Raw genomic sequence first — 72,089 nt, 5'->3', positions numbered from 1 at the left:
CTAGGACCTAGAATCCAATCGTTGAGATACTCTGACCACCATCGGAGTAGATGAGCAGACCAGAGCTGATCTGACGGTGGTTCGATCTTGAATCTCTATCGTCGAAGGCAGTAAGACTATTCTCGTTAAAGAGCTTCCCAGAGTGGTTCCACCTCCTAAGAATAATATTAATTTAAATAATATTATTAATTTAAATAATATTATTAATAATATTATTTAAATTAATAATATTATTGATTTAAATATTATTACTATTTAAATTAATAGTATTTAAATTCAAATATTATTAAATTAAATAAATCAAATAAACCTAATTTTAAATATTTAAAATTTAAAAGGAGGGAACAAGGTGTAGAGATGGCTCTATCGCCGTCCCCAATACTCATCAGGTACAGTGCGTGGTCTGACTGGGCGTGGGTCTGATGTTGCGGTGCTCTGGCAGCACGGTTGGGAAAGAAGGGGGGAGGTTGGGGTGCAGGTTCGATGGTACGGTTGGGGAAGAAGGGGGAGGTGGGGCACGATCCATCCAGTGGGGCACAATGGCCAGGAAAGAAGAGGGGAGGTCAAGAAGAAGGAGAGGCCGAGGCGGCAGGACGTCAGCTCCGGAAGGTTGTCGACAGTATTAGGGAAGAAGGGGACTCGAGAACCATCGATCTGGCGTAGGGATGCCAAATCTGAGGTAGGGACGATGATGCGGGGGCTGGGGGAAGGAGGTGGGGGGCTCCGACGACGTGATGGGGGGAAGGGGGACTAGAGAAAGGGAAGAAAAGGGAGGCAGCGAGGGAGAAAGGGGAGATGGCGGCTAGTAAAATCAAGCTCATCGAGATCTGAGGAAGTTTTTAGAGCATATTATTAGCGGCGGCTAAATTACATCGCTAAAGTTGTTGCTAATAATAATTTAACTTATTAGCAACAGATAGGCATCGCTAATAACATAAATGACCATTGCTAATAAATCTTTACACTTATTACGATGGGTTCGATTTTCGTCGTAATAAGTTATCGATAAATAGAATTATTAGCGACGGCTTATTTGTCGTCACTAATAGTTGTTGCTAATAACTTAATTTCTTATAGTGAAGAATAGGATGGAAGACCGGATAAAAGGCCTATGGATGAAGAAGGATATGACATAATCAGTTCTGACAATGATCATAGTCAACCCTTGAGTGACTTCTTAGTTTCTAATGAAGAGGATAATGAGTTATTTAAGGAGTATGTTGATAATTCAGTTGCTGATATAAATATTGAAAGGTAGGAGGAAGGACTTGTAGAAGAGGAGGAGATAGTTGGAAAAGAGCCTGAGATTGCTGATAGTGATGAGCTCATAACTATTGGTAGCTCATCTAGAGGTGTAAATGGGTCAGATCGGATTGGATCATGAGTGACCCCGATCCGATCCGGTTTCTTGATTAGGTCTTAATATTAGACTCAGATCCAGCCCATAAAAAGATCTGATCAGATCGGATCAAATGCACAATCAAACTTCTTGACCCAATGGATCATTCGGATCGGATCAGGTCCATGTATAATCCGATCCTAGTCCATGAAATGCAGGTCCGATTTGAGTCTGGATCAAGTCCAGTTCAACATATTTGGTTGTTGACAAGAAGCATTCGTTTCATAAATAAGTCAAAAATATCCCTAATCCATGTCCAGGATGTAACAAGAGCTTTAATTAATGATTGAAGTGTACACAGGCCTTGATGTCTATGGTCGAAGTGGTAACTTTAGGCCACTTCCCACTTTCAAAAAAAAAAAAAGCTTTAGGCCACTTCCAAGAAACAAAAAATAGTAAGGAGTACATCTAAATCCGATCGTTTTGTTCTTAAAAGGCTAAAGCAATGACTCCAATATTTGTTTCAACAAGCATAAGCCAGAAGGCTGGCCACCTCACATGAAGAACGTCTTGGCATCAACTTTATGGGTGAGTTGTCACTTTAATTGGCACTCATAATGTGGAGACTAAAACAAGCCATGCAAATCATGTGACCCGATATCACAATGTAAGAATCTTATATGATGTCTCATTTACATAGCCCTAGCATGAAAACAAACTAAGTTGCATCAATATAATGACTTAGTTGAGAAGAAATGGAGATGCTTGGCTCAACTGCAAATTGATGATGTTGGCTAATAAACTAATGTTAGCTTATAGGGAAGATCTTATTTGTCATAAACAAACTCAAGAGTTGATGATTAAAGAATATTGTTGAGTATCATATCATTAGTGATAGCAAAACAAAGAAAGTGCTTTAAATTTTAATTTTTATTTTTTATTATATAAATAACAAAAATAATAATGCTAATAAAAATAATTACTATCAATATGGTGCAGTGATAAAAATAAAAGATATAAAAAATAATAACAATAATAATAAGGATATTGATGACAGAAAGGGGGAGAGGATTGGATTATATGTTCCAAAACTAAGTAAAAAAAGGTAGCCACCCATGAGCTTACCAAATATATTCGGATCCTATACAATATACTCAGATCCTATATTGGGTTCAAACCAGCTCATGTCAGGTTATTTATCTTAAGATCTAAATCAATCCAAAAAATCTTGTAGGTCAGGTCAGATCAGATCGGATCCGAATTCAGTAAATCCAAACTCGATCTGAAAAATAGAACAGATCTAATTTTAGAATCTGATCTGATTCCACAGGTTCTTTAAAATGGTTTGGGTTGGATCTAAATGGGTTGGATCAGGTTGGGTCATGGGTCAACCCGTCCCATTTACAGTCTTAAGCTTATTAGATGATGAAAAGGATAGGTCTAGCTTCCCATAATTTAATAAGGTCATAGATTTTTCAAAGCCTATAGATCTGAAGTTGGGAATACTTTTTATTTTAGTCAAAGTGTTTAGAAAAGGCTTTGAGATAATATGCTATAGACCAAGGGTTTGATTAGGAGTACAAGCATAATGAAAAAGCTAGAGTAAATACAATGTATAAAAAAAATTATGGTTGGAGGATACATGCCTCTCCCCTATAGAGGGTATCTACTTATCATATTAGAAAGTTTCAATCCACACATAAATATGAGAGACATTTTGATAATCACCTTATGAACTCCAGATGGTTGTTTGAAGCCTACATGGAAGATATTAGGGATGATACCAAATGAAGTATTAAAAGATTTGTTTCAAGAGTAAAGAAGAATGTCAAGGTAGAGATCTCCAGGGCTCAAGTCTATAAGGCAATGAATGCTGCCCAGGTATGGCTACTCAAGAAAGGGGGTGAATTGGATATTTTTAAAAATTTTAATCAAATTAAAGCTTAAGCAAATATATGCTTCTAACTTGAATGATTGTGTGGTGATTATAATATGTAGCAGTAGAAATAAAAACTAAGCTAAGTTGCTATGCAAAAAATGACAAGTAAAGTAAAAAATTAAGTCAAGAAAACAAGCACAATACAAACACATAAGATTTATAGTGGTTTAGAGTAATCCGCTCCTACGTCTACTCTCCAAGCTCTCCTTGAGAATTTCACTATAATCTTTTCTTGATTACAGTGTGTTTGTTTTTTTGGGCTCATAAATATATCCAGTTGATTTTTTTAGGATCACCAACCACAGCCCTACACCGATAGTTTTTCGAGCTCACTATTAATCCAGTTGGTTTTAATTTTGGCTCACCAACCACAATCATACACTCATCTAATTATGGTCTTGGACTAGCCAAAACCCCAAGTTTCTTTTTTTCAAAGAAAATTGTAAAGAAACAAAAATATAATGAATAAAATTTAACATAAAATAAATAGAGAAACAAAAACTCTTTTGAAGCATGATGAAGAGGCCAAAAGATTGCTCTTTGATGCTTGGCTTTCTCTTCTTTGAATACTGAGAGGATGCTCGAAATGTTGTGAATGATCACTCTTGAATGTCCTCTGAATTTGGTGCTTGATTTCTTTCTTTTCACTCTTTTTTTTGAATATACAATGGAGCTCTTAATTTTGAATGATTTCTTCTTTCAATCCATTTTATTTCTTTTTCTTTTGATTCTCCACCTTTAAATAGACTTGAGAATAGCTGAAGAAGAGGTTCTAGCTGTTGGAGATGACAAACTAGCTATTGGAGGGTGCTTGGGACAAAAAACTGAAGTTTTCAAAAACTAGCCGTTACAGTGTCTTAGTCAACTAACTTATCTCTAAGTCGACTAAGTCTCTCATTGGGTCGACTCAAAATTCTCTTAATCGACTAAGTATCAGACAAATAAAATTAACTTTCTATCTTCTGAGACTGGATCAACTAACTTTCTGACTGAGTCGATAAGATCCGATCTTGATCAACTCACTTGAATTCTGGATCGATTAAGTCTTCCAACTTTCAAATTCAGTCTTTCTATCTTTTTCTTTCACTATGACTGGGTTGGCTTAATTTTTATTAGGTCGGCTTAGTTTGCATGCCAAGCGTGTCAAAGATTCTTTAACAGTCTTTTTTTATCAATTTGATTTCTAGACTAGGCTTACCTTTTAAACTTGATTTAATCTTCATTAAAACTTCTACAATCATCTTTGAAACACATGATTAGTATCATCTATATTTAAAGTTTTGAAATCATCAAAATCAATCTTAGGATCAATAATCTCCTCCTTTTTAATGATGATAAAATTTTTAGTAAATGTACAATAAAAATAAATAATATATTTTAACCAAATTAGATCATGAAGTGATAAAGTAAATAATGTGAATTCATACTTCATGCATGCTCTTAATTAATCTTTAATTCATTGCATATTTTACATATACTTACTATCTCTCTTCCCCTTTTGACATCATCAAAAAGATCAAGAGAAGGATTTATGAATAATCATCAAAATCAATGAAGTAGAATTCAAAGAGAGTATCAAATTGAGAGATGTACTAAATTCAAATTTTATGGCATATCTCTTCTTTCTAAAACAAATATCTTGGTTCAAAATATGCTTAAAAATAATTCTCTCTTTGCTAGATTAACTTGAATTTAATTTTTTTTTGATCAAAATTTATCAAATTCATATCTCCTCTTTTTTCTTTCAAGTTATACACAGTCAATCAATTTAAAGAAAATAAGCTTTGTATCTTTCTCCTTCTTAGTTTTACAAATTAAAGCTAGATAATATTACTTTTCAACTTTTCTTTTCGTTCTATTTCAAATTAAGCACATTTAAATTCAAATTTAATGAACTATTCTTTTTTTTTTAATATTTTCTCCCCCTTATAGTTTGCAAATAAAGTCAATTTAAAAAATAAGCAAAATTTAATAGTGTAAGTATCAATTGAGTTCAATTTTTATTCAAAATTTGCTCTCTTTACTATATGCCAAAATTTCAATTTCATTCCTTGCTTACTCTTGATACAACTAAATTAATTCTTATTTTTATTGAATTTTGCATCTCATATCCAAATTGATATCACATTATGAAAAATATCACATTATGACAAGATTTTATATAATTATGTCAAATTCATTTTCTCCATTTATCAAATTTTTTTTCTCTTATTGTCATTATAAGTATTTACTATAATTCAAGATACCAATTGAGTTTGAAAAAATATTTCTTCAAGAATTTAGTTTATCAAATACAAATATATCACTGTTTCAAATTATTCTCAAACTCTAATATATAAATCAGTTTTATTCAATATATCTTCAATCATAATCAATCATAATACTCAAATATCATCAAAATCAATCAGGTAAAATATTGAATCATTTGATATGCACTTGGCTAATAATCAAATCATGCATCAATATTTTAATATACTTTCTAATTTAATGATAGGAGTAAATATCAATTTACCAACTTGTCTCCAAGAGTTTTAACTCTATCTTTCATTTTATGCTTTGAGCATCCACAATTAAGGTACCATTTTTTTTTGGATTAGAGAGATATCAAGTACACCTGCACTCACAAAGATCAAGTGTATTTTAGTATCCAAGCTAACTTGGGTCCTTTGAGGTTAGTATTAATGATTCCTTTTGAAATCCAAGTTTGCTTGATCTTTTTATTCTTATATGTATTAGCCCAACAATCAAATAATTTATGTCTAGTTTTATTGTATTTAAAGCATATAATAAATTTTTTATCAAAATGATATTTGTCAATTGAAATTTTTGAAGACTTTAGTTTTACAAAGGAGTTATAATTAGCTTTAGATGTCATATTTTGTTTATCTATTGACATATGTAAATTCTATGAACTAATGAGGAATTTTTCTACAATTGATTTTAGTTCGCTTACTTCATTTTTCAAAGTTTCATTCTCTTCTAATAAATTTTTTATTTAATTAGTAATTCATTCTTTTCATCTACTATGGGTTTTAGTCTATCTATTTTTTTTTTAGACTTTTATTTTGTTTAATTAACTCATCTTATTTAGTTTGCAATTCTTTTTTATCTTTTTCTAATCTACCTATATCTTTACTCAAATTTTGATTTTCTTTTTTAAGCTCTTTATTCCCTTTAGATAGTCTTTTAAAATTATTAAATAATTCATAGAATGTATCATGTAATTCATCAAAAGTAAAATTATTGGCTTGAATTGAGCTTACCTCTTCATTGTAAGCCATCAAGCATAAGTTTGTCTCTTTTTCACTTGAGGATGACTCTTCTTTTAAATTTGAGCTCTCACTACTACTCCAATTAGCCAATATAGCTTTCCTTCTTAATTTTTTTGAGCTCTTTTTCAGTAGGGGGTGGTCCTTTTTATATTTTCTAAGTTGATTCTTTTTCTCTTTTTGGTTCAAAATTTTTTTTCTTTCTTATGAATCTCATTAACCTTTTTGTAATCACCGTCATTTCTTTGTCATCTTCTGAATCCTCGATAGAATCACTTGAACTTCTTCAATGGCCAATGACTTGAGTGCAAGGATTCTCTTTTTTATCTCTTTCTTCTCCATGCTTTGGTACATATTAAGCTCATGTGTCATGAGCAATCCGATTAACTCTTTTACAGCTAGCTTGTTGAGGTCCTTAGTTTCTTAGATTGTCGTTACTTTTGCTTTCCAAGTCTTTGATAAGGATCGTCTAAGAATTTTGCATAGAAGATCACTATTAGAATAGTCTTTTCCAAGACTCTTTAACTTATTTAGATTTTTAGTAAATCTTGTAAACATATTACTTATTATCTCATTAGGTTTCATTTTAAACAACTTATATTTATGAACCAACATGTTTATTTTAGATCTTTGACTTGATTTGTACCCTCATGGGTCACTTCAAATCTATCCCAAATATCTTTTATAGATAAATATATTGATATTCTATTGAATTTATTATAATATAATGCATAATATAAAATATTTACAGCTTTAGTATTTAATTGAGCTAACTTCTTATCTAGCTTATTCTAATCTTTTTCAGGTTTAGGCACACATATACTATTGACAATCATTGTGGATGTGTGAGGATCATTGAGTATGATACTCTATATGTCATAGCCTTGTGCTTGAATAAAAATTCTCATCCTAGCTTTTCAATAAGTATAATTAGTATCATTGAAAAAAAAGAGGTCTAATGGCTGAGTGTCCTTCATCCAACAGAAAACCAAATGGATTATCTATGAGATCTTTAACTTTAAAATTTTAAATTAAAAAATCAGAGTACCTGCTCTGATACCAATTGTTGCTTAGGTATGGCTATCCAAGAAGGAAGGGTGAATTGGGTATTTTTAAAAATTTTAACCAAATTAAATCTTAAGCAAATATGTGCTTCTAACTTGAATGATTGTGTGGTGATTATAATATGTAGTAGTGAAAATAAAAACTAAGCTAAGTTGCTATGCAAGAAATGACAACAAGTAAAATAAGAAGATAAGATAAAAAAATAAGCATAACACAAACACACAAGATTTATAGTAGTTCGGAGCAATCAGCTCCTACATCCACTCTCCAAGCTCTCCTTAAAAATTTTACTATAATCTTCTCTTGATTACAGTATGTTTATTTTTTCAAACTCACAAATAAATTCAATTAGTTTTTTCAGAGTCACCAACCATAATCCTACACCGATAGTTTTGCAGACTCATTATCAATCCAGTTGATTTTAATCTTAGCTCACTAACCACAACCATACACTCATCCAATTATAGGCTTGGACAGGCCTAAATCCTAAGTTTCTTTCTCTCAAAAAAAATTATAAAGAAATAAAAATATAATGAATAAAATTTAACATAAAATAAATAGAAAACTCTTTTGAAGCGTGATGAAGAGGCCAAAGGATTGCTCTTTGATGCTTGACTTTCTCTTCTTTGAATATTGAGAGGATGCTCTAAATATTATGGATGAGCACTCTTGAATGTCCTCTGAATTTGGTGCTTGATTTATCTCTTTTCACTCTTTTTCTTGAATATTCAATGAAGCTCTCAATTTTGAAAGATTTCTTCTTTCAATCTATTTCTCTCTTTTTTTTTTTGATTCTCCACCTTTAAATAGACTTGAAAATGATTATAGAAGAGGTTCTAGCCATTAAAGATGACAATCTAGCCGTTGAAGGGCGTTTAGGACAAAAAATTGAAGTTTTCAAAAACTAGCCATTACAGTGACTTAGTCGATCAATTTTTTTAAGTCAACTAAGTCCCTCATTGGATCGACTCAAAATTTTTTTAGTTGACTAAGTATCAGGCAACTAAAAAACTGACTTTCTATAACTTTCTATCTTTTGAGACTGGATCGATTAACTTTCTGACTGAGTCGACGAAGATCCTGTCTTAGTCGATTAACTTGAATTTTGGATCGACTAAATCTTCTGACTTTCAAATTTAGTCTTTCTATCTTTTTCTTTTACTGAGACTGGGTCGGCTTAATTTTCACTAGGGTCGACTCAGTTTGTATACCAAGCATGCAAAGATTCTTTAACAGTCTTTCTTCATCATTTTGATTTCTAGACTAGGTTTGCCTTCTAAACTTGATTTAATCTTCATTAAAACTCCTACAATCATCCTTGAAATACATGATTAGTATCATCTATACTCAAATTTTGGAATCATCAAAATTAATTCTAGGGTCAACAAAGAAGAAGGCACTCCTAGCTATTTACAGATCGCATAGAGAGCAATATGAGAAATTATAGGAGTATTGTGATGTCATTAAGAGGACTAACCTTAATAGTACCATGCTTATTAGTTTATTGCTTAGGAAAGGGCAGCAGCCCATGCTCCAAAAATTGTATGTCTTCCTTTATGCTTGCAAGATCAGGGGTTTTCTTGATGGATGCAGATTCATTATTTGCTTGAATGGGTACCACTTGAAAGAAATTATGGGAGGATAACTTCTGTCAACTATTGGAAGAGATGAGAATGATGATATTTTTTCTATTACATAGGCTATTATTGAGGTCGAGAACAAAAAGAGTAGGATGTGGTTTCTGACCAACCTCTTAGTAGATGCAGGAATAAATGAGGAAAGAGGTTGGACATTCATTTCCTATAGACAAAAGGCACTGATACCTATTTACCTTTATTAGGCTTTCTAATATTTCATATATATATACTAACCTTTATCTTATCGTCACAGGGGTTAGTAGAGACATTCAATTGCATGATGCCAAATGCTGATCATATGTTCTATATCAGGCATTTGCATGCCAACTTTAGAAAATTCTTCAAAGAAAAGAACTTAAAAAATGTCCTATATGCAGCAACTTGGGTATCTACTCAATCTGAATTTAAGCTGAGGATGAAAGTCTTAGCTGATTTGGATCAGAAAGCAGTAGATTGGATGCTTAACAAGAGTTATCTCTATAGTGCGGACATGCATTTAGTCCCAGACCGAGATGTGATATGATACTGAATAATATATATAAATTATTTAATAATTATATTATATAAGCTAGGGACAAGCCAATTATTACTTCTCTGGAGACCATTAAGAGGCTTCTCATGTAGATATTTCAGGGAAAGAGGCAGGCTGCATTGAAGTACAGTGGTCCTATATATCCTAAAATTCAAAAAAAAGTTGAGTTAGCAAAGTTATAGACCATATAGTGTCATATCACATGAGATAAAGGAAGCAGCTTTGAGATAGACCATTATGATTGTATCTATATTATTGATCTTGAGAAAAGAACATATGGGTGCAGAAAGTTTGAGTTGACTGGTATGCCTACTATCATGCAGTGGCAGCGATTATGTTTTCTAAGAAAAAAATTGAATAATATGTAGATCATTGATACATCAAAGAGACCTTTATGAAGCATCCAAGCCAGTTGTCAATCATAAACCTCATGTGCAGTCATGGGAGCCCTCTTCTTATGGGCCACTAGATGCACTTGTACATAGGAGACCTCTTGGCAAGCCAAAGAAGTTAAGAAGAAAGAAGGAGGATGACGTGCAGAACCCTCATAAGAGAAGAAAGACTGAAGGCATTCTTAGGTGTAGTAACAACGTGCAGTGTGGGCACAATGCTACGACATGCAAAGGTCCAAAGAAGGATAAACCTTCTGCAAAAGAAGCTCCTAAGAAGGAGGTACTCGCACCTAAACAAAAGAGCACTACATCTGCTGGAACATCAAAAAAAATGGAAAGTTCAAGAAAGAGAGTGAAGAACATCAAAAAAAAAATTAAAATTTGCTTGTAAAATTACTTTTCAAATTCGTATAAAGTAAACATGTAATGCTTATATTTTTAGGTAGCAATAGCAACATTAGCATCTATGGTAGCAGCAACCCCAGCCCTAGCAATAGTAGCAGCAGCATTCCCAGTAGGAGCCGTAGCAAGTTCTTCCGTAGCCCCAGTCCAATGACCCCTTGGGACATCTTGACATTAATTTTTTATCCTATTTTTTGTTGTACAATATTTTTTTGATTTTAGAGTTGTTTATATGCTGACATGTATGCATTCATTGTATGGAGGAATACATGATCAATACACAGCTTTTTGTTATTTATTTGTCAATACATGGATGAGCTTTTGATGTTGCTCTGAGCATGTAGAATGATACGTAGCTTTCTTTTATGTTGTTGTGAACATGTTAATATATTGCTTTCGCCTACTTCTCATTTAAAAATAAGTTTCAAATGTGATTGATATATTTATACAGTTGACTGTATGTTATGCATGATGAAAATGATAATCATTTGAATTATACATATGATCAAGTCTTCCAAATTTGGATGTGTACAAGTGATTGGATGGATTGTTGGCACTTTTTGTTTAGTGCCTTAATATTTATGGTTGTGGATATTTGTATATACAGATAATCATATGGATTATTAGCAATTCTTGTTCGGTGGCTTAATATGTATGGTTGTATGTGGACGTTTGTATGCATAGGTGATTGTATGGATTATTGACAATTCTTGTTTGGTGCCTTAATGTATATGATTGTGGGTGGATGTATATAGGTGATTGCCTGAATTTTAGGCAGAAGTGATATTTATGAATGTGTAACATTTTTTTTTCATTACATTAACAAATTATTCACTTTTGTGGTATCTATTGAAACATATCAGGATATTTAAGGCACTAACAAATAAATACATATATTCATTCCTCAATAAAAACTATTTACATAATGACCCCAAAAGTTTTTAGTAGATACACCCTAAAAGTTATCTTAACCAACACATGGACCCCAAAAATTTCAAGATATTACATTTTTTTTCCTCTCCTACTGGCTATATCTACGGACTGAACTACTTCACATTCTCTTCTCCAGTATTCCACTTCAGTACCAATAGTGTGTCAGCGAATACTCATGAAGTAAATAAATACCATGCCAAATACTTCTTTCGCCTTTTGTCGATACGAAGCTCAACCTCCAGGTTTTTTTTTTTGGATAGATATCTCTTGAATGTGGTGGTGGTGGGGGATCATATCATTGAAAAAAATGCACATCATCTTCTTCTTTCCTGCATCAAGAAATTGAAGAAATGGATGGCTTATGAGTGACGAAAAATCTTAAAAAGATGAGGAAGCCCGTACCTCAAAAATGGAGTAGCCAAAGAACCTTCGGCTAGGATTAGCCATGGTCTTTGAGGTCCTTGTGGATGCCCTCAACCCACAATTACAACACCATCGAGGTTTGGCTGGAATGTGGGATGGAGACATGGCTACTACCAATTGAAGTCAATATGGTCCAGATTCTCCTTCCTCCCTTCGATCTATGCTCTTCTTTTTACCTTTGTATGGTCTCTCTTTTTTCAGGACTATCGATTATCGAAGCCCTTCCCACCTCCTTCTTTGCCACTTGTATTTATAATGAATGAGGAATAAAGTACGGCTAAGAAAAAGGAAGGATGATGGTCACGTGTATGTGTATGTCACATGACTCCTTTTTTCCTCCACTCCACTTCGCGCCAAAATCATGAAAATCTGGGAAGGATACTTATGGTAGTTTATAAAGTTAATCTCTTAGTTGATCCTCACATCATAATGCAGTCCAACGGAGACTGATAGCCGGGGCTATTTGCAACATTTAGAAAATTTTAGGGGATATTTGAAATTTTTTTTTTTACGATCTAAATATAAAAAGTTCAAATTTTAAAGAATATTTCTATAAATTTTCTCTAAAAAAAAGTTAATTCTAATTTATTCATAGATTTTGTGATTTATTTGTACATCATTCACAACTACTCCATCCAAATTCTTTCTAAACTTTTGGCAACAAAGATTAAACATCAAGTTATACCAAAAAAAAAAGATTAAACATGAAGTCCTGTCCTAACTTGCCATTGGGTGCAACGGCCGATAGACGAACACTTGTCGCTTTCCCGTGACGGACAACACACTACTTGCATGTTGGTCGCTCCCTCCCTCGCGCGCTCAAGAAATTAGACCAGAAGCCGAGCTTGAGATCATGGGGTTTTCCGTGATCCTGCAACCCCACAACGCCTCCATCCTCTCTCCCGTCTTTTCCTTCCATTATTCCGCGAACCGCCCCCACCATGGCCGCCTCTCGCCGGCTATACTCTCGGATTTAAGAACCCAACGGCTAGTTTCGATCCCCTTCCACCCTCCAAGCCGTGGGCCCATCAAGAAATCCCCACGAAGGCGCTATAACTCCGCCGTCCGTGCTTCCGCGGAGGAAACCCCAGCCAAGGCCCTGCGGAGGATCGTGGAGTCCCCCGGGATACATCAAGGCCCTGCGTGCTTCGATGCCCTCAGTGCCAAGCTGGTCCAGAGAGCTGGCTTCCAGTTCTGTTTCATGAGCGGTAGGTGCTTGTTCTCAGGTCTCACCGAAGCAGGGCTTTTTCACTTAATTCATTGCATAATAGTTGGCAGCTTAGTTTGGAACATGGCCTTCTGAGGTATAGTTTTCCTCAATATAAAGATCTATTGGTTCCCCAATATTGCTGTCTTTATTCTTAGGACTTTTTCTCACATCCTCAATTTAGTAATAGCTGATGTAATTATCTTTTCGTAAAAACAAGAGCACGATTTGTCATGGTGGTATCTTTTCGTAAAAACAAGAGCACGATTTGTCGTGGTGGCTCTTTTTGTTATTAGCTACTTTCAAGCCCTTTGAAGTCTGAACTGGAAGTTATGTTCTGCTATATTGGACATTGTCCTTTAATCATCACTTAAGTGACCTGACCTAACAAAGGCCCTATGGTTCAGCTTATGCTTAGAACTATTTAAATTTGTTCAAAAATCAGGAAAATGATATTTCTAATTATAATTCTGATTATCTTCAGGGTTTTCAGTATCTGCTGCTCGGCTGGGGTTGCCAGATGTGGGTCTTATTTCCTATGGTGAAATGGTAGATCAGGGATACCAAATTACCCAAGCTGTGTCGATTCCTGTGATTGGAGATGGAGACAATGGCTATGGGAATCACATGAATGTCAAAAGAACAGTCAAAGGTTTTATTAAAGCTGGTTTTGCAGGGATAATTCTTGAAGATCAGGTAAATATTCCATGCAGAGTTTTGATGAGGAACTTGCTTCATGATGGCATTTACACCTGATTCTTTTAAGAGATTAGTTAAGTTCTAAAGCTTCAAAAAAACAAGGAATTATGGCATTCCAGATAGACACTTACACTTCACAGAGACAGAAGTGGAAAATGAATTCGACATGGTAGGGGAAATAAGACTTTGTTTCCACAGGGTTGTTTTTCATTCTAGAAAGGTAGTCCAAGCTTCAAACCATGTTCTCAAATTGAACATCCTGCAAATCATGACAAAATTTAATTGCACTAGACATTATGAGTTCTTCTGAATATTTAATACAATGAAAGCTTTGGTTGGTGTGGCTTTTATTGCTTCTTATGCAGTTTTATTTTTATTTGGTAGTATTCTACCTTTCTATTTCCATAAGTAGTCACTTATATGTAGACAGCCTTCTAGTGTGCACCTAAAATCCTTACTGGCTCATATGATCATCCAGTTCTTTTGCTTCATCTTTTGATAGTTGCTGTTGTAAAGGTATCACCAAAAGCATGCGGCCATACTCTAGGACGGAAAGTGGTCTCAAGGGAGGAGTCTGTGATGCGCATAAAGGCGGCTATTGATGCACGAAAGGAAAGTGGCTCTGACATTGTGATTGTGGCACGAACTGATTCTCGCCAAGCAGTATCTTTCGAGGAATCACTATGGCGATCACGAGCCTTTGCTGATGCTGGAGCAGATGTTCTCTTTATTGATGCGCTTGCTTCAAGAGAGGAGATGAAGGCATTTTGCGAGATTACCCCTTTGCTTCCAAAAATGGTAATCTTTGTTTGCATGTAAGCTGATTAACCTTTTAATAGAAACGGAAACCCGGTGGTGATAACAAAATTAAAATGTGTGCATCTGTATGTTCATTGCATGATAATATGCTCAGAATTTTTATCTTTCAAAACACAAGGCACATATTTTTAGAAATGTAGCAATCATGAATATTTAAAAGCTAAGGTTCACCAAGGACTTTCCAGCTTTCCATCTGTGTAAGATTGCTGTGCTTCAACTTGTCTGTAGCCTGGAGGAAATATGGATGTCTCATGTCTTCTGTGAAGGTAATCAGCCTGCAGAGTAAGTGGCCAATTCTGGAGCTACCTCCACTGTTGAGCCTGTCTACTGGAGTTCTTCTTTTCCAGCTAATCTGATCCAGCTGGTGGATGCGCAGAAGAGAGGGGAAAAAAATGAAAATGAAAAGCTGAAGATCTGATATGGGCTTAAGATATGCTATTTTTAGCATAATCTTAACCAATTCAGTTTTTTCCACTAGCAGTCCTAAGTTTTGATGTGTCAGCTTTGCACTCAATTTTCTTTGTTCTAACTGTCAATTCTTGTTCTCTATTTCATAGTTTGCCTTTTCTCATATGACTACTGTTGAGCTTGATATCAACCGTTAATCATTCACTTGGCAATCGAGCAAGTTTAAATAGTCCATAGATACTGTGCCATGTCTCTAATACATAATGTACCAATATTTTATTAGCATGCGACACAAATAATATATTTGTATTCTGCATGTCAGCCCGTATCAGTGCATGGTGCTTATGTATTTCTTCCATACATTTGTACGGGTCATTACATAGTGATATTGGTTGTACCCTGTTCTCCAATTTAGGCATGTGCTTGGCCATATACTCTAGATGGTTTAGAACTCTTCCATGTTGTTTTTTTCCTTATTCTTTTGTCATGAGAATTTAAGGGAATTAATAGATTGGACATGCTGGCCTAGTAGAAAATTCAGCAACCCACATCAAGCCAAAGCTTAAAAATCAAGAAAAGCTCAATCATGTGGACTGTTGAAGATTGACATATTCAATTTCCCTTTTCACTGAATCAAGATTCGCATCTTGGTATCGGATCTTGTACTAGTAACGTCTTGATACAGTGTTGGTATGCTTAATACGGGCATATGTTCGGCATACCAATACTTAGTACGCTCTCTATACTGTGTATTGGTTCAATACTAACATGATATGGTAAGCTCAGTATGCACCGGTACTGAATTGTATAGCATACCATGCTTTGAATATTGGAGTTTTTATTTTCAGTTTTAGTGCCATGTTTTTTGTACAGCTGAAATCAGAAGATATAATCTTAAGTTGGGAGGTGTTGATTAGTCCAATGACTTGGTGCTTAAGTTACAATACTATGTCATCAATGAATCAGTTGTGGGCCCTATTGAAGGACCAGCCAATAGGAAACTAGATGAAAGAGAGGAGTAAAGAAACATATGTGCTTTTTATCTCCCATAGGTGTTTAGGTGCCCTTCACCTGTCCCTTTTGTCCCACAGTATGTGGGAGGCTAGCAGCCAACTACTTAAAATGATGACTCTGAGGTTTGTTATACCTTGTTCGCTCAGTTACTTTTAGTTCTTATGTTGTTGTAGAAACACGATTGCTTGCATTGAGTTTTTTTTCTGCTTGATGAGCATCCCTTTTTTTCTCCTCTAAAGCATCAGTTAGCCCTTCTTTTTCTTTTTCCCTTTCTTCTACTCCCTTCTCACTCCGTCCAGAGGAGCTATTGCTGATCAGATATGAAATGAAAATCTGCCATAAAACCTTAAAAGCAGTACAATCTACAAAGGTGCTACATGATAACCCATTTATATGAGCTTACATTGTATTATCATTGCATCACTTCTGTTGGTAGTGCATGCCAAGTGCCGGCAAGACAAGTGTAGTGCACGGGTCCCTGACCAGCACAAGCATGATACATGATAAGCTGCTCCTTGTTTGAGAGCCATATAAATGAATGCTCACAAATATAATGTATATAAAAGACCTGAATTCACTATAACATCTTGAACTTCTTTGTACATGTTAATGATGTGATATAAATAAGCCTTATTTTCTAAATTTTGTTAATATTTAGCTTGAATTGTGAAGATATCAAAGAGAAGCTGATTCTGGCTGTGAGGAGGTTGATGTGACAAAAATATGAGTCGGAGAATAAAGTGGTGATGAGAACTTAATTTGCAATACGTTGAGAATAGATGTAATTAACTTCTCATTTTCAGTGGATAATCAATCCCATATAGATATACAAAAGGATGATCTTCTTAAGAGATCGAATCTCATGTAAATCTCATAAAATAAGAGATAAGATCAAATCCCATGTAAATCCTATAAAATAAGGGATAAGATCAAATCCCATCAAATAAGGGATAATTAAATATGGTTACAATGAATAAGGAAAGAGAAGAAGAATAGTGAACTATACAAATATTCTACAATTAAATGAGAGATTTTAGAAAATTCTCAACACTCTCCCTTAAGCGGTGAGTGGATGTCTTCCATTCCCAGCTTGCTAATAATTTTTTGAAATCTTATTGTAGGTAGGCCTTTGATTAGACTATCAGCCAACTGATTCTCTGATGGCATATATAAGATACTAATCAATTCACTGTCCAACTTTTTTATGAAGTGTCTGTCTATTTTAATATGCTTGGTTCGATCATGCTGAATCGGATTATGTGCAATATTAATTATAGACTTGTTGTCACAGTATAGCTTCATCGTTTCCTCTCTCTTGATCTTTAAGTCATCTATGATTATATTGACCCACAATAGTTCACAAATCCCCTGAGCTATGGCTCTGAACTCAGCCTTGGCACTAGACCTTGCTACCACATTTTGTTTTTTACTCCAAGTTACCAGATTACCTCCTAGAAACGTGCAGTATTCAGATGTTGATATTCTGTCAACTTGTGATCCAGCATAATCAGCATTAGTATTGGACTCAAGAGTAAGCTCTCATCTTTTCTGAAATAAGATTCTCTTATCTGATGTAGCTTTAAGATAGTGGAGGATTCTGTAAATTGCTTGCAAGTGTTCTTCTTTTGGATCATGCATAAACTGGCTAACTACACTCATAGAGTAGGCTATGTCTGGTCTAGTATGTGAGAAATAAATTAATCTCTCTATGAGTCTCTGATATGCCCCCTTATCAATTGAGCTATCCTCTTCAGTTTTTCCTGTCCTATGATTCTAATCAATAGACATATTTGCTGCTTTGCTGTAAAGATTTTTGATTTCTTTAAGAAGGTCTAGTACATATTTTCATTGAGCAATAAATATATCCCTTTTTGAGTGAGCCACATCAATGCCTAGGAAGTATTTCAGTTTTTCGAGTTCTTTGATCTCAAATTCTTGAGCCAATCTTTTTCTAAGAGATTCTCTTTCAGCTGCATCATTTTCTGTCACAGTAATATCATTCACATGCACTAGTAAGGCTGTAACTTCATCTTTATCTGAGTGTTTTATAAATAACGTGTGGTCTCTCTAGCTTTGTTCGTACCTCATTCTCAACATTGCTTTTGTAAATCTCCCAAACTATGCTCTAGGAGATTGTTTTAAACCGTATAAAGTCTTTTTCAAACGGCAAATTTTATCAACTTCAAAATCTCCATCAAATCCGAGAGGTGGCTCTATAAAGATCTTTTCTTCCAAATCTCTATAAAGGAATGCATTCTTCACATCAAATTGCTGCAAATCCCAATCAAACGTAGCAGCAAGAGATAATAGAATTCTTATAGTATTCATCTTTGCTACTGGTGCGAAAGTTTTCTGGTTGTCTACTTCATAGGTTTGTGTATACCCCTTTGCAACTAATCTTGTCTTGTATCTCTCAAGAGACTTATTTGCTTTATATTTTAAAGTGTAAATCCATTTGCATCCAATTGGTTTTTTTTTTTTGGCCTAGTCACAATCTTCCAAGTCTTATTCTTTTCTATTGCAGTCATTTTCTCTTTCATGGTTTGTACCCAATTCTTGTTCTTTAATGCCTCTTGTATGGTTTTAGGGATATCAATTGAGTCTAGGATAGTAAGAACACTTTTATGTTGTGAAGAAAGACGATGAAGGGAGACAAACTATAAAATTGGATAGAGTGGATGTTGAGTGCACTTTCTGATGGCCTTTCTTAAGGCAATTGAGAAATCTAGATCTTGAGAAATAGGCTCTTCAGGAACAGATTCATTAAGAATAGAATTAGTAAGAGAAATTGATTTACCTGACTCTTGTTCATCCGGATTGGAGTCTTGGGTCTGTATTGGTCCAGAAATCATCTTTTTTCTCTTTGAATACTGTAGTAATTCAGATTGCTTTTGTTGCTGATTTTCAGTGTCTCGTCTCGGCTCATACGAGGATGGTTCATGTGGAGGAGGCATCTCGTATGAGCATGGATCATGTGGAGGAGGCATGGGCTGTAGACTTTCGAGATTATCAAAGACAACCTATTTCGAGCCGTCCTTAGGCTTCTCCCCCTGAAGAGAGGAATGGGGTTTGGAAAAATAAAATTGATTCTTATTAAAGATGATATCCATGGATACAAACATTTTCTGGATAGGAGGATGATAACACTTATACCCTTTTTGTGTATTGGAATAGCTCATGAAAACACATTTTAGAGCTATAGGATCAAGCTTTTCCCAATGTTGTTTATAAACATGGACATAGGAGATACATCCAAAGATGCGAATAGGAAGATTATTCGGGTAATGAAGCTCAGATTGAAAGGTAGATAATAGGTGAATGGGAGACTGATTACCAAGGGCACATGAAGGGACTCTATCAATCAGAAAAGTTGCTGTAAGGATTGCATCTCCCTAAAGAAATTTCGGGACGTTAGAATGGAAAAGAAGCACACTAGTGATATTAGAAGATGTCGGTTGTTTCTCTCTGCTATCCCATTTTGTTAAGGCATGTCAACACAGGAGGATTTGTGAATGATTCCTTCTTTGTGAAAGAAGGAAGTAAGAGTAAAATTAAAATAATCTCGAGCATTATTAGAATGAATCCTTTGTCTAGATACCCCGAATTGTGTCTTTTCATTTGGTGGAAAGATGGAATTATATGGCTAACCTTAGATTTTTTCTTCATAAGATATATCCACGTAGTCCTAGTATAGTCATCAATGAATGACACAAAGCAGTTTGCCCTGATACAAGTAGGAATTCTAGATGGACTCTAAATATCTGTATATATAAGAAGGTTTGGAAGATTTATTAATACTTAAAGGGAATGACACACGATGATGTTTAATAAATTCATAAGTGTTACAATGAAAGCTTTGAATATCAACATTATTGAACAATAAAGAAAATATATTTTTCAGCAAAAGGAAGGGTGGATGGACAAGACGAAGATGCTGAATCCAAATTTCAAATTTATTAGAAGAGAAAGGATGACCAGAATTGGACGATGTGCAGGAGAGAGTGAACCGGTTTGTAGGAGTGGAAGAATTACTGACAGCGTCAAGATAGTAAAGACCATTCCGTTCCTTAGTGGGTCCAATCGTCCTCCTCGTGACTTTGTCCTGAAAGATGCAATGGGTATCAAAAAATGTGATATAATAATTTAAATTTTTGGTGAGCTAATGAATGGAGATTAGATTAGTCGATAATTTTGGAATATAATATATTTTTTAAATGAAAGGAAGGGGCTAAGAAAATTTGACCTTAGCCTGCTATGATAATAGGAAAATCATTAGCTATGGTAATTGTTTGATTTACTGGGCATGGTTTATAGGTCTCAAATCGAGATTGGCTATGGGTCATATGATCCATTGCTCCCGAGTCAAGTATCTAGGAGGAGGAATGAGGTAATGTATTGGCATTAAGAGAATTAGAAACAAGGCACTTACTAGATTGAGCCAATAAACATGAACCAGATGAAGTAGACAGAGAGTTTAAAAAATTTTGTAATTTCTCAACCTCCTCTTTGTTGAATTACCAAAATTCAGCTTCTTCAGATTTTTTAGGTATAGATCCTTTGAGAAAATTTTTCACCAACTATGATCGTTGAAGATAATTCTTCCCATCAAGATGATAGGAAGAGTTCATGGCCTGCAATTCACCATTTAAAATGGGTTGAGTTGTCCCAAAGATGGGTTCGGAAGGGTTGGACGCCGTGGCCTCAGAAACTTCAGATATGTTGACTAGGTGAAGGGATCAAATAACAGCAACAATAGCGAGACTAACTGACAATAGGAGTGCAGTCAGATTTGGCCGGCAGAGAAAAGCTGCGAACAACGACGACTTCTGTGATGAAGGCAGGGAACGATGAAGATGTCTGCGATGAAGGCAGGCGGGGTTGACTCTGAAGATGTTTGCGATGAAAATAGACAAGGTTGACAGCAATGGGACCAACAGCGATGAAGGCTGTGGACTTCAGTGATGAAGACAGATAGAAAAAGAAGAAGCAGTGGCGGAAAAATAGGCCCTATGGAAAGAGCTTTGATATCATGAGAAAAAATGTAATTAACTTCATATTTTCAGTGGGTAATCAATCCCATATAAATATACAAAAGGATGATCTTCTTAAGAGATCGAATCCTGTGTAAATCCCATGAAATAAGGGATAAAATCAAATCTTGTGTAAATCCTATGAACTAAAGGATAAGATCAAATCCCATCAAATAAGGGATACTTAAATATGGTTATAGTGAATAAGGAAAGAGAGGAAGAAGAGGGAACTATACAAATATCCTACAATTAGATGAGAGATTTTAGGGAATTCTCAACATATGTCATCATAAATATAGTGTTGAAAGTTGAATTGACAAAAGAAATATTGCAATTGTTAGTCACCAATAGAATAAAAGCTAAGGGTCATACCATAGTGCCATTATAAGCTATATGCTCCATAGGTCAGTGCACAGACGTCTTGTGAGCTCCCATCTATAAATTAATTTTTTTGGAGTTCTTGAATGAACATTTTGAGAAGAGGAAAAAAAAAAAGACTGCTCCTAAATGTGGAAACAATAAGGTGTATAATAGTTTGATGCAGGACTAGGGTGGTCAATCTTTTGGCACAAAAATATGCTGAATCAGCTTAGAGAAAGATTCTTCTCCCACCATTACTGTAACTATTACATTAAAACTTATTGGGCTTGGCACAAGTTGGAGCCTTAATTTTAAGGACAATGGACTCAAAGAAACCGGCAGACAACCATCAAAAGTCGGGCATCAAACATATGACAATTCTATATTTTAGTTTAGACTTTGGTGTTGGTTTGAAACTCTCAAAAATAACAAAAAAAGAGGTCAGACTATTTTAAAGCATTTCTCCCTCCATGAGTGGATCTGGGTATAGGTTGGTTGAGTTTGTCTTCCAGGTTATTTCTAGCTTATGTTTGTTGAGAACCAGATTTGTTGCAATCAAAAGGTCTTAATGACCTAATCTGTCTTTCTTAGTTTCTTATTTGAAAAGGAACAACAGCCATTGGGCAATAACTCAAACAGCAATCAAACCAAGTCCTTAAAGCATTACAAACAAAACAGGCAGAGAATGGAATTAGAAAGGGAGAAAGATAGAAGAATAAGTGATAAAAAAGGAGAGTAGTGCATGGATGTAACTAACAAATTGTGTCCCCTTTCCTTATTGTAAAAGCAGAGATACTACCTAGGCTGACTAAGTATCCCTAGGTGGCCGCTGATGTTATTGGGCCTACAAAGTGGTCAGCCAAATTAACCGTCACCCAAATAAAGATAGCATAAGTTATTTCTATCCAATAAACTGGGAACAGGTAATATTTAGTGATCCAAACATGATACTTACAGATGGTTACTGATCTGCTCAATCTAGTGAATAAAGTTTTACCATGCTAGCTTGAAATAAATGTTAACTTACTGATTGACCTCAAAAGCTTAAGCTGATAGAGCAAGGATCAACAATGTTATATTGGGACACTCATGCAGCTCAGACCACACACGTGGAGGGGCAACAATGGCTGAAATAAGTCAAGGTAACAACCACAAGGACTAGAATAAGTCCAGATAATAACTAGACTAATGTAATAAATACCTGTCATAGAGTGAATTCAAAATCATGACCTTCGGCAAACCTGAACTCCGATACCATATTAACTTATTAATTGATTCTAAAAGCTTTAGCCGATAGGAAAAGGTTGACAATGTTTTATCTCGCATACAATAAATTATATGAATCTAGAGTCCTGCATGTGTCGATGAACTTAAGGTGAAAGATAGTGGAGTTGCAGGGGTTGGGCAGCCCATGGCCAAGAGTCTTTCAAAGAGATGCTGGCTTCATGTGGAGAAATCTGACAGAAAATCATCAAAAGATTAAAGGAAAGAAGGTGGGGAGGGAAGAGGATGGAGAAAGGGAGAAAGAGGCCTTAGAGTCCAGCGCTCTTGGATCTCCGACTGTATATAAAGGAGATTTCTATTGTTTGACAGCCTCTTTGAAGATATGCTCAAATTGATCTTCAGATTCAGTTATGAAATCCCAATCTACTTACTCCTAAGTGTCAAACAAAAATGATACTTTGCTATCATATGCTATGTTCTTCATGAAAGGTCTGGTGTATTAGCATTGAAATTCACAACCTACTTAATTAAAAAATATTTTCACTAAGTAGCTAATTTTGAAGCCTATTTCCTACATAAAAGATCTCAGTAACAGTAACCAGTAAGCATTCTGGTCTGTCAGCTTGTATTCTGACTTGGCAATTGACCTTGCCAAAACGTTCCTGTAAATTTCCTTTCCTTTTCCAGTTAATCGTGCCCATAAAAAAGTTGTAATATCCGGTAATAGGCTTCTGATGTTATGGTGATATAGCACTATCACTGTTGGAGTAACTTACAGTATTTAGATGTCTGTTACTTTAGTATGTGGGGCTTTTACCAAAAACCCTCTTATATTATTTCAGAGTACGGAAGTTATTGCTTTGCAGTGAGGACCATAAGCGATGCCCAATTTGAAACCACACTCACTGAAAGGTGAGTTGTAGCTTAGCGCTTATGGGATAAGCAATCTGTTTGACAAGTCTTTTATTCCTCTTCAGAGTTCAAATCTTAGAACTTATTGAATACTCCGAGTTTAGCTCTTATGCATCCAATTTTGATCAGTAAGTTAGTGGCATACTTGATGTCGATCTGATCTGGCAGATGGAACCCATGATCAGCAGGGATCCAAAACAGATAAGAGATCTAAAAAAAAAATCTGAAATCCAAAGAATTTTCAGATTCCTGAGTAGCAAAAGTTCATGGGAAGAAGGACTTGCAATGCCAGATATCAAAACAGATCTTTTTGTTGCATCTGTGGAAACTAGGGTTTTGGCAGGTCTATGGATAGAATTTGACCATTTTTAACTCACTCCTAGGTTTCAGCTTGACTGTTACAATTTCTTCAATGATCTCAGTTATGTTTCCTTTTGAAAAGAAACTTATATATTTCTTTTTCTGTATCGTGCATTGCTAGTATCTCCTGGTGAATATCTTGTTTGAATTTATTAGACCAGAAAAAAATTAATATGAAAACTGTTAAGATATTCTCATTGTTTAAGTATTTTTATTATGTTGTGCAGGCCAACATGCTTGAAGGTGGAGGTAAAACTCCCATTTTGAATCCTATTGAATTGGAGGAACTTGGGTTTAAAATTGTGAGCTATCCACTGTCCTTAATTGGAGTTTCAATCCGAGCAATGGAGGTCTGTCCCTTCAATCTATGCTTAATTTTTTGTTCCCAGAATTTGATTAGAATTAGAAATTGATTAGATCCAAAATAGAATGAGGCAATGCTATATAGCTTGCAAATTCATGGTAGTGCTGTTCTCATTATTCTTCATTTTTACACATTTAGATTTACACTCTTTTTTATATACTAAAATTTGATAATTCCTGCTGTTCTCATCATTCTTCATTTTTACACATTTAGATGTACACTATTTTTATGTACTAAAATTTTATAATTCCTCTTTTATTATTTTTTTTGGTTCTTGTTGCTTCTGTTTTGGTTTTAGTTTTACCAGTAGCTCAGAAGAAAAATGTGATTTATTGGTTGGCTTTTAGCATTTTGTTTTGTTTTTATGTATTCTTGGTAAGCACTTCTGAATGACGTCTGGATACAAGTTTTATCCAGATTTTCCATTTCGAGCAGTGTGGAAAACCTATATCAATTTTAACTTAATAACATTAGTTTAATGTAGCTAGAGTTTTTATATTCAGTGACTAGGAGCTAAACAAACTCGTTTGTTTAAACTGAGAGTTCTATTTTGTGTTAGATTTGGTTTACTCTAGTGAAGCAAGCATAAAGCCCAGTCCAGCTGTGAAATTACTTTTGGAGAGTTTCTTTTCATCCATTTAAGTAGTATTCTTTCCATGAATGGCTGAAGCTAATGGCCCATGGGTGGTTGGATTATGCATGCCTTGTTCCTGATCATGCAGCTTGGGCTTATTTAATGTATGATGTAGAGTATCTAAAATCTTGGATACCTGAATTATTAACTGTAAAGAGTGTTGTGTGGAAGAAGACTAATTGGTTCCCTTGACTGTTTAAATCCTCTGAGTAAAAGTATTTCTTTTCCACTTCTTTTTTCCTAAATAAACTTCTTCATGTTAACTTATCTGGACATTCGTTTGGAAATGTATCAATGAATCCATGGGTCCCTTGGTGAAATAGACATTTTTCCATAGCTTTTACAATATCACTTTTCTTCATGTGTGAAAAAACGCTCGTGATATTGCTGTGATACTGATAACAAGGGTTGGAATGCGGAAGGAGTGATTTTGTTGGATCCGTACTTGAATGGGATGTAAAGCTTTTGATAAATTAAATTTACTGATGGGAGTATCAAGATATTTTGACAGGTCCGTGTAATGGAACTCTAGTAAATATACTGTTATTTTTTATCTATTAACATGCAGGAGATGATGTCCTTGAAATTCCATATGCCCCCATACTTTTCTTCTCCATGATGATATAACATATCTTTTCTGACTTGGGAAACTAGAAGTCAGACTGCCTAGAATGCAAATAAGCCAAAAGAGACTTCCTGGTATCTTTATTTTCTGGGGTAACAGATACTTCAATGGTTTGGTAGGACTAGTTTTAGGATCTGGTTTGTGATAAAGTCTGTCACTATGACTCCATTGATTTGGAATAACTCCCTAGCGCTGTGCATGTTTTTCAGAATAGCAAGGAAGATTTACCCATTTCCTTCAAGATTTTGATGGATGATTCTCTCCCTCTGATTTTTATTATGTAAAATACCCGGTATATGTTGAAAAATAAACAACTTTTCGTTTCTAGGATGCACTTGTTGCCATAAAAGGTGGTCGTGTACCTTCTCCTGGGAGCTTGCCATCTTTTGAAGAAATCAAGGATGCACTGGGTTTCAATGAATATTATGAAGAAGAAAAGCGATACAGTATCCCTCCTCCTCAACCATCATACAGAAGAGGTGAGTGCTAGAACTCTCATGTGCCGACTTTCTAAATCTGTTAACCTGTGCTCTTTTCAAATATAGGTTATTCTCCTGCTACCAGTACAAGGCCAACAACTCAAGAATATCCTGAACAGAGAGAAGACAGGCCAAGTGATCCTGTTGTTGAAGTGCTAACTCCATACGTGTATGACAACTTCAGTTCAGGTGATTCAAGAGGTCGTATGTCTGGAATATGGTCCCGTACACTGAGATTGAAAATCACTGGAAGGAATGGACTTGAAAAGCTTGACGTCAGAATTCCTGTAAGCTTTTTCTTACCTTCTCATAAGTGAGAAAAAACAGAGCACTTGCTTGAATGCCTTAGCCTTCTTTGGCTTCTGAGTGACATGTAATGTTTTCTTGCTTTCAACTCATCCATTTAATTATGCTCCAGATCCATGCATGAAACTCTTATATTTAGATTACATTTTCCATCCATTATTTGGTATCAAAGTGAATTTGCTAATTATGTATGACTCGTTCTTCATTTTCAATTTATGAAAATGACATGATGACATGGCATAGTCTTACAGACTGCAGCATTAAGCTTAAAAAAGGATATTTATTTCTGGCCTGATTGTCTTCCTAAACCATGGAGGTGACAGAATTGGCTTTTTGTCCACGTACCTCATGTGAAAAATTCCAACATAGATAGGAGGAAATGTAGAAGATAATTTTTTTTTTTTTGGTTAATAATGACTTGCTATAGCATTGCCTTGATGATAATGATAAATTCAGAGCTACATCTAAGGAGATCATTCAAGATCTTAAGGAATCATGTGATCTAAATAGAAATTTAAAGAGACTTCAAAATGCCACAATAAGGTTTCTCGCCATGAAGCAGCCATTGATGATACACCCATCTTAGAAGCCTCTAAATCTTGCAGATATGTTGGATTAAAATATATCCAATCAGCATGTTTCTTTTAATGCAATCTATGAGGACTATTTTCTCAAAGGCATTGTCCGTATCCATGTGCATGTTTTCTAGTGTATCCTTTGGTTTTTGAGGGTGAGCCTTGATATCTTATGGCCTAGAGGTCGCAGGTTCGAAACACGAAAACAACCTTGCTGTATATGGAGGTAAGGCTGTGCACATATGACTCTCCCCAAATGCTGCAAAGGCAAGGGACTCGTGCGATGGGCCACTGTTATACATTGTCCATGTATCCATATGCATAGACTTGCCTGTAGTCATGCAGGCATGATAGGTTCCTGAATGCTCTTTTCTAAAGAATGCAGTAGTTATATGTCAAAACAATCCTAAAACTAAACAAATTAATATCAGTTCATCTATATGCAATCATAACTGACATCCTTGTCATCTTAACTGACAGAAACTGCATAAATCTGTCCAATCTCCATCATGAGCATTCATTAAAGTAATTTCATGCTTGGTGCAAGGAGGCATGTGATTAATTTTTTTAGAACAATTGATGATGTACTGTTTTACAACAGGCCGGGTTCTTAGAAGGAATGTCAAGAATAATACCAGGTATCATAATGTTGACCCAGCACCGTTCCTGAAGGACATAATTTTTGGAAATGCCAGAACTTGATCATGATATTTCTGTTCAACAGGCTTGGGAGGTGTTAATATCATGGAAATGTTAGAGGATGCCTCTGTAGAGGTGGATGATGGCCCACAAAGTGGGAAGATACTGCTGGATTTTAATGATGCAATGGGAGATAGGATTCAGGTGTTCGTTGAATGAGCAGAACTTACGAACTAAAGTTCTGGTCCTCAGCTTGCTGTGGATATTTCCTTCGGATCACCATAAAAGTTAGTATGATGTAAAAGACAGCAGCTATGCTTCGCTGCTGACAGCACATTAATTGTCACATGTTAACCTTATGAGCGGCCATATGATCCTGCCAAGATATGATGCCAATTTTATTAAATGCGCATGGGGAAGGGAGGGGAATCACATGTTTACCTGGTAAACGTTTATGGAGATTGTTGTACAATCGACAACAGATGAATGAGAAATTTTGTGATTCTCCATCAGACATCACGGTTAAATGAAGCTATGTTGTTCACTTCATCCTTATTTTCTTTCTTTTGATTAAGATCATCATTCATCGATGAATCTATAGAATAGCTAGGGGAAATATCCATAGAAGTGCTAAAACTAAGAGGTGCTTAATGTCTGCTTTTATATAATTTTTTTACAGTAAAATGAGGTACATCTGTGCTTTTCAAGCTGTTGTATGCTGAATTAGATGATGCTATTTACTTCCTTTTTTTCTCAAAAAAATCTTGATTGATGCCATTTTCAGATTGTTTTTTCATTAATTTGACCATTCAGATATGAGTGAGACAAAGTGGCAATTAAATGCCAAGTTGTTCTAGGTGCTCCCTAATGAAGTATTCATAACAAATATGTGACTTATACAGTCATTTTAAGGGTGACTTGTCGAGATGGAGCAAATAGCATGATTAGTCATATACTTGTAAACCATGTACAACATATAGGGTTTTTATGCTGCGGGCACCCCATTTTTGGATGTTGTCTGCTGCGTTCCTAAAGTCTGGATCATCACCCACAGCATGCACACTGCACATGGCCTTTATTTTGCCCATCTTGGGCACTCTGACTTCACAGTTTTGGTGTCTAAATCCTCTGATGCCGATGTCTTGGGCATGCGATTAATTTTTTTTAGAACAATCGATGATTTGCTGTTTTAGGTTGCTCAGGAGGCACCGATGTAATCTGCCAAAAGTTTTTGATGAGAAATTGATCATCTCCAAGAAATATTATCTGTAATTATAGTATTTTCTGATGGTGAAATGGATGAGGCCTGTTTGAAGTGGAATGATGCGTTCGATGGAAAATTCTTGGGGGTGGGGGGGGGGGCGCGGTTTGGGTGTGGGGGTGGGGTGCTTTTTCCCTGGTAGTGACTGGAGATTGAAGCTCATATGGAAGTTAAAGCATGACTTCAAATCCTAGCATTATCCGATGGCCTTTTTTTAATCTTTAAATTTGATTAAAAGAAAGACAAGGATTTGGTCTTATAGGAGGGTCCATGGGTAGTGACAGTTCAATTTTAGGCTTTGGGAGAGCGGAAATGTTTAGACCAGGAAAAGATTGAATCTGCTATGCATCTATGTGGGTTAGACGACTTGATTTGCTTATGGAACCGTGGGATGAAAAGAAAATTATGAGGATTGCCGCTGCAACAGGTTGTCCTCTGTATTTAAGTTTGAGTGCACAGGTTTCGCAAGGGTTTATGTGATGTGGCATAACTAAATCCATCTATCCATGCGTTAAGAATATAGCTAAAGGAAGAAATGTGTGGTAGTCTTTCTCATACAAGGATTTAGCTGAGTTATGCTACAGATGTGGTTATCTTGGTCACTTTTAAGACTGCTGTCTACATGATGTCAAGAAGGTATCTACTTGGAAAAACCATTTTATGGCCTTTGGATCTTGGCATCTAGAGTTCCAATTTCAGTTGGTTCTATGAATAAGCCTTAGTTAAAAGATTCCACTCGACCAAACAAACAAAATGGATCTATTTGTAAATAAATAAGTTGTTAGTCATAGAATATTATTCCTGTCAAACAAGAACCTCATGAAATAACAAAGAAAGATTCGAAGAATTTTGCCATCTTTTTGACAAAGTAAATACAAATATTACTTTAGTTGACTCTTCTACTACTATTTCTAGTTCTAGAGTCGGTGATTGGAACCTAGTAGCCAGAGTTGCTAAGAGAACTAATATTTCTAATCACACGAAAAAGTCCTCTCATGGTGGTTTATTTGCAGGCACTTCGAAGTTTAGCCTTTAATATCTCAACAGGAGGCAGTACTGAGGCCATGTCTTTCCCTATGGATGTTTCTAACACAAATTTCCAAATGGGAGTGGATGTGGCTTATTGAGGGTTAAAGGAAAAACCTAAAAGTTCTCTTTCTAGAAGTATTAGTCTTTCAATTTTAACTGGAAATCATATGATCTTATCTTGCCCAAAGGTATTGATAGTTGAGGAAACTTAGCGGGATCATCATTTTAAGGTAAAAAAAATCCAAATCAGCCTCTTTTTGTATTTCCTTCAATAACATCTCTTTCTTCGAGTGGTTTAGGTCAAAAGCAAATGACAACAAAGTGTTCTAAGAATGCTGCCCTCAATCATGATGGTTGTTTGTTTGGATTTGTTTCTAAGCTTGCTAGTTCTTCACAACAACCATCCTTCAAAGGTTGAAGCGCACTGTAAATAGGAAGGAGGATTCCTCATTGTTTAGTCAAGCAGATGGCAGAGGAGATCAGATCAAAGTAAGGTGATATAAGAAAGTTAGCAAAATGGATGGATAATGTTATGGGATCTTCTCTAGGTGGAGAGTTGTTGCTTCCACTATCAAACTTGGATGTTTCTCAATGATTGTCCTCTATTGGAATTGTAGGGGCCAGCAAACGCTTAATCTATAGCTATATTAAGTAGGTGATGAGAATCTATGAACTAGATATTTATTATTTTTAGAGATCAGATCGTCAGAAGAGGCTACGCATAAAGTGCATCTCTTTGTCAGATATGGAGGATGTTTTTTATTTCTTCAGTAGCTTTATCTGTTGGTATATTAATAATTTGGAAAAAGCTATTGGGCAGCATTGATTTTTGTTCTAACAATAAACAAATTGGATATTGTTTAATTAGTATTGATGACTCTCCTTCACAGATTCAGGGGGTAGTTTATGCAAATATAAAAGGTTTCAAAAGAAAAAGCTCATGGTAGTTAGCGTCTGAGGATGGATGTAATCAATTCTTCTGGAACATTTAATTGCATTCTTTCTTTCTAGTATAGATAAAAGGGGAGGGGCAAGTTTGATGTAGGCTAAAATCAAGCCATGTCCAAAAATAGTTTAATCGAGATATAACCCTACTAATGAAGAACCATGCACTATCAGAACCCAATTAATGGCATATCAGTAACCATCGAAAGGCATCTAATGATAATCTCGGACCATCAAAAAGCTTCAGCCTTTACTTCGACATGATCTCCCAGTCCAAAAAAATTGATCATGGATCTAGTCATAATTAGTTGATCTAGTGGTGCTATAACTGGTGTCTGAAGGATTCCAATGACAGATAGGTTACCATTGGAAAAAGAATTCTTTTATAAGGCTGGGAGCAACAAGATCATCTAGTTTAGATATCTCAAGAGTCGTTCTTTTTGTAGTTTGAGGGTTCTCAAACATCATGAGTTATTCTTTTTGTACCTTGAGGGTTCCCAAATGTCTCTAACTCGATAAGGGAGCCTAAAGCCTATAAATATCCTCTCTTATACTCAGTTTTGATCATTGGAAATTTAATAAAACTTCTCTTTTACTAGGTGCACTCTGGTATTCTCTTTTTATATGGTAGATTTTTCATGACCCTAGCTAATAGATTATGAAAAATGACAACCTTGACTAGTTGGTGAAATCCTCAGTCGTGAGCATCTCAGGGGCATCAATGGGTCGAGTCTTGGATGATAATAAGGCTCTCTTGATAGTGAGACAAAAAAAAAAAAAAAAAACTAGTAGTTCTCTTTTCTTTCGTTTAGTTTATAAATTTTATTTCCTTTAACATTGATATATATTTTCATAATTATAGGATTAATTTTATTTTCCTTATATTACTTGCCCTCAGTCTTTTGTTGAATAACTGTAAAGCTTGCGCCAGGCCCTGAGGCCTTCATTAAACTTATGTAGAAGATAGGGAGAGTTAGGAGGTCGGATTGATATGGGATGTTAGGGCTTGGCCTATACCTGGTGTATCAGTAGATAGGAATAGGACATGATCTGGGTAAGTTTAGATAGAGGCTTGACGCTGTTTCTTCGTTGGAAATGTTCCCGGAGTCTCATTTGTCATACTTGCCGAAGAATATTACAGGCCATTGCTCATTATTCTCCAACAAATTTGTGAGGAAAGTTGATCTCTTCAGATTTGAAAGATTTTTGTTCGCTGATGACGGGAGTTAAAAAGTTGTTAAGAGGGCACAGACATGCAATCCCTTGGTGTCCAAATTCTATTTACTTAAATTGGTGGGAGCAGGTAAATAAGGAATTTGCGAGTAATATATTCAGAAAAGCATATATTTTGGAATTTAAGATTTTACAAGTAGTTGAAGCTAATGAAGGTGGTTTGAATTAGGAGGGTGATCTCAGATTGCTTGCCCTGATCAAAAATTATAACAATAATCTAAGGTAACAAGAACTATTCTCGAAGTAGAAAACATGGATGCTTTTGTTAAGAGATGGCGATGCAAGCATAGTTTTTATCATATATATATATAGATATATATATAGATCTATTACACTTAGATTAAGAAGGAATAGAGTACTTAAAGTGCGACTGGTTGATGGAACAATGACCCAGAATCATTATGAAATCAGGAACTATTTTACAGACAGTTCAGTTTTAAGTGCAAATAGAATGTAGATGTTTCTATCAATCCCTTTTGAGTTGCCTTCTATTCCAAATGGAGTTTAAAAACAAATGATATTGAATTTTTAATGTCAGCCGTAACTGAAGATGAAATGAGAGGGGTATTGAAGTCTATGGCTTTAGAAGAAGTTTCCAGTCTCCAATGGTTCCTCTCCACTATTTTCAGGTCTTTTTGGCCTGTTTTAAAGTCTTCATGTATGCCCTATCTTGCTAGTTGCTGGAAGTCATGGTTTTCATTTCCCAAAATTTTAGTTTTCGTTTCCTTTCTTCTTTTTATTCCGGAGCTCGGTCTCTCACTTTTTGTACCAGCAGAATAATAAGCCATCAATCCAGGGAATTCTAAATAATTCTCCATGCAACATTAGCGTTCTTTATCGCTTTGATACATGAAAAATTGCCATTTCCAAAGATCCATGTGTTTTTCACTTCAAGAGAGTAAAAGAATTGTTCTCTTTCAATGTGTGTGTGTGCGTATATATACACATATAGAGAGAGAGAGAGAAGGAACTCAAGAAGAAGTGAGCACCCACAAATTGTTGTTATATATTTTGGTATTTGAGTTTGTTCCTACGTATGCTTAGTTCTTGTCAACCTATAAAGCAAGGATCATATCTGTTGAGTGCACTTTCCTAGGGATGGCAAAATTAACCCGACCCGATGGGTATACATCCTACCCGAACCCGGTCAAACCCGAAAAATAGGGTTTGACTGGGTTTGGGTTCGAGTTTGGGTAAAACCCGAAAACTATAGTACGGGTATGGGTAGTGCTATTTTCTACCCGAACCCGACCCGAACCTATGGATATGGGTAATATCCGAATCCATATCCGAATATATATACATACATATATATATATATATATATATATATATATATATACATATATATATATATATATACATATATATATATATATATACATATATATATATATATATACATATATATATATATATATATATATATACATATATATATACATATATACATATCCGAATATATATATACATATACATATATACATATCCGAATATATATATACATATATACATATCCGAATATATATATATATATATACATATACATATATATATATATATATATATATATACACATATATACACACACACACATATACACACACACACATATATATGATCTCTCTCTCTTTCTCTCTCTCTCTCTATATATATATAATTATATATATGTATGTATGTATATGTATGCATGCATATATGTATGCATGTATGTATGTGTGTGTGTGTTAGAAGTGTGTATGTGCGTATGTATGGATGTATGTATATATAATTGGTAATTCTATTTTTGATTGATAGTATGCATAAAATTATTTTACTTTTTTTTTTTGTATAGAATGGATGGGTATGGGTTGGGTATGGGGCGGGTATGGATTGGGTATGGGGAAATGGGTTACCCACGGGTATCCCCGAATCCGTTGGGTATGGGGATGGGTATCTCTTTTCTTACCCGATTGGGTATCGGGTAGGGTTTGGGTATAGGGTATTAAGTTCGGGTTTGGGGATGGGTAGTATACTATCCGACCCAAACCCTACCCATTGCCATCCCTACACTTTCTCGAGTGAAACTTGACCGTTCTAAGAAACTTGCATCAAAAATTTGTTTGGCTTAATTCTTCCAAAACAAACATATGGAAAATACATCTAGGAACATGAGGGGAGCCACCAAGGAGACTTTATTATGAATGTGAGAAGCAATAGAGAACTCCTGATCATAATTCATTTCCTTGTGGCCCTTATTGATGGTTCATGCGTTTTTCATGTGGGTTGGTAATCTTTCTTATTTCACATCAAAAAATGACAAATTCTACTTAAGACTTGTTGGGATATTCCAACAAAATCGAGCTGAAAATCGTATAGAAACCGGACTTCTTAGTTCATCTAGCTTGCATTTTTTAAGTGCCCGTCCAAACCTAGTTTAGATTCTAGTCTTGGAACCAAAAAAAAAAGACCTAAAAGATTTCCATTTTTTTCCCCATAGAATTTGGGTTGGATGGAGTTTTTTTTTTTTTTAATCTTGGTAAACAGTTGGATGGAGTTTGGATGATATAGGATCATGCTTAAATGAATGGTCCAGTCCATGAATCTTACAAAATTTTCAGTCCGATTCTCTAAAAATAGCCAAACAAATCCTTGGGAGGAAAAAAAAACTTGATCTTGATTTTGGACCACCTAAATTTTAATTCCAATAGTTCCTGGTTATTTCTAGCTATAGCCATAGCAAACATTGATGCAATGTATCCTTTTTGGCTCATAAGCATCAGCACATGTAGCCTCAATTTTTAATAGAGAAAATGGAGAGTAAAAACTCCACCAGCATCATTCACAAAGCCTGGATTTGGTTAAGGATTAGATGATTGTGGAGTTGCTTTCGTAATAATGGGTGGGAAATTTCTGTACTGGATATTGTCGAATGCTAAGGAAACATTTCATTAAAGATGAGATGGCTTCCATGAAAACCTGTGTGACTCTAACCCATGATATCAATGACTTTACCATGCGGCTTTCCACCTCATACCGCAGCTAGGCTAACATGTCAGTTGTCTCCTTTTTGATAGATATGCCATCATAGGCTAACATTTTTAGCTCAGATTATTATGTCTAAGTGAAAGTTTTAGATGACATAAGATTGCTAATACCAAAACAAGAGATTAACGTACCTAATAATTTTTTGGTTCCAGATAACTTGCTTCCTTTAAAAAGAGCCATCAAACTATATATTAGACTTTACTTCTACCAAAAAACCAATAAACTATTAGACTTTATTTCTACCAAAAAAAAAAAAACTATTAGACTTTATCCCCTTCTGGAGGTAGGGTCCAATGACGACTGCCTGTAGAAGTGATCATGACATATTTTGTAACTTGCCAGATAATTTTCTTTTCTCCCTTCAGTGTAATGGTGCCAAGTCATCTGAAATTTCATTATAAATGAAACTAACATATACTCCATGTCATAGGTGAAATATGTTTTTCTTTTTTTTAAAAACAAAACAATTTCAATAGTCAAATTTTTATGGTATATTAAATAATAAATTTTAATGATTACTAAGCATTAACCCTTGTTGTTAATATCGGCATCATTACCACCGATATTCGCATGATGAAAAAACTTGTGCATGGCTTGAGCCTTCGTGTAGTAATTCCAATTATTAATATCGGCATCACTAAAATTGACCCCATGCAATGTGGAGGATATGATTTTTTTTTCTAATTATTTTTGAGATGCAATAACACAGTATACTAAATTATAATAAATAAAAAAATTTAATAGTCAAATTTTTATCATATATTAAGCAATAAATTTTAATGATGGAAAAAATTCATTGAGATCTGCATCATTAATGCAGATATTTATGTGATGAATAGAGAGTTTGAACAAATTGACCCTCTATTTTAGATACATATAATAGATATTAGATGAGATGAAAAGACTTCCAAAAAAATATTTCAAGGTTAATACACATATGTAGTTATGTGATTGTCAAGATTGTAGCATATGCACATAATTCTTGATATTCACATTTTGTATTTGAATGGATTAATCACGTCGAAAATCAAGAACTATTTGGGGCTTTTTAATTTCCTGAACTTCAATTTAGTGTAATTAGATCATTAAACTACTAATTTTTTTCAATTTGGATCCTAGCTGTGAATTCCATTTTGCTGCGTGATGGATTGGTCACATGCTATTACGTGGCTTATTAAAAGTCTCTAATCGGTACTTCTTTTGACTAACATAGAAAAAAAGCTATGAAATTCTTCCTCCCTCCTCCCTTTTTCTCCTTTCTATTGATAAGGGTTTCACTTCCTAATTCTATCTCTCTTTCTCATTTAGCAACTACAGACCCACGATGACTGACCGTGGGGTGAGCTGTGAGAGTGAGAAAAGAGAAGAGAGTTGGAAGAGCAATATGACATTCATAATAGTCCAAGCCTGCCCATCTCCAAGCCCATAATCTAGTCTTTTATCATATGACTATCTTTATCAAAGGAAAAAGAAGGGATTAAGAAGCAAAAGACTATTTTTTTATAGTATTCTTGATCCCTACAAACTAAAATCCTTCCTTCTTCTCACCCAAAATATAAGCAATGGAATCAAGAAGTCAAGAAATAGGGAAGAAATATGACAATGGTTCCAATCTGTTACCTGGGGCTTCTGGAAGCTGATTTTTTTTTTTTAACTTGACAGCCTATATGACAATATTTAGAGCATAGGATGTAGTAACTCACTACAAATATCCCTCTGTGTGTGTGTGTGTGTGTGTGGAGATAAGAGAGGCCAAAAGAGCCACCTATGATTTTTATTCTACAAAAACAATTTATAGGTCAATACAGAGACTTCCTAAACTGCTATCTCAATTTGACAGACAACCACTTGTAAGGGATGCAACCATGGTGAGGCTAACCATTCTAGAGAGCGTTATATTTGAAGGAAAATGTCACCAAGCAACTACAAACACTCTAGAAGGTAGAGGCCCTTTCACTGGACTTACATTCTCCAAGCTGAAAGAAAGGGACTGTGTAGCACCCTACATCTTAAAACACTTCAAAATTCCAACCAAAGTTTTCCAATAAATTCAGCGCTGAGCATCAATTTCCAATTCCAGTACATAGGATGAAAATCCTTAAAAAGCAGATCCAAGAAAATCTCATACCTTGTTACCAAAGGAAAATACCATCAAGGAGAGTCAGGATCTGGACTAGAATAGAAGTTAAAATCCTAACCGAAAAAAAACGAAAATGGGGGACAAAAATTTATCCATATTAGCATCTTCTGCCATATTAAGAAGTATATTACATGACCACTCCATCACGACAACAAAATAGTATTCATAGTCAAGATTTAAATTGAAAAAAATTAAAAATTTGATAATCTGACTATGCTAAATCAAAACTCACGAGAAAATTAAAAGCTCCTAATACTTCAATTTTTTTTGCATGGTTAATTCTCTTTAAATTTATGATATATAGATATTATATTGGCTTAGGTGGTAAAATCACTAGATTTAAGATTGGTGACAATTCTATGAGGTGGAAATATTAACTTATCATATTAAATGCCTCGTGTTGTAATTTTTATGGTCAAACAAAATGTTGGAGAAATATGTCAATATAAATAATATAAATTTTATTTTGCGGTGAAGCCAAAAATATACAATACCATCATCCACCAAACTAAATAAAAACCAATAAGCAAAAGCCAAATTATCTCTACCATCTGCAAGTCCCTCCAAGAGATATTAATATGAACAATGACATCCACCCAACCAATTAAAGATCAAACTAAAACAAAACCAACAAGTAAAAGCCAAATTATCATAACCATCTACATCCCCTGTAGAAACATATCAACATGAACAACACCATCCACCTAATCACATAAAAATCCACAAGTAAAATCACCAAACAAAATAAAAACCAAGTAGCAAAAGCCAAATTATCCAAACAGTATCACAGTGGTGCCTCCGTCGGCGTTCAGCATGGCTTACGGCTTATCCAAGCAATGTCCCCCGGAGCAGCCATTCGAATTCTAGACTTCTTCCACACGCTTCTAGCGAGCCGTATATCCCTGGCACATGCCTTCCCGGCTCACGGCGACGGATCCCCCACGTGTCCCGTAGCACGGGAAAAGTCCGCCCACGCTGTTGCCCTGGACCCGGCTCTAATTAATCAAGCGCACGTAAGTCGTACTCATCCCCAGCAGGATATCATATCCGGGACCACCGTCTCCGATATCCTCCAACCGTTCTACACATCCGACGGTTGATATCGCTCCCCTCGCCCGCGGTATCTTACTCCGCTCCCGCACCCACCCTCCCGCTCTGGGGAACTCTCTCCTTGACTGTGAGGTAGACAGTGCGGTGAGGACCGACAGCTGAAGCTTCCTTTTTAAACCCCGGACGGATGTCCTTCGCGTCCTTTTCCTACGCGAGGGAATTGTCTCTCGGACTCTATCCTCTTGGAGATTTCTCCACCGATGTTCGGAGAGTGCGGGCTCCGGCTGCCGTGCCTCGGCCGCGGGAGGCGGCGGGCGGCGGCAGGGAAGGAGCTGGAGCCGGTGCTGCTGGTGTCCGGCATCGGGGGATCGGTCCTGAACGCGAGGAACAAGAAGACCGGTCGGAAGATCTGTGTCTGGGTCCGGATTCTTCTGGCCAATCTCGAATTCAAGAAATATGTCTGGTCCATGTATAATACGGAGACTGGTATCAGCGACTCCATGCCTTCTTTCCCTCCCCCTCTCTCAAACTAGCTGATAGTGATGGAATTTTGGGATCTGATTTGGTTCTGTGAATGGATTGCTTGAAGTGGATAGTGTAGCCACCGTAACTCGCTGATAGAGTTTTTATTTATTTTTTTGCTGAAAAGGAAGAATCTTCTAGGATTCTTTTATTGGCTAATGAGGATTACCGACCCCAGAAAAGGGTGGGGACAAGCATGATTGTTATATTTATTTTTCTTCTTTTCTATTTCCGCAAAAAAGAAGTATGTAAAAGAAAAAAAATCCTTTTTGGACCTGAACTGAAGTATTTTTGTGATCAAATTAGTAGGTGGTTTGGTTTGGCAGGATATGTAGAGTCGCTCGACCCGGATTATGAAATTGTAGTTCCTGAAGATGATTATGGCCTACATGCAATCGACATTTTAGATCCATCATGGGTAAGTTGGATTTGACCATCAAAATTCATTGTTTTCAACCCAAAAAAAAAAAGGCACTCAAGGTTGATTGTTTCAAGGCTTCATGTCACAAGCCTAGGAAATTTGAAAATTAGAGATTATTGTGAACGATTACCTCATTTTTCTAATTTCCATAGTCTGCTGTTCCTATCTTGATTCAGTATACCTATTTGATTGATTTATCATATGTATCATCCTTTTGTTACTAGCTGCTTGAAACTATTCTATTTTTCTATTGTGATATTCCAGTGGGCTAAATGCTTGCATCTGACTGACGTATATCATTTTCATGATATGATTGATATGCTTGTTGAATGTGGATATGAGAAAGGAACCACATTGTTTGGCTTTGGTTACGACTTTCGTCAAAGCAATAGGTAAGATATTGTTTATTGTTCAATCTGTTCTTGTTGAAGCTAGTTAATTATTTTCAACAATGTGCCATGCGAGACAATCTATAATTCTATATGTTTGTCGATTCCCCAAGCTAATGAGTGGAAAGTGTGGGAATGTTTTCATCATTGAATGTTATGTGTTGTTGACAGAATTGATAAAACATTGGATGACCTGAGAGTAAAATTGGAAAGTGCTTATAAGGCTTCTGGAGGGAAAAAAGTGAATATAATATCCCATTCTATGGGTGGATTGCTTCTTCGGTGCTTCATATCACTATACAATGATGTGCGTATTTTTCCATTTTTACCTTTGTCATTATAAAAATCACTGTCATTTAGTTGGTCATGGTTATGGTTATAAACAATAAACACTATGCAATACTTATACAAGTGGAATGAAGTTCTGAACTGTTTTATAATTTATCAGGTGTTTGCAAAGTACGTAAACAAGTGGATTTGTATAGCGTGCCCCTTTCAAGGTACCTATTTAGAAGGAAAACTTTCTCTCCTATACTTCATATTATACATTTAATTCGGGTTCTTAATGACTTATGGGTTATGTAAATTTTATTCCAAAGTTGAATTTACCTAGATAAATTTGCAATTGATTCTTAATTTGGGATTGCTCTTTAACAGGTGCTCCTGGGTGCATCAATGATTCCCTTCTAACCGGACTGCAATTTGTTTATGGTTTTGAAAGCTTCTTCTTTGTTTCTAGATGGACGATGCATCAACTGGTAATTTGCATTACCAGGACTCTTGTGCCCACCTCCTAAAATCAGTGTTAGAGACGTAACCTAGTTGGATATACATCAGACATTTAGACACTTATAAAACTTTATTTATTTTAGTTTATAGAATTGGCAGAGAGTTGATTACCCCGACAATTAGTTTGACCTGCAATAATAATGTTAAAGTGAGATTTTGTTCTTTTCAGAGTTGGTTAAGAATATGCATATTACAAATTGTCATTTTCCTAAAATTTTTAAGTTAACTGGGAAGTGTGGATGAGAAACATGCATATTGGAAGATCTTAACTTATAATATCCTTTAATATTTTATTTTATAAAAATATTTGAATGATATATTTTATTTAACATTATTTTTTATCTATGTACCCCCGTATCTCTTTTTTTTTCTCCTGTTGCTGAACCAGACACTTGGACACATGTCCGAATCCGATTCTTGTGTCGGTGTCCATGCAACATTGCTGGTAATTCCTTAACATGTAAGTTTGTTTCATTGTGAACCTAAGGTAGTATGGGACTATAGGTGTAAACAAAAAATACCATGCATCAATTTTGAAGGAAAATCAAGCTGCAGCTGCATCATGCTGATCTTCCCTTTGGTTTTTGTTTTTGTTTTTGTTTTTAAGATCACGATGATTTTCCACCCATCCTCCAATTTTTATACATAATATATGTGTGTGTATTTGCATGCATGTCTGCATGTGCATGCGCACGAACATGTGTATATTTCAATTTAATTCTTCTTGCTTAAGTTCTGATACAGCCACTGGAGATCTTCTCAAGAGTTTTGCTATGTTTTTCAAAGATTCCGGCTGCATGTCTGTCCTAAAACCATAAAATCATTTTCTTTGGTTTTTCATTGCATATCATTAAGTTGAAGAGAAACCTAACATGACCACATCTAACAGAAAGAGCTTTCATGTTTTTCACTAGAAACACACATAAGGAAGATAATGGTTAAACCAATTTGTTGCAGGAAGAACTTTTCGTGTTTTCATGACCTTATCTGACAGAAAGAGCTAACTTAACCAAATTGTACAGAGAAATTTACCATGCACAATGCCAAAACTAATTTCTTGAACATATGTATCACTTCTATGAAGCAAGACAATGTCCAATGAAACCATTTGATGAACTTTGCAGTTGATTGAATGCCCATCTATCTATGAAATGCTGCCAAACCCAGAATTCAACTGGAATCAGCAGCCTGTGATTCAAGTCTGGAGAAAACCATCTGAAGACAATGAAGCAGTCAAATTGGATGTCTATGATCCAACAGAGTGCATCTCTTTGTTTGAAGAAGCTCTAAGGGATAATGAGGTATTCATTTTCTGGCTTATATAAAAAGGCATATCAAAAGGCCTTTTTAGACCATTTGCAAGGGTAGGTATTGATGCAGATATGTATGAGTAGTTTCATGTTTGCTTATTGTTCTGTTGTAATTGTTAGTCGTCTAATAAGTCTAAAACAAAGATTAAATGTTGAACAATGTCTTCCATAGAACAAGTTAAAACTCCAAGAGCTTAACAAGAGACAGAACTTAAATAAGCTATATTTTTTGTAATTGATTAGCAACTTAGTCAATTATATTACCTATCATTTAGGTACCAAAAGGGGGAGCAGTTATTAGGACCTGCATTAAACTACTTCATGCAATCATCAATTTCTAGCCTCATTTGAGCTATTCCTAGATATTTAACTAATGGAGTTGTGACTCTGCTACATTATCATTAGCATACAGCCAGGTATTCCTATCCACCTCTATTAATGAGGCCAGCTTAACTGAATTTCCTTGTTAATGTAAATAACTATGGAGGGAGTGTTGTTGAAAACTGAGAGTAAGAGTTAGCAAGCAAAATATATGTAACATTTTATCAATCACAAAAAGTCAATTTGCATATATTTGATCATGTTGAGCACTGTTGGTGAATCTTACAAGGATGAAGATACTTGATATGATACATGGCCATACACATTATAGAGCATCGGATTATAAGGAATGTTTGCTAGTTGATGATCTTTAGTCCTCCTTTGCTTTTAATCCAAACACAGGTTTTTTGCTCAGCAATATTTCATATTCAAGTTAAAACATGACTTACAACTAAAGTTTTGTATTCATGCATTATTCTTACATTGCAATTTGATATACCTCTAGTCTGGCTCAGTCAGGTTATTATATCAAAATAATGATGATTTAAGAGGTGGTATGTATAATCAATACCATGCTGGCTATTTAAGCATACCATGGAGTTATGTACTGCATGTGCCCATCTGTATCATGTTTTGACCCATTCTGTTTGCCATGCACTGATCCAAACCAATACATATCTTCTTCTTGGAGTTGAGCTCTGGTGCATGACTGACTACATGACTAGCATGACACGGGATAATATGAAACCATATCATGCCAAACTGTATTGTTCATATTATGTTGGACAATGATAGTTGCTTGTTGGTATGTTGTGGGCCTTGTGGCACACTGTATTTTAATCCATGATTCAAAATATGGTTCAACTCTTAAGATACTCATGCAGTCTAATAGAGTTGGCCAATCAATTTAGTCAGAAATCTTCTCATTTAGTAGTTTCCTCCACAGAATTGCTTTTTGACTAGATACTGCTTTCTCTTTCTGCTTTGAAAGGTTTTATCATTGCTCCAGCATGTCTCTATCATTATCACTGAGTCAGAAGCTCAATGTAAGAATGACCATATTAGACAAGTACCAAAGCACTACGGTGCACATTGCACCATTGTTTATACAGATATTAAAATACTTCAAATTATCTCAGCAAGCTCCATGCAGAAAAGACCTTCATCTTAACATACAAGTGTAAACTGATCTTTCCAAACAGAAGAACAATCACTTTGTACCTGAATACTTTTTTCTTTTTTGGTTCATACTAGCTTCCCATGTTTATGTTGCGAATATAATCTTAAAAATTCTCTTTCTGTTGCATTTCTATTAGAGTGAATCATTAAACTTCTCACGGTGTTGCTGGTACATTGCTAAGTAAGGAAAATTGTGTCTGATTTGCTTAAAAATTGTATAAAACTTTGGAATAACTTCAGGGTATAGGTAATTATTTTCTTTGCATGTAAGGTCTCTTTAGTAAACTTCTTCTTACAAGAACTCATCTAAAATGTAACCTATATTAGATTTTCTTTCCTCATTACTTCTGTCTAGCTATTTTTATGCGACTGTTGTAATTGATACATTTTTTTGAATTTTGATGTTACTTGTGTCATGTGACAGTACCTATGACTAAGCATGTCAAAGTTGCAACAGATTCATTTGGAGTTGTGCTTTTTCAGAATTGAATAGTGACATATATATATGTGTGATATATATAAATTGCATATAATTAAATCCTCGGTTTACCCATGCTTATCTGTTTCATTCTCTGACTTCTTGTTGTAGCTGACATATAATGGGAAGTCTATTGCTCTACCATTCAATTTTTCAATCCTCAAATGGGCTGCCGATACTCGCCAAATTCTTGACAATGCTCAATTACCAAGCAGTGTTGGCTTCTATAACATATATGGGACATCATTTGACAGTCCGCATGATGTCTGGTATGGGGTTTTAACTATTGTTTTCCTACTCTAGCTTTAAGGAAATGCTAATATGACTCTAATTTTTCTTCCAAGTTTTTGAAGGCCATTCACTTTTTCATTTTATTAAATAAAGGATCATGCTTGGATATGTTCTTGAGATTCTTTAATTTTTACACCATTTCACAACCTTCTCTAATTGCAATATATCTTTCCTCAAAAAAAAAAAAACATCTATATCAGCATTTCACTTAACTTGCATCCTTAGGTCTATTCTATCGTGGATCTCAACTTGGTCTCTAACAGGTTGGTTTTTCTTAGCTTTTTGTTTCATAATTTAGGCCTGTCTCACGGTTTAGTTGCTGTGTGATCTCTCCCGGAACGATATAAGCCCGTATTAATCCCATAACAACCCAACCAAGCATGATAATTGTACCTTTGATATTCTGTTGCTCAGCTTGGCCTTTGCTATGTCTCTTTTAACTCGATTTCTTCAAGCAATCAAAATATCACCTGGGTTACAAAGGCTAGGATTGACAATGCATATAGAGCTGACTGAGGCCTTGGCTTGTAAAGAAATCCAGGGTTAGTGTATGGGTGCCTGTTTATATCGCTTAGCTAGGCTTGTTGGCAGCCATATTTGTCATGTATGGTTTTGTTTATAAGGTCCAATAGTAGTATCCTAAGATAGTAAGAGTAATATGAATATTGAAAATTTATTATATTGATATCATTTTGATCTGTGAGCAGGCAGTAAACTCATTAGGAAATGCTTGCATGTGGTAAATATTGGAAGCTTTATGCATCAACTCTCCTACCACTCATGCCTATCAAAAGTCAACAAATCCCTACTCTGTGAACAGGAATTTCAGAATATAATCCTCTACCTTTGGTACTTAATGGAAACAGCTATCTGTACTTTAGTTTTTTTTTTTTTTTTTTAATTTCTTTTTTTCATGGTTAATATAATTTTCTTATCAGTTATGATTTCAGAAGAAACTGTGTGTACAGTTTCTGATAATTTTAAGAAGTCAAAGCTGGCCAAACTTTAAGTTAGTGATTCTCTTCTTCAGACCATGTGTGAAACAAGGGAAAATACAAGCTTAGTCCTTGATCTTATCCTTAGAAGGAAAACCATCTTTTTGTATCTTCATTTTTGTCATTAGTTATCCTTTTTCCTGAACTTTTGTCTTTTTTTCCAAAGTAAGGTCTGTTTTTAGTTTTCGGTGTGGCTGAGTGTAAAGCTGCTCCAATAATGCTCTCTTCAAACGTCTTGTGCTGTAATAGTCGGTCAAGTGATATACTATAAATGAAAGAAATAAAGATTATTAGTACATGTCGGTTGGCACGATAAATATGACATGGTAGGACTGCCAGTCCCTTACAGCACGTGGCATTGGCACAGTACTGGCTGCATGTCAGTGCATAGCATGAAACTCTGGGATCGGAACACTAACACAACCTTATGCATCTATGAAACTGTTTAAAAAGAATTAGTACAAGACTTTATGATTGGTGAATGTAAGAACATGGTTACTTTGTGTATATTAGCATGGAGGTACACATGATCAACAATAAATAGTTTAATAACATCTGAGCCATGGATTACTGCTAAGCTAGTGTCTGTCTCATTGCAAGTATCCTCCATGATAAAGTTAAGGTTGTTCAGACTTCACAGTCTCTAGAATAGATAATTCTTCAATCTGCTGCTAACTAGGTTCATCAGTAGTGCTGTGAATAACCAATTTGTCATTGGTCTCCACAAACCTACAGATTTCGGAATTATTGTTATCAAGGAACAGTGTCATCCCTCATCTTTTAATGTATTTGTAACAACTCTTGCATTTCCATTTTATTATCCATTTTTGCATCATTGGATAAATGATCACACATGTCAGGTTATGGATACAAGGGCTCATAATTGCAATATAAGATTATAATGGATATCTTATATTTCTGTTATGCTATTGTTGATGTATAAATACAAAATTCTATAACATTACTGGGAAAAGATACCAATTTCAGAAAATGATTGCTAATGCTAGAACACCCAGTATTTATATTGATGTGTTCCTAGCATATGGTAGGAGGTAAACAGCCATCAGAAATGGCCATGTTCAAAATATTGATTGATGAGAGCTAGAGTAAAGAGCATTGTGAGTTTCATTCCATTCTTTTTCCAATTCTACTAAGGAGATTATTCTCAGCTCTGTGATCTATGTTCACAATAATGTTCCCTCCAAATCCTACAATGATGATTACTTATATATTCTCGTAAAAGAATTACCTGGTCTGTTGTTCCCGGTGTCCCACGTATAATTGACTTTAGATGACTCACATGTAATTATATCTTCATAGTTCCAACCTTTCCCCCTTTCAACTCCTATCAACTATTAGTATTATGCAACATAAAAAATGATACCAAATCTCTCAACTATCCTTCAAAAATTTATTTTCTCTTCTTCACCTATTGCATACAATACAGAATGTTGACCCTAATGTCCACCATGATATTTTAGGGAATTAAAGGACTAGATTATTGCACTTCTTCCTTTTTTTTTTTTTTTTTTTTTTTTTTTTTTTTTAACAGAGCGTGTCATAGTAGGGAATAGTATCCCATTAATGTACAAACCGAACTCCATAAACTTTTTCTGGCACACTTATTTTTGTATATTCTTGAATGTTCCAGAAGTGATCTTTCCGTTCTTATAGGTTGCCTATCTGTCATGCTTGCTTTTATAGAAGTGATACTTGTTTGTCATTTTTGGATTGTGATAATAAGCATTACTCAAAAGCCTTGTGTGGACTATTTGAAATTGTGTTTTTAGATAAATATTTTATAGGAATTAGCTAAAGTGAGAATCTTAACATGCTTCTACTTGTTTGTTGCAGCTATGGATCGGAAACATCACCTATCACAAACTTGTCAGAAGTATGCCACACCACGGTATCTGACACATCATCTCCTTATAATTTATGCTTCTTAACGTTGTTTCAATCATTGATTTTAGAGATATCTGAATTCTTGATGGTTGGTTCTCAGCCTGAATATACTTACGTGGATGGAGATGGGACTGTTCCTGCTGAATCAGCTAAGGTAAATTTTAAATAAGAAAATTGTCTAATGTATAAAAAGAAGATGGAAACTTTTCCAAATATAAGAAAATAGTTGTTCTTATCGATGAAAGAAATTTGAGCTTAGTCATATCTAAACTATAACAATAAATTAAAGTAACATTGCATGCCTGTTTGTGCCAGCCACGTGGTTCTATATGCAACTTGGTAGCATGCCATATCCAAACATGATATGACGTCTCTGTTCTTCTGTACCAGCACCAACAGGCATACCATGTTTGGTACAGTACCATATTGTACCAGACTACCAGTAAGGTTCCAGTACTGGTGATTGTAGCGGTACGCTAACTCTTGAGTCATGCATTTCGGGTCAGACTGATACCAAAAACCATTTGTCACACCTGTGATCCGCTCCTGTTTTCTGACCAGTATCAAGATACTTAAATTAATATCTAGTTCTCCACTCCTGCTCATACGTTTTTAGTCTTCCTAAGGTGTGATTCCTGCAATTTTGTTCTTCTTGCTCTTGGATAGCAAATAGCTTCAGTCCAAATTAGATAAGTTATTGAAATGTTCAGCATGTTGTTTTTTTTCTTAAACCACTGCAAGACTTAAGAAAAACCTGAATTCTTAAAAAAATTGTACTTTTTCTGCTCGCTTGCATTAAGTCACTGTCTGAAAGTTTCATTCATCACTCGCTGGCTTCTAAATTCTGTAACATAGTTGATAATATCTTGTTACTTGTGAAAAGTGTGACATGGGCATTGCTATGATAGAGTGACAGTGCGAAAATTGGAATCTTGACAGTGTGAAAATTGGCTTGTAGGAGTGTTGTAAACATGGTTTCAGAAACCATCAGAATAGGATGGTACGACCAATTCCGTACCATTCCAGCACGAAACTGGCACCTCGAGATGCTGAAACCCTGTAGCTTGCTACATCCAGCCATACCAGTCTATATTGGTGCGATCCAGCAGTTTTTAAAAAAAAAAAAAAAAAAATCAGTCAGTATTTGTATGCATCATCGGTATTGGTACTGTATCAGATACAATACTGTTCCAATGAAAAAATGGTACAAGATTCAATACTGACATTTAAAATCCTTCTTGTAAATCATTCTTAATCCTTGTTGTTGGAGACTTCATCTCTTTGGTGCATTTTTCGTTTATATTCATTTTTTGATATTTAATTTCTTTTCATTTTTTGCTTTTTGGTTAGGCTGATGGATTTGCAGCAGTAGCAAGAGTTGCAGTTGAAAGTACCCATAGAGAGTTGTTGAAAGACAAGAGAGTGTTTCAACTTTTGAAGCAATGGTTGGGTGTGAACGACAACTCACAGCACTCTATGTCAAGTTCCAAAGTGATGGATGTTTCTATAGAGCCAATTCCAATTGAGTTGGCTACCAGGGATCTCTTGTAGTAGTTGTGAATGTTCCTTCGAATCAAGTGATGATGTAACACAGAAATCTGCATGAAAGAAGTTAAAAAGCTGAGATGCGCCTTCTTCAGGATATTTTTTGGTGCCTGAGTGGTGCCTGCAAGAATGTCAACTTACAGACTACCGGGTGGTGAAAACCCAAGTTTTACAGAAGCTCTCACTATGAAACTTTATTTTCCACATATTGATTGTGGTCATTGGTCACATTTGCCGTGCTGAAATGTTCGTTATGTAGTGTCCATCGACATTTCCTTTTGTTGGGCAGTACAACATCCTAATAAGCATCTTTGTAAGGATGATGGCCATTGTGCTGAGCGTAATAAATCTGGAGTTAAAACATCCTATTTGTGTTGGCAGAATCAAGCACCGGATAAGCGTGTTGTTTTCTTTAACTAGTTTTCTGTATGGTACTTGTGACATGACCATTGCCAGATTTAAATGTTCATAAAGTTCAAAATTAAGGAATATCACTCGAGAATATTTATGCACAATAATTATCATCAAGAACCAAACTCATAATATTTATAATGTTGCTAAATGCTTTTCTATAATTTCTGAGGGTCCTTGTAACCGTTGTTGAGTGTTCTTCAAACCCAAAATAGTCGTCAAAAATCATTCAGTGATTGCTTGAACAAAACTTGAGCTTGAATCAAGGTTTTAACTAAGCTCAGCTGACATTTGAATTGATTTCAACTTGATAAATAGTACCAAACCACTCGAAATAAGCTTGAGTTTTATTGAAAGTTAAATTGATGTTAGATCTGATTAAATAATAAACAAGTTAAGTTTCAATGTAATTTTTAAATTTGAAATTGATTTCAAGCCAAACTTGATCAAACGAAGTCCAAGGAAGCTCTATTTGATTAAGATCAGCTCTATTCCACTCGCTTGCTGCTGTAGTTCTTGTCATCAGGGTAAATTCGTTCAAACAATCCACAGCATCAAATAACAACGTGCGTGGAGAGGTATTCTGTGGGCAGGTTCAGAAAATTTGGAACACAACCAAACAATCTTCTATTAGTGAAATCCCTTAGGCAGGTTGTGTCTGTTGCTTAAAATAACACAGAAATTTCCTGGACTAGATTCCGGCAAACAGCTAATCAGGACTTTTCTTTTTTTTTTTTTTGTGGCGCTTTTATCGGAGCCTTTCCAACGTTCATATCAGTGGATCTCTCCTACGAGCCTCCCTCCTCTCACAGTCTAGTAAAATATAAGTTCGTCTAGATAGCCTAATTTGCTCATGTTCTATTTATTTTACTTATACTGTCTTCTGGGTTTAACTTCTTCATTCATCTCTCATAAGTTGATTCCAATAGGAAGGCAGTGTCTGCTTTAATCTATATATGTGCTTTCTGTAACATGACATACAGAATTATTAATAAATTCGCTCGGCAATGCGAAGTCACTCACCCACTTGCTGTACTATGCTGCGATTAGGCAATGCAGATGAGCTTTTTTTTTTTTTTTTTTTTTTGGTAAGATGAGCTATTTTAATTAAATGATGCGAAGCAAATTTTGCTCCTAAAATATTTTTAATTGTCACATGATAACCACATGTTGCAATTTCAAATGATGCAATTGACGGAGATAAACTGCAATATCGCAATGGATCATTTAAGTTACTTAATTATCGAGGGGTCAAAAAAAAAAAAAAATAATTTATCTAATTTAATGGGACAAGTGAGATCACTATGTAAACATCGAGCATTGTTATACTGGCCGATATTTTTAGGTTCTCTTTTGGTCTATACCAGCAGAGCCATCAGAGTCTCAATATAAAATACGCTCTTTGATCTCAGTCAAAATAAACCCGTATCTTGGACTGCTTCTGGTATTGCCAATTTCCCGAGTGGACTGAAATTCAAGATTAAAAATCTTGCTTAAATATTTTTATTTCAAGGGCTCGGATCCTTTTATGAAAGCAAGTTCTACCAATTGATATTTGTTGTATATTTTTATGAAAATTTCAAGATATTCCAATTGCAAACCGTTTAATTAGCCGTCACCCACACGTCCTGTTAACAAATTTTAACGATGAGCTAAATAGTCAACTGCCTCTTCTTCCCAAGTAGATCCTCCTTCTAGGAATGAACGAGTATTTAAGATCAGCATTTAGGGCCTGTTTTTTTTGATGGATAAATATTAAAAATAAGTTGACTAACATTTTTATTGATCAATGTATCTATGTTCCCATCCTTTGCAAGATAGATAATTTATTCTTTTTATAGATAGCACTTATTTATGAAATTAAAAAAAATCATACTCACTAAAGATCAATTTTTTTATGGATAAATATTATAAAAAAATTGATTAATTTTTTCATTGACTAATTTATCAATATTCTCATATTTTTCAAAATGAATAAATTACTTTTCTGTAGATAGCATTTATCCATTAAATAGAAAAAAATTTTATCCATCAAAGGGTGGCTAAATTATTTTCACATCAACCGAAAAATATAATCTTTCTAATTCATTCATAATATATCTTTAACCTTATAATAAGAATAATAATATAATAGAATATAATAATATATAATAATATAATAATAAAATATAATATTATATATTAATATATAATAATATATAATAATATATTGTAATAATATAATAATATATTATATTATGATAAAAATATATCACCTTATACTATTATAGATAATGATATTTATATAGTAAAAAATATTATGAAAAATATAAATAGATCTTAACAACACATTCAGAAAATTAGTAATTAGGAAGTGGCTAAATCATTTTTTCATCAGCTAATAAAGTATATATTTAATTTTATTCCTAAGATGTCGTGTTCTCATTTTTCAATCCTTTATCATTCAATGCCCAATAATTCAGTTGTCCATTTTTTTCAAATTTAAAAAATATAAAAAATATTATAAAAAATATGGATAAATTTTAGTACTTCATCTAGAAAAATAATAATGTAAAGAGAAATGGATAACAGATTTCGAAGTCAATTTTTTATATATAAAAAAATATAAATAAATTATTTTTTATTTAAATATTATTTGAGAAATATTTATATAAAAAATATAAATTTTTAGATAAATTTTTTACTCATAGATATACGGATCTTAAGAGATTTCATCACGTTGGATTGAATGCAGATAATTATTACCGGCAACAGAATTGTCCGTGGATGACTCGTATTATGGCAGCTACAGCACGGTGAATCTGTGGAGATGCATGCAGAAGGGTCCATCTTAAACCTTTCTACTAAATGCATACATGAATACATCACCGAGAAATCGCTTATAGAAGCAAAGGAGGCAGAACAAAAACTCATATAGGGCAAGAGAAAAAATTATAAAACAGATATTATTATTTATCATATTTTTAAAAATATCAATCTAAAAGGAGAAATCTAAACATTAAAGACTTCTCCTACTAAAAAAAAAAAAAATGATATACTCTTTCATCCTCATTTTTATAATATATTTTTTAATCAATATATATCATATGGTCAAGTGATACATACCAAGCAAATTAGTCATAAAAAATCAATATATATCCTCAAATAAATCGGTATATAGTTTCTGAAATATTGAGTTCATCATATGGCTAGATGATACACTTAGTAAATTAGTCATCAAGTAAATCAATACATACCTCCAAACAAATTGATATATGATTTTCAAAATATTATGTTTATCAATACACACTGTATTATATGATGATACACACTCATCGACTTCCTGATATATATATAGTAAACTTCTTTGATACACACCTAATAATAATTCATTACACATCTATAGATAAATCAATATATAATTTTTAGAATATGGAGTTTATCAATACATAGTATACGGTTAGATGATCACACTTAGCAATTTAGTCATCTAACAATCCAATTGATGTAGATGTCTTAGCTGGTGCGAACCGTGATTTGAAAAAACAGGTCCGAAAGATTAAGACACTGAGCTGATTGCATCGAATCATATCGATTTTGATACTGCTATGCTAAAACGGCCATAACTCTCTCATCCGATGTCAGAATCGCTATTATGACCTCAATTTGGAAAGCTCTTTTCGTGTTCTACAAGCTTGGCACTTTGCCGCCACTTTCAATTTCAGAGCCTAATTTAATTGTTTAACAAGTCAGCAGGAGTCCGAAAGAATCCTAGTCGAATTTGAAGTCTTAGTTGTAGTTTAATCTTTTTTCTATTTTGTTTTAGACTCCTTTTGCTATTAGGTTAGGACTTCTACTCTTATAATAAGGTCCCTTTGGCCAATGTTATAATTAGTTTAATTTATTTCGTGATTATTAAATCAAAACTCTAGAAAAGAGAGTTTCATCTTTTGTTTTGCCATTTTTTTTTGTTTTACGCATCTTCTCTCTCTCTCCATTGAAACATGGCCTAGGGCTACATCAGTTGGTATCAGAGCCCTACAGATCCGTGAGCGGAGATTCATCCTTATGGTCCAAATGGCAGGTGATGGTCACAAAAAGAACCAATTTGCAAATCAGGTGGCGACAGCTAGGGCTGTCAAAATAGACTTGGTCCACAGGACCGACTCGATCCAACTCTGTAAATGGGGTGGGCTGAGCTGCCATATGAATAGGCCAAATAACAACCTGACCTGTTTGGCCTGCCCCACATCAGCCCAAGGGCTAATATGAGTTGGGTCGGGCTAGTCCGGGTGGGCCATGAAAGCATTAAAAAAAATTTTAAAAAAATTCTATTCATTTTTTAATCCCTGACTCCTGAACCCCACTGCCCTACATCGCCGGCCGCTGCTGCAGACCAGCAGGACGATCACCTCCATCGGTTCCTCTCCCTTTTGTCTTCCAGCTCTACAGATACCCCCTCCTCCTCCTCCTCATCGCCGATGCTACCGCCTCCGACCTCTGAGTCCGATCACGAATCAAGATACGTCGGTCTCTCTTCCCTTTTGCTGACGGATGCCCCTTCATCCAACCTTCGGACGAACCCCCTCCTTCTCCTCCTCCTCCTCGTCGGCGCCGCCACCTTCGAGTCAAATCCGGCCACAGCTTCTTCACCTTCTTGGGCTCTCTCGATCTCTCCACTCTCTGAGTCAGATCCGTGCCACCTCTCCTCGGGCTCTCTCGATCTCTCTCCACTCTCCAGACTCGACCGCTCGAGGCACCACCACCTCCGAGTCAAATTTGACCGCGGCTCCTTCTCCTCCTCGGGCTCTCTCGATCTCTCTGCTCTCTGAGTTAGATCCGTGCCGCCTCTGGCCTCCCCTCAGGCTCTCTCGGTCTCTCTCCGCTTTCCAAGCTCAATCGCTCAAGGCTCTTCCCCTCTCGGGCTCTCAATCTCTTATTTTTTCACTTTTTACTCTTCAGTCATTTGAGGTTCCAGGCCCATGGACTGACCTGGCTCGACCCATGGCCCTTAAAGGGCTGGGTTGGGCCAGCTATATTGTGTCTTATTTTTTGGCTGGGTCGGGCCCAACCCATGGCCTTTAAAGGGCTGGGTTGGGCCAGCTATATTGTGTCTCATTTTTTGGCTGGGTCTAGCCTGGTCCAGCCCATCAAATTTTAGGCCCTTGTAGGCTGGGCCGGGTTGGATCAGACTAGCCCATTTTGATAGTACTAGCGGTAGCCCATAATGAAATCATACAATGAGAATGGGATCTAATGATAGAGTATGAAGATTTGAAGAGATAGATGACGGAACTGATTACGCATCTTATGCAGTTAGAAACTTGAAAGACAAAATTTGAAACTGATCCAAAAGATCGCAGATCTGATGAAGAGATTTCAGATTTCGAGAACCCCTTCCATAGGGGTATTCCCACTCGTTGATGTGAAGCACGAGGCGATTCATTTGAGCATCCAATCCGCTGGTTCGATTCCATTAAAATAGATATGTCTGAATATTCGGATAGCCTACAAATAGAGGTATTCCTCAATTGGCTGGATCAAATTGAGTATATCTTCGAGTACAAGGAGATCCCAAATGACAAGAAGGTGAAGCTTATTACACTGAAGCTGACAGGTCGGGCTTTTGCCTGGTAGCAATAACTGAAGAAAATCAGGAAGCACAGAGGCAAGCCAAAAATCTAAGATTAAGAGAAAATGAAGAAGACATTGAGGGAGCAATTTTTGTCCTTCAATAACATGCAATCCCTATATTAGCACCTACAAAACCTTCGATAAGGACCTAGATTTGTGGATGAGTATACGGAGGAATTCTACCAATTGATCGCTAGAAACAAATTAGTGAAAAATGAAGAGCAGATGGTCGCAGATATCTTGGTGGATTATGATAGCAGATCTAAGATGCTTTGAGACTCCACACCTTGTGGACAGTCAAAGAAGCGTAGCACCGTGCTGTAGTCGCTGAGGAGCAGCTGCGACATAGGCCTATGCCCAGATCTGATCTTCTTCTACGAAGCAACCAAGCATCAGAAAATTAGCCTCGATGCAACATAGCTTCTATCCCTCCTATTCGTAGTGCTATTGATACGAGATCCTTGAAGCCAATCTCAGTAGAATCTTCCATGCTGAGGTGCTACAATTGTGGTAAAATCAGGCACATGCGAAGTAAGTGTAAAAAACCTGCTAGATGGCACGGGAAGCAATTACTGATCGAAGAAGAAGAGACATCTGATGAGGATCAAGAGCCTACCTATGATGAAGGAGGCAAAGAGGAAGATAATCCCTTATTATTTAGGGATAAAGGAGAGGCTTAAGTTGTTCGAATGGTTCCTTATTATTTAGGGATAGAGGAGAGGCTTTAGTTCTTCGAAAAAGTCTGCTTGCTCCAAAAAAGGAGGAAGACTAGAGGCGGACCAATATCTTCCATACTTGTTGTACTATTAAAAATAAGGTCTGCAAGATCATCATCGATGGAGATAGCTGTGAGAATATCATCTCTTAAGAGGCCATCTTTAAACTGAATTTGATCACAGAAAAGCATCCTTAGTTGTACAAGCTATCATAATTTTGAAAAGGGAGTGAGGTGGTTGTCAACCATCACTATTTTATCTCGTTTTCTATCAAACAAAAGTACTTCGACAAAATTTGGTGCGAAGTTGTTGCTATGAATATTTATCATCAGCTTTTAGAGAGGTCTTGGTAGTATGATTACATCATCACTTATGATGGATGTCGGAATACCTATACATTCTGGAAGGAATGTTAAAAGATTACTCTGGTGCCGATGAAGAAGGAAGATCTACCTACATCAAAGTCAGAGATCAGCATCAACCTTCTGATGAATCTCTTACTTGCAAGAAGCATTGGATTCTTCAAACTCGAGGACGAGTTCTTTCCAACTTGGAGAGTATGACGCAGACATCTTGTTGGTGCAAACCGTGATTTGAAGAAACGAATCCGAAAGATCAAAAAACTAGATTGATTGCACTGGATTTTGTCGATTTTGATACTACTGTGCTAGAACGCCCATAAATCTCTCATCCGGTGTCAGAATTACTATTATGACCTTAATTTAGAAAACTCTTTTCATACTCTATAAGCCTGACGCATTGCCGCCACTAATCATTTCGGCGCCTAATTTAATCATTTAATTGGTCAATAAGAGTCCAAAAGAATCTTAGATAAATTGAAAATCTTAGTCATAGCCTTAATTTGTTTCTTATTTTGTTTCAAATTCCTTTTGTTATTAGGTTAGAACTTTTACTCTACAAATAAGATCCCTTTGGCCAATATTGTAATCAGTTTAATTTATTTTGTGATTATTAAATCAAAACTTCAGAGAAGAGAGTTTTTTCTTTCCTTTTATCATTTTTTTTTATTTTGTACGTCTTCTTTCTCTCTCCATCGAAACGTGGCCTTAGACTGCTCACCAATACACATCTCTAAATAAATTAATAAATAATTTTTAAAATATTATGTTCATCAATACACATAACGTAATATGGTAATACATACTTATTAATTTTTTGGTACTATTATAAGCTTATTTGGTACACACTAATAATGATTCAATACACATATCTAGGTAAATTGATACATAATTTTTAAAATATACTTTTTACGTAAAGATATGTATTGGATCACTACCAAAATATATATTTACAATATATACCAGAAAATCAATAAGTGCATATTACTAGGCCATATAGTGTATATTGATGAATATAATATCTCAAAAACTATATATTAATTTGTTTGGAGGTATATCGTACATTATTAGATAACTAATTTACCAAATGTATATCACTTGATCGCATGCTGTATATTGGTAAACTCCATATTTTAAAAATTATATATTAATTTATTTGAAATTATATATTGATTTGCTTAATAATTAATTTGTTTAATGTATACCATATGGCCATACGGTATGTATCGATGAAAAAAATATGTGCTAAAAATGAGGTGAGAGAATATCATATATTTTTTAAAATCACAGGATTGATGACTCCGTTAGTTAAAAGGAAAAAAAATCTTTGATTTTTAGATTTAATCTTTGAGATTGATGTTAAGAGAAACATGATAGACTATGAAGCAAGTCTCATAATTTTTCTCTAGTGCCTGCCTCATATGATTTGTGTTCTTGGAAGCATGTCCCCGAAACAAGGAATCTCGACTTTGGCAATAGATCAAGTCAAAATATCGCAATGTTGTTTGTCTCTTGGCATCAGCATGTCCAGAGCCTGCTGGATAGGGTCTGATCGAGGTCTTCAAGGCCATAGTCTTCATCCTGTCTCAACACCGCCGATATCTAAAGAATTAGGATACAGGTCCAGGCTTGACATTGCCAACTTGACTCAATTTGGCCACCATTTCCTGGCAAAGAAGGACGTTTTGCAAATCAGCTGAGAGACAAGTGGATTTGAATAGAAAGAAGAGGCTAACAGGATATGGGAGGAAGTGGACAGAGGAGCAACAACCCCAAAGTCACACCAAGTGAAAGATTTGTTATTTTTTGTATTATTTATCTATATCATATCCTTTGTATTCATGTCCAGTGACACAAACTTAGTAATATACTAAAAAGTTTTTAGGATTTGTATGAATGTATATTTAGTTTCATATTGATTATTTACATAGCCTGTTGTATGCATATACCATATTTGTGTTCATACTTCACAAGCTCATTCAATATTATTAAGAGTATTGACCGAAATTCTGCCCGCCCTACTTCCAATTGCTCGACTAAATTGTGTGGGCTCCTTTCCTCCCTTGCTCTCAAATGTTTTTTTATCTTTTTTTCAATCTTGAAGGTTTCATCTCTCTCTCTCTCTCTCTCTCTGTGTGTAACTATAACAACCCAACCAAAATTCCTTTTTTCTTTTTTCCCTTCCCCAGACATATTTGTCATCTCTCTGTTTACTCTCAATTTCAATAATATTTTCTTTTGAACAGTAAAGATGAAGTTTTCACTAATAGTCAATAAAAATACAATATGTTAGCACTGTTGCAAATTCTTTTAGAATATGGACTAAATTAGCAGGGAGATTGAGGAAGTTGGGAAGAACCAAACCACAATTATCTATAGATATATCAAAGGGTGTATTCGTGGCTATTATATTCATAGTAAAGTAGCTAAGAATGTTAGAGTTCATAAAATTTAGATAATAAAGTAATGGTGTTGTTTAGCTTAAAATATCTATAATTATCTTCAAAAAAGTAGCTTAGTTTTAAGATTATATATAAATCTTTCTTACCACCTTAAATGTTGAATAGTCTGTTTGAATGCATAAAACCATTTAAAAACTTAGTAATGAAAAGCTTCAAAATAATTTGTTAGCATTTCAACAACAATGACAGCAACTAGTTCATTGTATTCAATTATGGTTGCAATTCCAGTATTCTCACTATATTTCATTCTTAAGCTTATGGCCTACTAAGAGCAATTCAAAAGTATCATTCACAACAGTAGGAGACATGTGATGACATGACAAGTGAGAGGTGGAATTGTAACATGAACAAGGGAGCCAGTTGAACTTGAGAAAGCATGGGTTATGAGTGCTGCATATTGGATTAGAATTCAGAGCCTAGCTTGAGAGAAATGATTAACTCCAATGATCTCAATCCACATAACGACTGGGAGCACACTCTGTGCATAACAGATGAAGTGGTTGGTATCAGATTATAAAGATTAAAATATACACTAAATGTAGATACAAAGAGATTCATCCCTAATAGTGTGACACTGCTCATGTTATTGGATCTCGTGATTAGGATGGCTGAAATTTACCAATGGTAAAGGCTTGCTGGCAGAAACATTATTCACTCCGAATGGCTGTCTTGCCACCATTACCCAACTTCATGCTGGCAAATACCATCATCCCTTTCCTCTTCCTTTCTTTCCTTATCTTCCCCTCTTCCCTAGGATGGGACTGGATAGCCCCATAATCCACCAATGGGTTCAGCCAAGCCGAGTGTGACCTCTAATTGAATTGAGTCATGTTGGAATCGATCTTACTAGTAGAGATTGACTTAGTAGAGATTGACTTGGTACGAATGCAAGTGACCCAGGTCGAACTATACTGCTGTATGTTTTCCCTTCATGGGTTCATCGCAAGTTCAAGAGATAATCATCCATGCCAAATTTCATAAAACTAATTATATGCCCTATGCAATGTGAGGATTTGAAATATTGCTTGTTCTAGAAACTATTGAGTAATAGGCTGGAAGATAAAGTTAGCTTATTAACATCTGTAGAAGGCTAGGGTAATCATAGATGCTTTAGTAGTCACATTAGTAAGGAAATAGTATAGTTGAAGGCATATTTTGAAACTCCTTTGGGTCACAGAGAAGGTAATACTATATAAAAGGCGATGGTATATCCACGCATTCGAAAAGCCTAATCATTGGGAGGAAATAGTTGGAGGCTTGGAGCCAATCATGTTCCCAAGTATCACTTCTCCAACAACTAGAAATATCACATCCAAAATGGTTCATAAGCTTTTCTAGGGCCTGTGCAAATGAAACAGCAAATTACATGGTAATTTTTGTGAGAACAGGGATAACCTAATAGGGTTGAGGTAATATATAAATATTCCAGCAACTGAGATCAACTTTGATGTGCCTGAAACTAGGTCCTTATTAACCCACTTTAGGATTTATGGGAGAAGAGTAATGGATATGAAATAAATGCTAGAAGGATTTGTAGTCCAACATTACTTAGTAAGAAGTTAGGCCTTCAACCCTCTACTCATCATCAAATCTTCTTCTTCAGATAAATTTAGATGTTAAAGTCTGTTTTTCCTAGTAATAGAGGTCCAGCAGGAGAGAGACTGCTACAAAAGAGACAAGAGAGGAGAACAAAAGAAGGAAAGAGAACAAGTTTAAGAATAAAAGAAGGGGAAAAAGAATGGAAGTTTGATTTTTTTTCTTACTCCACTCAAAATAATTCACACCAAGGGTTCAACAACCACCCTTCATAGCTCTACCCTTCTTCATTTTGAATTGGATAGAGGAAAAAGTAAAGAAACCTCAAGACCAGGAACACATCCACGGTGCGCATCCACACAATAAATCTGGTGCATAAGAATTCAAATTTTTATGTGTGCCTTTTGCTTATTTTGATGGTTCATGGTTCTAACAGGGCAATCAGATGTTTGATCCCAGAGAAAGGAAAGAGAAACAACAATAACAACAACAGATCAATGAACAAGAAGAGGTGATAAAAATAATAGAAATCGAAACTAAGTTACATATACATTTGCAAAAAAAAACTTTGACAACCAAAATGAAGTCAAAGGAGGACATCCAAACTTACATCCAGAATCATCTAGAGATAGTGTCCGCTGGAATGATCGCCGTTCTTCCCATTATCTCCCACTAGGCTCTCCGGCGACTGCTGCTGCTGCTGTTGCTGTTGCTGCATCACTGGGTGCGGCATCCCCCCAAGCCCGCCGTCACTGCCACCGGCACCGGCGCCAAGGAATTGGCATACTAGCCTGATCAATATGCCAATCATTTGCATCTGGGCCTGGCAGGCATCAGCATGCATCTGCATCACCTGCTTCTCGTGCTCCATCTGCATCCCCAGCAGCCTCTCCCTCCACTCCATCTCCTCCTCCTCCCTCCTCTCCTCCATCCTCCTCCTCCACCGCCGCTCCCTCCTCCTCTCCTCCTCCTCCTCCGCCGCCGCGTCCGCCTCCCTCCGCTGCTGCATCTCCCGCCTCCGCCGCCGCCGCCGCCGCCGCTCCCAATCCTCCGCCTCCCTCGCCGCCTCCCGCTCCCTCCTTCGCTCCTCTCTCCTCATCGAGATCTCCGCCAGCCCCACCACTCTCGACCCGATAACTCCCAACCTCCCGCCGCCGCCGCCGCGACACCGCTGCTGCCCCAACCCTAACCCTATCCCTACCTCCTCGTCCTCCTGCTCCGGGTTCTCCCCGGCGTCCTCGAAACCCTTGAAATCCTCTCGCTCGCATGCGCTTGGGATCCGTTCTTCGTCCTCTCTTTCCTCGTCCTCCGCGGCCAATTCGGGCTCCTCCAATTCCTCCTCTTCGTCGTCGTCGGAGGATACGGCGGAGGAGTTCTTGGGGGGTTCGAGGTCGTGGTCGCCGAAGACCTCCTTGTAGAGGAGGAAGTTGGGCCAGAGGTGGACACCCTGGTCCCAATCGAAGCCAGCGGCTGGGCCGGAGGAGGAGGAAGGAGGGAGGTGGAGGAGCTTGTGCTTGACGTTGAGGTACTGGTGGCGCATGTTCTGGATCTTGATGGAGACGTCGCGCCATGACCAGCGGAAGGGGAAGGCGACGGGATCGCGGTGGTGGTGGAGGGCGTTCACGCGGTCCGCGATGGGCTGGAACTTCTTCTCCCGGGTGCGCAGCTTCGCCAGAGCGCCCCCCGAGAGAAGCCCCGAGTACTCCCGGATCAGCGTCGCCTCCTCCTCCTCCTTCCACTTCTTTCGCTTCATTTTTTTTTTTTTTTTTTTTTTTTGTCCCCCCTTTCGGCTGCCGTCTCGGACGAAGAGGACGGACGCTATCTTAACACGCTCGGTTTGCAGGCTCGTCTCCTATCTGTGGTAGACTCGGGTTGTATCTTCTTTCGCGACATAGACCGTTTGATCGGGATCACCACAGATATTAAAGCATCACGGCATTTGGTTTTCACCACCTACACAAATCTCGAATCGGCCGTTCTGAGATCCAACGGTGGTTCTCCCGAAGGAAAGTTAATCTTTCTTTCGTGCGAAAGATACAACCCCTGTCCCTCGGGGTAATACTCTAGCTGTGTCATGCTTGGTTGGGCATCCATAGCGAACCCACTTCAAGCGTTAAGCCAGCCCTAGTCTTATTAAAACTAACATGTGGAGATTTTTTGATGTAAAAATTAATAATAAATTTTTGATGCTGTAAAAAAAAAATAGAAAGGGAAGGAGGAAAAAAAAAAAAAAAAAAAAGTGAATAAGAGTAAGAGGAGGGATCAAAAGAAGGAAGGAGAAAATAAAGAGTAAGAGGAAGAACATTATTCAATTTTTTTAAATGTGACTAATATAATATTAGTCTTCTCAATTACATATTTCATGGTTATATATATATCATAAATTTTAATAAAAATTCATAAGAAAATAAAATACCGAAACCTTTCCAAAACTTTAACCCTAATAATATTAGAAAAATTTCTAATTCTATATTTGTATCCATGATAGTACACTTAGATCTTTTATTAAATTGTTCTCTGTTAATTATTTAATTTTTAAAAAGATGAAAATCCATATTTACCCATGCAAACATTTGTTAGTTTTGTGTTGATCTACATCCTTTACTTTGTGGCAGTTGGATGCCTTTTTCTGTATACATGTGTGTTACTAGTCCCAATTACACTGCAAGGTATGTCCAAAGCTGGGTAATGTGATGGATAGGGGTCCATGTCCTTTCTCATCGTATGCAAGGTTTTGTATTAATGTACATCAAGAAGTTCAAATCATAAAAATAACATGTATTTTAATCAAATGTTTCCTTCTTTTTTTAGTGAGAGAAAGGAAAGAATTGCCCATCCAAGGTAATTTAACCTTTTTTTTCTCTTTCAGTGATAAAGCCAAAAGACAAACCTTTATGACCTCATAATATACAACAAGCCACATCATCTTCACAGACCTACTAAACCATAGACATTAAAAATAAAAATAATAATAATAATAATAATAATAATAATAATAAAAAGCCTAGTCCATGACGTAAGCTATAACCGTCTAAAGACATTGCCAAGAAAGCCAATCCATTGCTACCATTGAGCGGTTTTAAGTAGTCATGTATTAGTGATAAATCTAATGAAAAAGAGTTTCAAATATTTTTAAATAATACTAGATTAACCCATTAATTTAAAAAATAAAATAAAAAAAAGATCCGAAAGCATATCACGCACTATCACCATCACCACAATGAGACACCGTGCTGCATGAGAGCAGAGCCAGATGAGCTTGTGCGTGGGGTCTAAAATAGACGAGGAAAGGAAGAACATAAACACAAAGATATATATACATATATCTTTTCAATGCGGAACAAAAATTGTAAAAAAGTCTTTAGGAGATTTTGGAGGAAAAAAAAAATTAAATTTTTCCTCCTAAATTTCTAACATGTTGAAAGGCTTAAATATAAAACCTCTACAATTAAAAGAAAGGTGTAGTTGTAGCCAATGAGACATACTTAGTTCACTTATCTAGTTCATTTGATTCATTACAAACATAAATTGTAAGGTCTTTAACAGAGTTTGTTAGGCTATTAGTTTGTTATAATAGAATGGTCAGTTGTATGAAAATCGTAGATTATTTATTTATGTGGAGATTAGCTGTAGCATGGCTGAAAGACAGCTGTTGTTGAGTTGGATTGACACCTGTAAGGTAACCGTCTGTATTTTAAAATAACGTTGGTTCTAGTCCGATGTCTTTTATGACGACATCGATAAGTAAAGCTAATCATCCTGTTTTATCAGGAACTAACTCTGAGCAATTCAAATCGATATAAAGTTGAGCTGAAGGTTGAGGTAGATCGGTACTTACCCAATTTGATCTGAAAGTATACTTATAATTCAGATACTCCAATGTTGCCATGTGGCTTGATGATGAGGTCGATTTGTATGTCCTTCAAATATAATGAAATTTGTGCTTTCATTCAACATTATTTAGTAAAATTAACATCATCATTTCAAGGGAATCTTGCTTATCATATCAGCAATGTACCCATCCTCTCTACTCTATGAATCAATCTAGTTGTATTCCATTAAAACACTCACGATTCAATTTAAATGGGTCTCTCTTCTGGTGATTTCTTGTTTCATTTGTTTCTTGACATGCTTTGGATGAAAATTAGAATTCAAGGAGGAATGGCGTTGCAAACTTTATTTAAGAGAACATGAATCTCAAGATATCTACCTGATGTCCAAATTATGAATTGCTTATAATCTAGAAGATCTACTGATTTATTTGTGATATAATTACTCAGGCTCATGCGTCATTGGACTCAAATTTTTTAAGGATATCTGGCTTGTTTTAGGATTTTTTTAAATATTATTTTTTAAAAATTAATTTTTAAAATATCATTAAATCAAATTTATTTTTGGATTCATAAAATTTTAAATTACATGAAATATTATATATAAAATTATGAATTTAATCCATGATATAAAATCATGTCAGTTGAAATCATGCAAGTTGAGATACCGGAAAAGATCCCTTAATAGCTGGCCGCACGTCAAAGTGGAATGAAGTTTTGACTCCATAATGGCAAGTGACGTGGCATAAGGCGATTGGCTACATTCAAGATGATTTAAAAATTATTAAAACAAAACCTCAATCAAAAGCTTTAAACGCAGGACATGATATCCCCAAACAATTGGTACCTTTATCCCTATTGTTAATTACAATTCCAAAATAATAATCATTATTATCCAATTGGCATGCCAGTTATAAAATTAATTATTATTAAAACAAAAATAAATAAGATTAAATTTTTTTTATCTGATTGAACTATAAATCGATTCTGAATCCCAACAGCATCCCTCACTTCGGATTGAATATTCTTTAGCTTTGAATTTTTTATTCAGCTCCTACCTCTCCTATTAAATCGGATGATAAAGAACACTGATAGGTATTAATTTGATTATTCTTTCAATAACTTTTTCCTCTCACTATTTAATATTTTCTATTCTATTTTTAGCTAACCCTTTGGACATCCGAGGGACACTAAACAGCATTAATAAGGAAAGCCTCCATCACCACTTTTTTTCTCTTCTTTTTTTCAATTTTTTAAATTCTTCAATATCACCTTATTTTTTCTCTTTTTTTCCCTTTTGCTATCGGGTTGACACACTTGATCCCATTTTATACATGTTTGAGCCATGCTGAAATGATCGATGATTGTCAAGCATTCGGCACACCTCGTCGCTTCTCGATCTCCATCGTATCTGGACTATCCCTTCCAACATGATATTCCGATCTCCTGAATCTCCACTAAAATCCGACGGCAATTGATAAGCATTAATTTGATTCTGAATGGCCTATTAATAATCAGGCTAAAAAAAATATACATCAGTATTAATATGATTTTGAATCCCAATATTTTCTCCTACCGTCGGATTGAATATTTTTTTGCTCTGAATTTGTTATTCAACTCCTAAAAAACACCCTGTTGACTATTACGCGATCTCCCCTGCTAAATCGGATGGTAAGGAACACTCATCAACATTAATTTGATTTTTCTTTCAATATTTTTTTCTCTCATTGTTTAGTATTTTTTATTCTATTTTTAGCAGACCCTTCAAGCACCGAAGGGACATATGGTCGAAATATCCATATCAGGGAAGCCAAACACTCAACACAGAGTCAGAGGTGAGGGATGGTGTACGGATTAAATCCCATCTCGAAGGCTTTTGAGATTTTTTAAATATTATTTTTTTAAATTGATTTTCAAAATTCTATTTTATCGAACTTATTTATGGATCTACCACTATTTTAGTTGCATAGTATTGCCGTCGGGGAGTCAAACTGGCTCAGACTGCTGAGCTGGAGTTGGAGAGAGAGAAAGCGAAAAAAGCGATCACAGGATAGGCCACACGAGACCTCTAGATTGGACTCTAGCACTTGGTCCTCAGTCGATCTCATAAGTCAGGTCCTATACAACCACTAAAGACATGAAAGTTCTTAAGGAGTCTACCAGTGGTGGATCCTCTGATGCCTAAGTCAGTCTTCAATGAAAATAAATAGAAGAGGCATACACTTTCTTAAAGAATCTAATAGTAGAGCTGAGTATGAAGTAAGGTAGACTGGAGTAAGAGAATGAAGAGTAAAAGTTTAGAGGATGCCATGTAGAAGGTGGGGTTCAGAGATAGAGTTGGAATTGCTCAGAGCTTTATGGGGGAGATAAGTTTTAGTTTGTATGGAACTAGTCTCAGGAAGAAGGCATACAAAGTAAGTATTCACCTGACTTTCTGGAGGGTCCTAGGGAGTTGGATTTTATAGATGAAGATTGGTACCTATCGTCTTCAGAAATATGCACTGCTGCCAAGGAGCAGAGGTCATGGGAACATACTCTAGCCGTTAGGGTATAATGACCCACACATTTTGAAGTTCATTGAGATTACAGATCTCACTAAATGGAGAAGGAAGTGAAACAATTCAAGAGGCTGGCTTCTTGTCGTCTAGTGGATGGAAGACTCTAGAGTATCTCCAATATGGTCATAAAGGATCAGATAGCAGAGGCTGACCAGTCACTTCATCACCCTTCATCGAAGATGTGTCAGATTGCCATAGGGTCACTAGCACCTTGGATGGACCATCTTAGGGTGTATCATATAAGATGCCACATGAAATCATGGGTTGAACCCATGATTTCACTATCACGTAAGATGAAATCGTAAATTGAATCTATAATTTTTTTGTGTTGACTTGGTATTGAAATCATGGGTGCAACCCACATGACACCATCCTTCACCTTCACCCCTGTTGACACTATAGCACAATCGAACTATGTTGATGCAAAAATTCTAAATTTTCGATGCTTATAAGCGTCACAAAAAAAAATTTTGATGCACCCTTAAAGCGTCAAAAAAACATCGTTAAATGAAGAGTGAAAACTATTTTTGCCGATGCATTCGGAAAGCATCAGCAAGTTTAGAAAAATTTTCGACGCGGGCATGAGCATCACTATATTTATACATGCCGACATTTATATGCGCCTTTAATCAGCGGCAATTGCTGACGCTTATTCACGTTGCTATACATTTCCAGTGCATTAAAGCATCGGTATTTACTAAATTTGGCAAGAAAAATAAAAAGATAAAATTAAAAATAATCTGTATAATAATACATACATCTATCCAAAATTTATATAAAAATTCAAATACCAACATAAACATAATAAAGATTGCATAACATCACGATTAATTCATATCCAGAAAATAAAGTACTATAGGTCCAGTATCGTTAAGGATGACTTAAACATTAGCTTGTTTCAATATGGGGCATGAAGACCAATCTGCAGAAAGGCTGCATTTGGTTCAAGAATAATAACATGGGATAGGAATAAGACAACCAGAAGCTGAAGAAGAAGAAGAAGAGAGGAAGAGTGCCAGGATAATAAAAGAAAACTTCATAGGTGCCAAGAACCAACAGAATTGCTAGGAGGAAACAACAAAAATATTTGTCTACCTATTGAAAAAAATTCACCAAAGCTTCACAAAAAAATATGGATCATTAGAATTTTTTTTTAAAAAAAGAATAAATTAAAGAAGACTTATATGTGTATACATCTCTTTTCATGCAACAATAACCACTGAAGAGGCAACCATCCATGTTCTTCCAAAAGCCTCATAATAAAGATCTACCAAAGTCTTTGAAGGCACCTCTGTTTCTACAAATAATAATAATAATCCTAGGCATGTCCCATGAATATTGATTAGTACTGAAAGAGCTGTGAAGTAGGATTTTGAAGCTCTGATGACTCCTGCATCTAACAGACCCCATCCATTCATCTGAAAGACCCGAATAACCACAGCAGACCATAAAAATTATTCCAATGTTATTAGAAGAGACAGGAAGAGGAGAGGAGATTGAGTTAAATTAATAGTGTTCCCTGACATGCAAGAACAGAAGAATAAATTATGTGGAGTTGAATAAGACAAAAGGCTTATTTTTCCCGCCTACCAGAAATCATGTCTGATCTCCAATATGCTGCAGCAGTAGCCTGCAGAACAACCGACCTTTCAAATTACAAAAATAATACCATGTTTACATTTTTTTCCCACTTTCTCCAAACTAATCTGTAAATTATATTGCAAAAATATAAGGATAAGTATTAAATCCTCAATATCAAAAGGATAAAAAAAATACATATTTGCTTGAAATGAATATAGAAATATATGGTGAGTAACTGGTTGCATGAATAAGTCTCCTAGACAGACAATACTAACATATTTAAGAGCAAAGAATCTCATAAATAGTTGTAATGGACAGAGTTCATACCAAGTACGAAGATATTGTTCTTGATTATGTGTGCTTGGTTGCGGTATGTGGGACGCATGCTACATATATGCTACTGGCTCTTGTACGTCTATGCCTATGGATGGTAATACATCCTATGTACCTCAGTTGTCTTCTGTTTTGGCTGAAGGAGCTGATGATGAATTGGTATTCTGAAGCTGAGAATCAATGTTCAGGCTATCTGTTCTGCAACTCAATACAGAAAGGTGATCCATGTGCGCAGTCTCTTTATGGTTACCTTTGTTATGAAAGATATGAGAAATAAAGAGAGAAGAAAAATCATTCTGACACAGTAATTTATGTGGTTCGACAGTATGCCTACTCCATGGGCAAGGACAGAGTAAAGGAATTCCACTATAATAAAATGGAGTACAAAAATAATGGTTATTTCTTAAATCCAAAATCCCAATACATCCAAATCTCACACAAAAGAGAAGCTCTCAAGTCTAAAACTATCATTCCCTTACTTTCTTGCAGATGATAGTGTAGAATGGGAATATATATAATAAGAAAAGAAAAATCAGAAGAAAATATTTAAAAAATAGTACTGCCAGTTATGACCAATTCTCTTGACAAATTTTCTTAGTTGCCAAAATCGTACTGCTGTTTATAACTGATTCTCTTAACAGATTTTCTTAATTGCTGAGATCATAGTTGATCCTTGATTATTGAAATCTTGACTTAATTCTATCATTTCTTTCCTTTTTGACTTGATTCTATAAGATCAATATGATTTGGATTATTTTGTCCAATTGATACCATGACAAATATACCATACGATAAAATAGGAAACTTGGCTCACAATTTTAGAGCCACACATAACAAATCTCCATCTTGACTTAAAATTGGATCAAACTACTCTAACTATAGTACAAACCTTCTTTACTTCTCCACTACTTCCTGAAAGAAAAGCAAAAAACTCAAATACTGCAAACACCAACCAAATCTAAGCAATGCTTGAACTTGGTAATTGGAAGAGACTTTGTCAACATATCAGCTGGATCATCTACAGTACTAATCTTAATCATAATAACATCACCTTGTGAAATAATATCACGAATAAAATGATACCTCACATCAATGTGCTTTGTCCTCTTATGAAACATTTGATCTCTAGTCAGTTGGATAGCGCTCTGACTATCACAATGAACAACAGTCACATCATGTACCAAACTGAGTTCACAAAATAAGTCTCTCAGCCAAATAGCTTCTTTAATAGTACTGTACTCAGCCTCTATTGTCGATAAAGCAACAATAGGTTGCAAAAAAGCTTTCCAACTAATAGCACATCTACCAAGAGAAAATATATAACCTATAATGGATCTCCTCCTATCATGGTCTTTTGCAAAATTAGAATCAACGAAACTAACCATACTGCTGTCATGTCCTTCGAACTCTAAGCAAACATCAGAAGTACCTCGTAAATATCTAAATATTCATTTCACTGCCTGCCAATGCTCTTTATCAGGATTTGACATATACCTGCTAACAACACTGAGTGCATGTGAAATATCTGGACGAGTACAAATCATAGTATACATAAGACTGCCACAGTACTAAAGTAAGAAATGCCAGACATTTGATTTTTCTCATCATTTGACTGTGGAGATAAATTAGCTGAAAACCTAAAGTGGGCATCAAGTGGAGTACTAACTGGTTTGGCATCCTTCATATTGAAATGCTCCAAAATTTTCTCAATATACTTCTTTTGAGTTAAATGAAGCAATCCTGCCTTCCAATCTCATTGAATCTCCATATCAAGAATTTTTCTGACTACTCCCAAATCTTTCATCTCAAACTCACTGCTAAGTTATGATTTTAACCTATCAATTTCAAACATATCCATAGTAGCAATAAGCATATCATCTACATACAACAGTAAATAAATAAAGGATCCATCAACAAACTCTTTAAAGTACACACAATTATCATATTTGCTCTTGAAATAACCATAACTTATGATGAAAGAATTAAACTGCTTATACCATTATCGAGGAGACTATTTTAATCCGAATAGCGATTTTTTGAACAAGCATACATGATCCTTTATGCCTTCAATAACAAAACCTTCAGGCTGATGCATATAAATGGTTTATTCAAGTTTCCCATGTAAGAAGGCTGACTTAATATCAAGCTGCTCTAACTCCAAATTATGCATGGCAACTAAGGAAAGCAACACACGAATAGAGCTATGCTTGACTACTGTAGAGAAGATATCATTAAAATCAATACCAGCAACCTGACTATAGCCTTTAGCTATCAAACTTGCCTTATATCTAGCATCTTCTACTCAGAGATACCTTCTTTCTTCTTGAAAATCCACTTGCAACTGATAATCTTCTTTTCTTCAGATGGTTTTATCAAGTTTCAAATATTATTTTTATGTAGAGACTCAATCTCTTCATGCGTGGCCACTAACCACTTAGCAAAATCAATATCAGAAATTGCTTCTATGTAGAGGGCTCACCAGTGTCACATATCTCTTAAGCTACAGATAAAGCATAAGCAATAAAATCAGTATGACTAGACTGTGCAACATGACTATACCAGTCAGGTGGCTTTATCTCTCTCCTCTGTCTATGCTTGGCAATGCAGTAAGGCTCATCTTGTTATGAAGTTTGCTCTAAATTAACTTCTAGCATCTATTTTATATTAAACTCAGAAATAAAATTCTGCAAAGAATTAGAATCAACTACTCCCAACTCCACCTGCTTGATGTGACCTTTCATCTGTGTAGATTCAAAGCTAATAGTATTTTTCTATCTAGGATTAATCATAGCATACTCATCAAAAGTAACATATCTACTAATGATAAATTTTGATGACTTGGGATCAGGACACCATAATCTAAACCCTTTCACCCTAGATGTATAGCCAAGAAAAATATATTTTTTAGCTCTAGGCTCTAGCTTTCCTTTATCAATATGAGCATATACAGGACGACCAAACACTCTTAATTAGAATAATTAGGAAGATTAACAGACTATACCTCTTTGAGAGTCTTGAACTCGATAGCTGAAGCAGGAGATATATTCACCAAATAACATGCAATGGAGACTGCTTCTGTCTAGAACTGCCTAAACAAGCCAGCATTCAAAAGCATGTATCGTACTTTCTCCAATAAAGTTTCATTCATATGCTCAACTATCATATTCTGCTGTAGTGTGTGCCTCACAGTCTTATGTCTAATAATATCTTCATTCTTACAGTATTTATCAAACTCAGAAAAATAGAATTCTAGCCCATTATTAATTCTGAGTTGCTTAATCTTCTTACCAGTTTGCTTTTCTATCATCACCTTCCACTGCTTGAAGTTCTTGAACACTTCACTCTTGTGCTTCAGTATGAATACCCAGGTCTTCCTGGAGTAATCATCAATAAAAGTCAGCATATATCGAGCACTACCTATGAAAGGAACACGTAAAGGCCTCTAGAGGTCAGAATGAATATAGTCTAAAGTAGCTCTTATTCTATGAACTCCTGCACTGAAGCAAACTCTCTTTTGCTTTCCAAAAATACAATACTCACAAAAATCCATCTTTCCAACACTTTAAGCACAAAGAAGACTTCTCTTACTTTAAAGACATAGTCCTCTCTCACCCATATGACCAAGTCTCATGTGCCACAGCTTGGTAAGCTTTGAGTCAGACATGAAAGATATAGAAACTGCAACTAAACCTATAACAGTAGCACCCCGCAAGACATATAAATTGAAAATAGTCTCTTTGCTTTCATAGCAACTAAGGCACTTCTACTGACCTTCATGACTCCACCTTCAGATGAATATTTGTACGCTTTAGCATCAAGAGTACTTAAAGAAACTAGATTTTTCTTTATCTCAAGGATATGTCGAATATCTGTCAAAGTCCTCACTACTTCATCATGCATCCTAATTCAAACTGTTCCTATCCCTACAATTTTACAAACTGCATTGTTGTCCATTAGGATAACTCTGTTGCTCAGTCTCATAGATAGAGAACCAATCCCTATTAGGACATATGTGGAAAGAACAAGCCGAATCCATGAGTCAATTATTTTTGAAATAAGTATCACTAGCTGTAGTAAGAACATAGTCAGCACCATCAGAATCTTCTCCCACAATATTAGCTTCTGACTATTTTTCAATCTTTTTCTGATCCGGACCCTATTTGTTATTCTGTTCCTTATTGTTTAATTTATAACATTCAGATTTAATATGCTCCTTTTTCTTGCAGTAATGACAAGTCATATTTTTATTTTTTGACTTAGACCTATGCTTTTGG

The 72,089-nt window shown here is 35.6% G+C and overlaps 3 protein-coding genes across 9 annotated transcripts; 2 read left to right on the top strand and 1 right to left on the bottom strand.

Annotated features, from left to right (window-relative positions):
• Nucleotides 1-12,664: 12,664 nt before the first annotated feature.
• Nucleotides 12,665-28,135, top strand: LOC105038136 (uncharacterized). Of its 2 annotated transcripts, XM_010913844.4 has the most exons (8): nt 12,668-13,139; nt 13,623-13,834; nt 14,354-14,635; nt 24,192-24,314; nt 25,916-26,066; nt 26,133-26,353; nt 27,549-27,585; nt 27,672-28,135. In XM_010913844.4, the coding sequence occupies exons 1-8, from the start codon at nt 12,785-12,787 to the stop codon at nt 27,803-27,805; spliced, it is 1,515 nt and encodes a 504-aa protein (XP_010912146.1). In that variant the 5' UTR covers nt 12,668-12,784; the 3' UTR covers nt 27,806-28,135. The 2 variants fall into 2 exon arrangements, with proteins under 2 accessions (XP_073112133.1, XP_010912146.1); XM_073256032.1 differs by lacking the exon at nt 27,672-28,135 and having other exon boundaries at nt 12,665-13,139; nt 27,428-27,552.
• Nucleotides 28,136-38,420: 10,285 nt separating this feature from the next.
• On the top strand, nt 38,421-48,779 carry LOC105038135 (phospholipase A(1) LCAT3). 6 transcript variants are annotated; one of them, XR_003799763.2, is made up of 12 exons: nt 38,422-38,757; nt 39,120-39,211; nt 39,479-39,606; nt 39,775-39,910; nt 40,052-40,103; nt 40,261-40,361; nt 41,517-41,693; nt 43,792-43,949; nt 46,821-46,875; nt 46,972-47,025; nt 47,830-48,075; nt 48,222-48,358. XR_003799763.2 is itself a non-coding variant. In XM_073256016.1 (12 exons), the coding sequence occupies exons 1-11, from the start codon at nt 38,532-38,534 to the stop codon at nt 47,932-47,934; spliced, it is 1,284 nt and encodes a 427-aa protein (XP_073112117.1). In that variant the 5' UTR covers nt 38,422-38,531; the 3' UTR covers nt 47,935-47,966; nt 48,222-48,359. The 6 variants fall into 6 exon arrangements, 5 of the variants coding, with proteins under 5 accessions (XP_010912143.1, XP_073112117.1, XP_010912144.1 ...); XM_073256016.1 differs by having other exon boundaries at nt 47,830-47,966; nt 48,222-48,359; XM_010913842.4 differs by lacking the exon at nt 47,830-48,075 and having other exon boundaries at nt 38,428-38,757; nt 48,222-48,779.
• Nucleotides 48,780-56,823: 8,044 nt separating this feature from the next.
• On the bottom strand, nt 56,824-61,337 carry LOC105038148 (uncharacterized). Its single transcript, XM_019848016.3, has 2 exons — nt 60,124-61,337; nt 56,824-57,182 (listed from the first exon to the last, which is right to left on the bottom strand). The coding sequence occupies exon 1, from the start codon at nt 61,264-61,266 to the stop codon at nt 60,136-60,138; it is 1,131 nt and encodes a 376-aa protein (XP_019703575.2). The 5' UTR covers nt 61,267-61,337; the 3' UTR covers nt 56,824-57,182; nt 60,124-60,135.
• Between the last annotated feature and the right edge of the window lie 10,752 nt (nt 61,338-72,089).

The sequence above is a fragment of the Elaeis guineensis genome, chromosome 1 (assembly GCF_000442705.2).
Source record: "Elaeis guineensis isolate ETL-2024a chromosome 1, EG11, whole genome shotgun sequence".
Classification (NCBI taxonomy): Eukaryota; Viridiplantae; Streptophyta; class Magnoliopsida; order Arecales; family Arecaceae; genus Elaeis; species Elaeis guineensis.
The sequence above is the reverse complement of the archived record's forward strand: the minus strand, read 5'-3'. Positions and strand labels throughout refer to the sequence as shown.

Excerpts from the sequence above, each read along its gene's own strand:
- LOC105038136 (XM_010913844.4), top strand. The coding sequence starts at position 12,785 with ATGGGGTTTTCCGTGATCCTGCAACCCCACAACGCCTCCATCCTCTCT. Across the intron at positions 13,140-13,622 it reads CCAGTTCTGTTTCATGAGCG|GGTTTTCAGTATCTGCTGCT; the intron begins GTAGGTGCTTGT and ends GATTATCTTCAG. Across the intron at positions 14,636-24,191 it reads CCCCTTTGCTTCCAAAAATG|GCCAACATGCTTGAAGGTGG; the intron begins GTAATCTTTGTT and ends TATGTTGTGCAG.
- LOC105038135 (XM_010913841.4), top strand. The coding sequence starts at position 38,532 with ATGTTCGGAGAGTGCGGGCTCCGGCTGCCGTGCCTCGGCCGCGGGAGG. Across the intron at positions 43,950-46,820 it reads GACAGTCCGCATGATGTCTG|CTATGGATCGGAAACATCAC; the intron begins GTATGGGGTTTT and ends TGTTTGTTGCAG. Across the intron at positions 47,026-48,221 it reads TTCCTGCTGAATCAGCTAAG|GCTGATGGATTTGCAGCAGT; the intron begins GTAAATTTTAAA and ends CTTTTTGGTTAG.
- LOC105038148 (XM_019848016.3), bottom strand. The coding sequence starts at position 61,266 with ATGAAGCGAAAGAAGTGGAAGGAGGAGGAGGAGGCGACGCTGATCCGG.